Source organism: Plasmodium falciparum (genome assembly GCF_000002765.6).
Source record: "Plasmodium falciparum 3D7 genome assembly, chromosome: 13".
Taxonomy (NCBI): Eukaryota; Apicomplexa; class Aconoidasida; order Haemosporida; family Plasmodiidae; genus Plasmodium; species Plasmodium falciparum.
The window spans coordinates 870,831-942,919 of NC_004331.3; the positions used below are offsets into that span (position 1 = coordinate 870,831).

General features: G+C 18.5%; 12 protein-coding genes across 12 annotated transcripts in view; 8 read left to right on the top strand and 4 right to left on the bottom strand.

Annotated features, from left to right (window-relative positions):
* Positions 1–1,502, bottom strand: part of PF3D7_1321100 (conserved Plasmodium protein, unknown function) — a gene marked incomplete at both ends in the record, with an annotated part of 10,891 nt that extends 9,389 nt beyond the window's left edge. Inside the window, 2 exons of the mRNA XM_002808979.1 lie at positions 1–66; positions 344–1,502. The exon at positions 1–66 is cut by the window's left edge and continues 8,573 nt beyond it. Coding sequence (XP_002809025.1) covers positions 1–66; positions 344–1,502 — 1,225 coding nt within the window. The remainder of the gene's footprint in view (positions 67–343) is intronic.
* Positions 1,503–4,434: 2,932 nt separating this feature from the next.
* Positions 4,435–5,017, top strand: PF3D7_1321200 (conserved protein, unknown function; the record flags this gene model as incomplete). Its single annotated transcript, XM_001349915.1, has 3 exons — positions 4,435–4,458; positions 4,625–4,720; positions 4,901–5,017. The coding sequence occupies 3 exons, from the start codon at positions 4,435–4,437 to the stop codon at positions 5,015–5,017; spliced, it is 237 nt and encodes a 78-aa protein (XP_001349951.1).
* A 373-nt stretch (positions 5,018–5,390) lies between these two features.
* Positions 5,391–15,434, bottom strand: PF3D7_1321300 (conserved Plasmodium membrane protein, unknown function; the record flags this gene model as incomplete). Its single annotated transcript, XM_001349916.1, has 1 exon — positions 5,391–15,434. One exon carries the CDS (start codon positions 15,432–15,434, stop codon positions 5,391–5,393), a length of 10,044 nt encoding a protein of 3,347 aa, XP_001349952.1.
* Positions 15,435–16,440: 1,006 nt separating this feature from the next.
* Positions 16,441–18,869, top strand: PF3D7_1321400 (palmitoyltransferase DHHC8, putative; the record flags this gene model as incomplete). Its single annotated transcript, XM_001349917.1, has 12 exons — positions 16,441–16,492; positions 16,645–16,765; positions 17,000–17,113; positions 17,223–17,269; positions 17,358–17,411; positions 17,518–17,605; positions 17,701–17,809; positions 17,946–18,019; positions 18,217–18,359; positions 18,463–18,511; positions 18,601–18,628; positions 18,807–18,869. The coding sequence occupies 12 exons, from the start codon at positions 16,441–16,443 to the stop codon at positions 18,867–18,869; spliced, it is 942 nt and encodes a 313-aa protein (XP_001349953.1).
* Positions 18,870–19,275: 406 nt separating this feature from the next.
* Positions 19,276–23,952, bottom strand: PF3D7_1321500.1 (3',5'-cyclic nucleotide phosphodiesterase beta; the record flags this gene model as incomplete). Its single annotated transcript, XM_001349918.1, has 9 exons — positions 19,276–19,465; positions 19,557–19,960; positions 20,066–20,329; positions 20,497–20,907; positions 21,125–21,286; positions 21,423–21,527; positions 21,788–21,887; positions 22,044–22,148; positions 22,274–23,952. 9 exons carry the CDS (start codon positions 23,950–23,952, stop codon positions 19,276–19,278), a joined length of 3,420 nt encoding a protein of 1,139 aa, XP_001349954.1.
* A 2,933-nt stretch (positions 23,953–26,885) lies between these two features.
* Positions 26,886–30,214, top strand: PF3D7_1321600 (cGMP-specific 3',5'-cyclic phosphodiesterase gamma, putative; the record flags this gene model as incomplete). Its single annotated transcript, XM_002808980.1, has 9 exons — positions 26,886–27,147; positions 27,261–27,409; positions 27,528–27,709; positions 27,859–27,963; positions 28,096–28,297; positions 28,377–28,514; positions 28,680–28,910; positions 29,029–29,244; positions 29,390–30,214. 9 exons carry the CDS (start codon positions 26,886–26,888, stop codon positions 30,212–30,214), a joined length of 2,310 nt encoding a protein of 769 aa, XP_002809026.1.
* A 1,338-nt stretch (positions 30,215–31,552) lies between these two features.
* On the top strand, positions 31,553–34,336 carry PF3D7_1321700 (splicing factor 1; the record flags this gene model as incomplete). Its single annotated transcript, XM_001349920.1, has 2 exons — positions 31,553–33,760; positions 33,950–34,336. 2 exons carry the CDS (start codon positions 31,553–31,555, stop codon positions 34,334–34,336), a joined length of 2,595 nt encoding a protein of 864 aa, XP_001349956.1.
* A 3,336-nt stretch (positions 34,337–37,672) lies between these two features.
* Positions 37,673–38,809, top strand: PF3D7_1321800 (protein transport protein SFT2, putative; the record flags this gene model as incomplete). Its single annotated transcript, XM_001349921.1, has 4 exons — positions 37,673–38,214; positions 38,336–38,414; positions 38,551–38,614; positions 38,715–38,809. 4 exons carry the CDS (start codon positions 37,673–37,675, stop codon positions 38,807–38,809), a joined length of 780 nt encoding a protein of 259 aa, XP_001349957.1.
* A 2,027-nt stretch (positions 38,810–40,836) lies between these two features.
* Positions 40,837–41,715, bottom strand: PF3D7_1321900 (conserved protein, unknown function; the record flags this gene model as incomplete). Its single annotated transcript, XM_001349922.1, has 1 exon — positions 40,837–41,715. The coding sequence occupies one exon, from the start codon at positions 41,713–41,715 to the stop codon at positions 40,837–40,839; it is 879 nt and encodes a 292-aa protein (XP_001349958.1).
* A 3,814-nt stretch (positions 41,716–45,529) lies between these two features.
* Positions 45,530–47,764, top strand: PF3D7_1322000 (nucleoside-diphosphatase, putative; the record flags this gene model as incomplete). Its single annotated transcript, XM_001349923.1, has 4 exons — positions 45,530–46,876; positions 47,068–47,225; positions 47,401–47,476; positions 47,648–47,764. The coding sequence occupies 4 exons, from the start codon at positions 45,530–45,532 to the stop codon at positions 47,762–47,764; spliced, it is 1,698 nt and encodes a 565-aa protein (XP_001349959.1).
* Positions 47,765–50,140: 2,376 nt separating this feature from the next.
* On the top strand, positions 50,141–58,619 carry PF3D7_1322100 (histone-lysine N-methyltransferase SET2; the record flags this gene model as incomplete). Its single annotated transcript, XM_001349924.1, has 5 exons — positions 50,141–56,506; positions 56,720–57,072; positions 57,262–57,733; positions 57,934–58,014; positions 58,245–58,619. The coding sequence occupies 5 exons, from the start codon at positions 50,141–50,143 to the stop codon at positions 58,617–58,619; spliced, it is 7,647 nt and encodes a 2,548-aa protein (XP_001349960.1).
* A 1,864-nt stretch (positions 58,620–60,483) lies between these two features.
* PF3D7_1322200 (conserved Plasmodium protein, unknown function) overlaps positions 60,484–72,089 on the top strand; it is a gene marked incomplete at both ends in the record, with an annotated part of 12,512 nt that continues 906 nt past the window's right edge. The window contains 9 exons of the mRNA XM_024473223.1: positions 60,484–65,483; positions 65,689–65,969; positions 66,106–66,202; positions 66,358–66,546; positions 66,696–66,796; positions 66,925–66,966; positions 67,772–67,861; positions 67,940–68,253; positions 68,547–72,089. The exon at positions 68,547–72,089 is cut by the window's right edge and continues 643 nt beyond it. Coding sequence (XP_024328971.1) covers positions 60,484–65,483; positions 65,689–65,969; positions 66,106–66,202; positions 66,358–66,546; positions 66,696–66,796; positions 66,925–66,966; positions 67,772–67,861; positions 67,940–68,253; positions 68,547–72,089 — 9,657 coding nt within the window. The remainder of the gene's footprint in view (positions 65,484–65,688; positions 65,970–66,105; positions 66,203–66,357; positions 66,547–66,695; positions 66,797–66,924; positions 66,967–67,771; positions 67,862–67,939; positions 68,254–68,546) is intronic.

The following is a 72,089-nucleotide window of genomic DNA, read 5'->3' on the forward strand; positions in this document are numbered from 1 at the left end:
CTTCCTTCTCGATTATATGATCCCTTAACATGTTGTACAGGATAAAACGATTTTCCAATCTTTTGGCTATAAAAAAAAAAAAAAAAATAACAATAATAATAATAATAATAATAAATAAATAAATACAAACATACATACATACATATATATATATATGTTACAAATTTTATAAAGTAAAAAAATATGTCAGTAAATAAACATATCATGTAAGGACATTTTTTTTTTTTTTTTTTTTTTTTTTTTTTTTCTTGTATCTATATTATTATTTTATTTTAATAAATTATCCATATGTAGATCAATATAAATTAAATGCATTAAATCTTTTTAGTATGAATATTCTTACGGTCAGTTAGAACCATACACATAATTCTATTATTTCTTTGCATCCTTCTAAATAAAATATATTTCGTTTTATTAAACGATCCCAAACGTTTTAATAGTATATTATCCTTTTGTATAGTAATATTTGATGAAATGTTTTTTTTGATATCCATATTACTTTTAATATGAGGATTCCTAAAAAAGAAATTAATATATTCTAAATATTTCCTCTTAGCATTATAAAAAGTGTCTATATTATAAAGAAAATGATCATAAGTTATATTAACTACATTTTTTAAACTTTTTCTCATTAATTCAAATTCTTCTTTCTCTTGCTTTGTAAAAGATATATCTTGTATTTGTTTTTCATGGGAATCATTACATGTTACAGATATATTATAAGAATTTTTTTGTAAGATTTTCATATCAGCGGTTACCCATTTTTCGGTTTGGTCTATATTTTCACTAAGCGTATTTTTAACTACTGCAAATGTTGATATATAAATTTTATTATTTTTAAAAAATTGAAATTTTGCTTCATATAATTCTTTTTGACATTCTTCATAAAATGATTTAACATAAACTAACTTTAACTTACCTCTTATATAAGGAGAATTTTTAATATCATTAAAAGGTATATAAATAATAGGTATTTTTTTATTATTTTTTTTATTATTATTATTTTTTTTATTATTATCATTTTCTTTTTTCTTATCTGTAGATACATTTTTAATATCACTATTTTTTTTGTTATGCTTATCTTTTAATTTTTGTATTTTAATATTTGTAAAAGTATTACTAATATTACTATTATCACTTAACTTACTACTAACATTACTTATAGTATTACTACTCGTAGAAGATTTTATATTACTATTAGTATCTTTTAATCCTTTTTCTAATATTTTCTTATTATCATTTCCTTTCTTATTTTTATCCTTCCTTTTATTATTATTCCTATAAGGAATTTCTTTCTTCTCATTTTTATACGCACTTTTGTCCTCTTTTGTATTCGTTGCCTTTCGATGAACATTTTTTGTAAATTCCTCTTTTGAACTTTTTATTTTTAAAGAAAATATGAAAAAACGGGAACCATAGTCTTTCCTTTTTATATACTGGTTTAAAATGAAAATGATAGTATTTAAAAGAAAAATGTTCCTAAAAAATAAAAAAAAATTCATCGTGATGATTCATAGGAGATATAAAGGGAGAGTGGACAACATTACTTTCTGCATATAATTATATGCATAAATATTTATATATTTAAATATACACATAAGTTTGTCTATACACATAAGTTCGTGCATACACATAATTTTGTGTATACATATATTTATTTATTCATTTATTTTTAATTAATCATTTTTAATTATTTATTTTTAATTATATATATTTTTAATTTAAATATTATAAACAATGAAAAATAAGTACAACAATAGAAATAGATAAACAATAATTATTTATTAATCGAGTGTACACCTTTTTATTTCAAAAATTGTTCAAGGTCACCAACCATTGTTCAAATTCAATGAAAATATTGGTTCCTATTTGATATGAAAATTTTGTATTTTTTTTTTTTTTTTTAATCATACTATATATATGTAAGTATGTTATACATATATATAATATATATATCTTTTTTTTTCTTTTTTTTTTTTTTTTTTTTTAGAAATATCCAAAAGAAAAATAGTACAGATATGAACAATATGTTATATTTATACATACAGAAAATGATAAAGACAAGAAGAATTTATATATCTTTATAAAATATAAGAAATACATATTGAATCATATATATATATATATATATATATATATATAATTTAATAAAATGACGACTTTTTTTTTTTTTTTTTTTTTTTTTTTTTTTTTTTTAATATATTAGGTGCACAATAATGCACTTTATATTGAATATTATTTTTTTTTTAAATGAGTACATCTATGTAGAGTATGTCCCTTTCAGAAATGAACATATATATATATATATATATTATATATATATATATTTTTTTTTTTGTATTTTATTTATATGGAGAATAATTATTAAAAAAAAAAACACCCTAAAAAATTTTTTTTTGTCAGATACAGGGAAGAATAACTTCTATGCTATTTATTTTTTAAAAACCAACGGTTCACACAACTCATAAACATATATATATATATATATATATATATAATAAATACAAGAACATAATATTTTAAATAATTATCCATATGCTTTTTTTCTTGTTTATATTTCTATTTATTATATATATTCCAAAGACACCAAAAAAAAAAAAAAAAAAAAAAAAAAATTAGAAGGAAAAATGAAACATATTTCTTTTTTTTTTACAACTCCATATTAATATGATATAAAATAATATTCAAAAAAAGAACAAATCATGTTATATATAATATTATTAAAAAAAATTTTTGATTAATAAAATAACAAAATAAATTAAAACGTTTTTTATTATATAAAAAATAATATTTTATATTTTATTCTTAATATTATGTATATATATATATATATATATATAATATATTTTTTTAATATAAACGAATTGTTCTTATTGTATTTTATTTTTTCTTTTTATACCATTATTTATTTATTATGACTTTAATGCCATAATTTGTATGCGAACACATCATCCTTTTGAATAATAAACAATAAATTATAAGCAAAGTTTTTCTTTTTTTTTTTTTTTTTTTTTTTTTAATATATTAGGGGCACAATAATGCACTTTATATTGAATATTATTTTTTTTTTAAATGAGTACATCTATGTAGAGTATGTCCCTTTCAGAAATGAACATATATATATATATATATATTATATATATATATATTTTTTTTTTTGTATTTTATTTATATGGAGAATAATTATTAAAAAAAAAAACACCCTAAAAAATTTTTTTTTGTCAGATACAGGGAAGAATAACTTCTATGCTATTTATTTTTTAAAAACCAACGGTTCACACAACTCATAAACATATATATATATATATATATATATAATAAATACAAGAACATAATATTTTAAATAATTATCCATATGCTTTTTTTCTTGTTTATATTTCTATTTATTATATATATTCCAAAGACACCAAAAAAAAAAAAAAAAAAAAAAAAAAATTAGAAGGAAAAATGAAACATATTTCTTTTTTTTTTACAACTCTATATTAATATGATATAAAATAATATTCAAAAAAAGAACAAATCATGTTATATATAATATTATTAAAAAAAATTTTTGATTAATAAAATAACAAAATAAATTAAAACGTTTTTTATTATATAAAAAATAATATTTTATATTTTATTCTTAATATTATGTATATATATATATATATATAATATATTTTTTTAATATAAACGAATTGTTCTTATTGTATTTTATTTTTTCTTTTTATACCATTATTTATTTATTATGACTTTAATGCCATAATTTGTATGCGAACACATCATCCTTTTGAATAATAAACAATAAATTATAAGCAAAGTTTTTCTTTTTTTTTTTTTTTTTTTTTTTTTTTTTTTTTTTTTTCTTTTTTAAAAGGTTATTTTCTATCAATTTATAATTTTTATCTTTTTTTTTTCAATATAAAATTTGAATATATTTATGAATTTTAAGTATTTTATTTATTTTAAAAAAAAAAACTTTTATTGTTTTTGATTACTATATTTTAATATTTTATTACTTATTTTTCTTTCCCCCATATATTATGTTTTTTTTTTTTAAGAATGTTTTACATTTATCTATTTATTTATTTATTGATTTTTTGATATATTAATTTTCGTTATGTGTTTTATTTATAATAATTAATATTACAAAAATAAACATTTATAATTAAATAATATAATTTTTTAAAGAATATTGATTTAATCTGATTTTTCTTATAATATGAATTATTTTTAATTATACAAAAATATACATTTTATAATATACTTTGATTCTTTTTTTTTTTTTTTTTTTTTTTTTTTCGTTATAAATATTCTGTTGCTTCGATATATATGTTTGTATATGCTATTTATGTAAATTTTACATAATAATAAATATATATGTACATTTCACTTTTTCCAAAGTACATATATAAAAATTAATCTATATATAATAATAAATATAAGAACAAAATGGGCAAAGGAAGCAATGCTTGTGTACGCTTCAAAAATAAAATAAAATAAAATAAAAGGACATACAAATATATATATATATATATATATATATATATATGTATATATATATGTGCATATGTATATACATATATTATTATTAATATATATGTTTTTCTTTTTTTTTTTTTTTTTTTTTTTTTTTTAATAGAAAAGAAACCAGGCTAGGGAAAGAAAAAATGTAGAAGTTAAAGGAGGAAAATCTCAATTAAAAGCAAACAAGGAAGCTTTAAATGTAACTTGCAAGGTAAAAAAAAAAAAAGAAAAAAAAAAAGACCATATTATAAAAATAGGTTTAAATAATTCATATAAAATATAATGAATTGTTTTTGAGAAAGAAAAAAATGAAAATATACACATACATTTTCCATTCATTTATTTTATTTTTATTTTATTTTATTTTATGTATTTATTTTTTTTCCTAAAGGTATGTTATACTGTTTTTATGCAGACACAAAGTATTTCACAACTAGCCGAACATGCAGAAAATAAACATAATAAGGATGTTAAAGAATGCTTTCCACAAAAATTTATAGATACATAAAATGTGTAAAATTATTATATTTTTGTTTCTTTTATCTATTTTTAATATTTTTTTTTATGTTAATGATCATTATTATTTAATTTTAATAAGTTACAACATGTTAAAACAATATATATATATATATATATATATGTATGTATATTTTAATAAAGACATATATCTAGGCTTTAATAAATAAATTAAAAATTAATATCATAAGAAATTAAAAAAAAAAAAAAAAAAAACATTTACAAATCTATAAAATTTTAAATATTTATGAAATAATTAATTCATTCTTATTAATTATAAAAAAAAAAAAAAAAAAAACACAGTATTAATAAAATAAAATACACAAATATAAAATAATTTGAGAAAGAAATATTATTATTTTAATTTATATAGAATTTTTCAAAGAATATAAAAATTTATATATATCACAAAAAAAATGGTCATTTTTTAAAAAGGAGCTACTGAGTAAGTGTAATGATAGTTTCATATTTTTTAATAGAAATGGATTAATTTCATATTTTCTTAAAACAAATTTATTATAAATAGATAGTACTTTACCTTTAATACTCTTTATTTCATCATAAAAAAAACTATTATAATAATGAAGTATAATATTTTGTTTATTAAAGAAAAGATATATATTAATTATTAAAATAATTATTCTATTAATTAAATTAGTAAAACAAATAATAATGTTTGAATCAAAGAAATCTACTTTATTATTAAAACAAAAAAGATGTATATAATCATCTAAACTTTTTTTAATTTCTGAAATATATTTCATTTTTATAATTGATATAATAATTTCTATAAAAGTTTTTTCATTCCGCAAATTATTATTTTCCTTACTACAATTAAAAGGTGTATGATTGAACGACAATAATTCGTTCATAATATTTTTCCATGTACGTCTATATTTCAATAATTCAAAATTATTCTTATATATTGTAATATTACGTATATGTATATTATGTTTAAAATTCTTAATATTTATATTGTTTATAAATACTTCTTTTTTTTGATTATCCATAGTATCAAGGAATGTAAAAAAATTAATAACTCCTTCTTTTTCTTTATTCTCAAAATATTCTCTAGTGTCTTCTTGATATAATAAATTATTATTATGTTCAGTAGGTGGTTGAACGAAAGACTTAACACAATGAATATTATTATTATAAAAACTATTTATGATATCATGTTCAGTATTTATTTGATTAATCCTTTTATGGTCTTGCTGAAAATTATTAACAACATTTTTTTGCTTTATAATATTCTCACCCGTGTCCATAATATCTATAATATTATATATATAATAGAATAGAAACAAATGATTCAAGGATATATTATTAATAAACAAATTATACTTTTCTTGATCAAATAATTTCAATGGTTTATAATAATGTTCATCTTTAATGCAAGGTTTCGTTTGATTAATACAAAAAATTAAAATAGATGAGCTTATATCTTTATAATGTTTTATAATATAATATATAAAAAATTCAGAACAAGTAATATAATTAACATTCTTTGATAAATGTAATACATTTCTTTTCATAAATGATAAGACACTAATTTTGGTTTTATATCTAATTAATTCGCTTTCATCATTTAACATATATATTAGACAACTATATAATACAATAAAAAAACTTGTGAATAAATTATAGCTTCTGACATATTTTAGTGGATTTTTTATATATATCATATCGAATGTTATATTTTGATTTGCTATTTTATTATGTACCATTTTTTTTATATTTTTGTGTTGTTCCTGTTTATACCATTTGAAATATTTTAAATTGCTGTCCAACATATGATAGGCACTACTACAATCATTATCATTATAATTATTATTATTATTATTATTATGATTATTATCATCACTATAACTATTTTTCATTATGATACTTTCCTTATTTAAAAACTTTTCCTCATAAATATTTGACACATTATTTTTAACCATTCTAATATTCTCACTTCCAATATGTCCCTTTTTATAATTGTTTTTCTTTCCTTTTTTAATTTCTTTATATCTCATGAAAGATGCTGGTGGTAATAATACCCTCTTATCTATTTTATGAATATTTTCTTTCTTTTTTATTTGCTCAGCATCATATTCAATAATACCATAATTAAGAAATGCATTTACAAAACATTTTGCATATGTTGAAGAATTTTTATTATATAATAAGGAAAAAAAATTCATAAAAATGAGTTGATAAAAATATACATAATTAAAAATATCAATTTGATGAATATTTCCATTTGGTAAAGATAATTTTATATATTTCTTCTTCTCTTCATTAATATAATCATATATACTTTGTATAAAATGATTTCTTGAAACATGATTCATAGTTTCATTTTTACAATACTGTTGTTTCATATATTTATTAAAATATTTTAAACAAATAAGATAACTATATGATATAATATACTTATCTAAATAATGACTATGTATATTTTCTATATAATATGATTTCATTTTTTCAAATATAACTAAGTTTTCAAGAGATATATATTCAACAGCTGATAATATTATTTTGAAACAATATTTTTTTATTTTCATATTATTTTTATATATATCAATAATCTCAAATAATAATAAATAAATATATATATATATATTCTCATCTAATTTTTCATAGCCCACCTCATTTATATATTGTTGTATATTATTCACTCTATTTTTATAACATACGTTCATATTTATATCGTCTTTTTTTAATATATATAAAAAAGGATATTCCTTATTATGACAATTTTCATATAAAAATTTAAAAGAAGAATAATTTGATGTGTTACTTAAACTATTTTCTTTTTCCTTGAACATTTTTTTTTCATTTCGTTTTATATTCAAAAACCAATTGTACAAAAGAGACTCAATAAAAACTTCATTCTTATTATACATATATAAATCTAAAAGACACACCAAATTACTCACCGTTTTGGTTATTTTTATTAACAATTCATTAACTAATACAGATATGAACATATCATTATTATATGATAATAACTTGTTGTATAATAACATAACAATATTTTTATTTATACAAATACTTATTTTGTTATATAAAATATTTAATATTTGGAGAATTAACAAATTTTCTGTATATGAGTTGCTTTTTAAAAAGAGGTACAAAAACTGAAAAAATATTTTCCTAAATTTTTTTTTATTTTCTTCAATTAAATATTGAAATTCTATCCTTCGAATAAATTCGATAAATAAAAGGAGATAAGGATTATTGTTACTACTACTATTATGATGATTATTATTTTTTTCATTTATTTCACTTTTTATCACATTTATAAGAATTTTTTTTAAAAAATTAAAAATCACATTTTTTTTTTTCAATTTTAAATATATATGCAAATAGACATTAATTATAATTCTACATACTAAAACTTGTACAAAATAATTTCCATATCTAAATAATTTTTTTAAATAATCACAGAAAATGAAATATATATTTATGTTACTATTTATATAATCATTTGTTGTATCATTTTTATTATTTACATTAACATTATTATAATCATCATATTTTTCCTTATCAGGGTTATATTTTTTTTCGATTAAATTTTCTTCATTATATATACTATTGTTATTCTTTTCATTCTTAAAAAAAAATTCGGGTATCTTATTAGTGGATGCTAAATCTCCTTTATTACTTTTTAATAAAAAATAATCATCATTATTAAATATTATTATGTTTGAAAGAAATATTAAAATGGGTATAAACTCAGCAAAGAAATTTGAATAATCAAAATAAGACTTACATTCATTTTGATTAATAAAATGATTAGTTAAAAGTTTGCATTTTTTAATAAACACATTTAAAAATACTTTTAATAAATTAATAGAATTAAGTATATCAAAAACGGTTAAATTAATATTTTTGAATATTCTCTTTTTACTACCTGTACAGAAATAATACATATTTGAAGATACATGATATGAAGAATTTAACTTGGATAATAATCTTTTGGTCAATATATTATATAAAGAGGTACTTGAATTCTTTAATGAAAATAAATCACTTTTATAATATGTTAAGGATATATTATATATGTCGTTAATATATTCATATAATGTTTTATTATCTATAGTAGTATATATATGTTTTATTATATTTAAACAAATAACCTTTTTATATTGGTTATTACCATTATATAAATAATTTAAAATAATTTTTATAATAAAATTATATATTATATATTGTTCTTTTATTCTATATGATTTTGTTAAACATCCTAAAGCTAAGCACATATTATTTGATTTTCTTAAAAAATTTATATTAATTCTTTTACTGTCTAATATAAGCATATGCAGCTTTCTATTCATATTAAAGTTGTAATTATAATAACTAGTATTATCTGTATCAGACGTGCTATCGTTATCTAAATTATTATCATTTTGTAAATTCTTTGGTATATTTATTTTATTTCCATGTTTTATAAAATTCATGGAAAGTATATCATTGATGTCCATATTTTCTTCTTCTGATAACATCAGTATATTATTGAGCTTATTAATGATTCGATTCAATGTTTCTAAATTCTCATCATAATAAGCATTGTCGCTATTATTATACCTATCAACATTACTATAACTTTTATTTTTACTATACATATTATTGTTCATGTTATCATCTATTTCGTTATCCACTTTATTAATTGCACATAAACCCTTTTCTTGTATAATAGAAAAATCCTCCCTTTTTTCTATGTCCTTATGTGATTCTTCCAAATTATCATTTTTTGTTAAATTTTTATCTTTCTCGTCTTTTTTATTGGAGCTAGTTACACACGAGTTATCATGATTTATCCGGTTTTCCTTCTTTATATTTTCATTTTTGAAAATATGCAAAATGATATATATATAGAACAAAGGAATAGATTGCATTTCTTCATTACTTTTTAAAACAATAATTCTACAGATATTTAGTAAACAATCAGCTAAATATTGCTGACAAGCTACATGTTTTGAATATAATAATAAACATAAAAGATTCTGAATTATAAAATGTACTTCCTCATTATTAAAAAATGTTATAGATTTATTCGGTTTTTCTTCTTTATTATTATCATTTTGTTTTATAGTTGTCGATTCATCATGTTTAGGGCACGATTCTTCTATTTTCTTGTTGTTTTTCTGTTTTTTTTTCTTGTTTTTTTTCTTGTTTTTTTTCTTGATTTCTTCATTATCTCTTATATTTTGACAGATATTCATATATTTATCTTCATTCAAAATTAGATCACGTGTGAGATTATATTTAAAACAAAAGTCAACAATAGATGTTATCATAGAACATATATACTTTATGGATAACCATATTATAATGGAAGTTGCCTCTTTCTCATTTTCCTTTTCAAATATTAAATGTCCTCTACAATCAAAAAAGAAATTTTTGGAATTATTTAAAAAAAGAAAATTTAAATAATTAATAACATAATATAATATATTACATATATATATTTTTAATAATATTAAATAATAATTATTTCTAATTTCTTCATCTTCATTTTTTATATATTCATATAATTTCATCTGATCATAATTTAAATATGTTTCTAATTTACATAAATTTATTTCATCAAATTTATAATAGGTAGACATATCCAACATTTTATTAAATTGTGTATTTTCTATTAAATATAAAATAAATTCATTAATATAATATGCTATTTTGTACATGCAATTATTTTCTATATCTTTATGTTTTGTTAATTTTATTATATGTTCCTTTTTAATTCTGGATATAAATTTTTGTAATATGTACAAAGGGATATTTTTTGGAGTAAGGAAAATATTACTATATTCATTAATATTATCATAATGTATATTATAAGATGGAATTTTTTTGTTTATACAATTATTATTACAACTACTATTAACAATATTTATATTTTTGGTATATATATTATCATTTCCTCCAAATAAGTAGTTTATATAATTAATCATATACATATTACTTTTTTTAATATTTAATATATCCATATGTTTATCAATAAAATGACAAAAAAAATCAGTTCCGCAAATATATTCCGTTTTATTAAATTTTATATTAATATGGTCTTTCAAAAATACCATATTTTTATTATTATCATTAAGATGGTCTAGTAAAAAGAAATTATTATTAATCTTATTTAATGACATAAAACACATTCGTAATAAAAATGCAAAAAAGGAATGATCGACTTGCTTATGCGATTGTATAAGTGGTAAAAATAAATTATTTAATGATATAAACTTATGCTTCTTTAATAAAATAATACTTACAGTTTTAAAAAATAATTGCTTTGACATGATGTATAATTCTTTCCATGTTGTTTTTATATTAAAAAGGAAAAATAGAAAATTTATATTTTCAAAATATGAACAATACTGAAATATTATATTTAAAATATCTGCACTATATATAGAAGATTCAATACACATATCTTTATTTATACTTTTAAATAAAAGAAATATTATATTCATTAAATAAGAATCGTATAAAAACAAATAATTTTGATCATTTATATATTTATCATTAGGTAAGTAGCACATACAAGATAAATAACTATTTTCTATAAAAGCATCTTTACTATGTATATGGTCCCTATTCTTATAAAATATATTGTTACCATAAAGAAATGTAAAAATGTTTGCATAAATATTTGTATAATTCTTCTTTTGTGAAACATGTTCACAAAAGGATTCATTATATAAAGTATCTAATGCATTATCATTTGATCCCCTTTTTTCTGATGAATTACACACACTGATATTATTCAATTTATTATCTCTTATAAGGTTAATATGATTATTTATTTTGTCCTTTTTTTTTTCAATTTGTATATGAACATTTATTTTTATTTCTACTTCTATATCGTTTTCTTTATCTTTTTCTATTTCGTTTTTTTTTTCTATTTCGTTTTTTTTTTCTATTTCGTTTTCTTTTTCTATTTCGTTTTCTTTTTCTATTTCGTTTTCTTTTTCTATTTCGTTTTTTTTTTCTTTTTGTATATTTCTTGTTTTTCTTTTTTCCTTGTTCTTATTCTTGTTCTTCTTGTCCAATTCTATCATTCTTTGATAAAATATAAAAAATTTTTCAAAAAATAAAGAAATATATTTTCTATATGAATCTCTACTAGCCCTAGAACTATCCGTTATAGTTACATTTAAAAAATTTAGAAATAAATACAAATCACAAATATTTAAATATTTGTTCTCACATATGAATGTTAAAATAGATAAGATAACTTCATCATTTGAATGATATAATAAATTTTTTAAAGTCTTCACATTTAATAAAATATCATTATTAAGTTGATAAAAATAATCATTTTTATAATTAACAATTTGTAAATCCTGATTCCTTCTTAAAGTACATAAGGTGTATAATTCTAAGTACATTATATTTTCAATTGAATGGAAATTATATAAACCATATCTTTGTAATTTTTTTTTTTTTTTTTCTTCTTCACTTATATTTATAACAATATCTTTTTGTTTATATAAATTTATAATTTTATAATTCAAGAAAATATTATCATCCTTTTTCTCTATAAATTCATTAAAAAAAAATAGTTGACATAATTCTTCTTTTTCAAATAGATGAATATTTATAAATTCAAAATAATTTTTATTCATCACATTATTCGAACATTTGTAATTTTCATCCCATAACATAATAAAATTGTTTTTTTCTTTTGGTATTGCATAATTTTGTTTTTGAACATGATCAAAATTATAATTTAATTTTATTGTTTCATCTTTTAAGGCAATTTCATTTTTATTTCCATATTCTGGATCAAGATAATCTTTTAATTTGAAATATTCTTTATTAAGAATAAAGGACACATAATTATGATCATTTTTGTAAAAAAGCTCGATAAATTTTTTTACATAAAATGTTTTCATAAATAAATCTTCTGTTAGTAAAATATTTTTGATAAAAATATAATACAATAAATATTTTTCTTCAGAATGCACAAAGATATGTTTAATGCATTGTTTTATTAATTCAAATAAACTAGCCATAAAATACTCATCATTTCGAAAGAAACAATAAAATAGATATTCCAATATATTTTTTTCACACATAGAATTCTTAAAATAATTTAATAATAAAGACAGACATAAATATTTCCTTTTTTTTTCTTGATTAAAAATAATATATGTTAAATGTTGATATATATCATTTTTTATACATATATTTTTTTTGCTAGTAAGTAAAAACTCATAAATACTTATACAACTATTCCATATGTTTTTTATATTATACCAACAATACTTTTTTAAAATCATTAAAATAGAATTAATAATAAAATTATATAATTCTTTTAAAAATATTATTTTTTCCTTATATGTTAAAATCTCAAAATCTAACTTTATGTGATTAATATTTAAAGGTTCTTCTGCACTTAATAATTTTTCATCTAATTTTATATGGAACATTATTTGTTTACATTTTTCCATATCTTCATTTAAATTATAACTTTCATAATTTATTATATTAAATGTCCTTTTACCTTGATATCTTATCAACTCCTCTTCATTATTTTTTATGATTCTGTTATTCTTGTTTATTTTAATTGTACCATCATTTGGGTTACATGTGTTGGAATATATAACGTTCATTTCTTTCATCATATAATTTGTATTATCCTTTAAAGTATCATATATATTATTAGATGAAATATGTTCCTTACTAATTTTATTTTCTTCCATATATAAATGATTTTGTTTATATAATTCTTCAAGGTTCATTTGTTCACGCTCACTACATATATTGTTATCATCACTACATATATTGTTATCATTACTACATATTTTATTATCATCACTACATATATTGTTATCATCACTACATATTTTGTTATCATCACTACATATATTGTTTTCATTACTACATATTTTGTTATCATTATATATTTTACCATTATACATTTGTTCATTGCAAATATTACTTCCTTGTTCAAAAACATAATTTAACTTTTCACTTTTTTGTAACCAATAATTTATACTCTCAATACAAAGAAATATAAAAAATGGGTTCCTCGTACTTGAACATAATAAATTTTTTATTTTAAAAAACAAGAGAAAATAATGGAAATTTTCAAAAATATTTGTATTTTTTACATTTTTATATTTTATAATCAAAATGCTTCTATATTTACACAATATTAAGAAAGGGTTTTCTTTCTTTTTTTCGTTAATAATATTATTACAATCATTTAATAAATTTTTTATATTTTTTGTGAGTTCCAAACGTTCATAGCATTCTTCGATACTTGGATAATTCTGTTCATTTTTAAGTTTATCATTTGATTTTATCAAATTTTCAAATGTAAAATCATTAATAAAATGATCATTTGAACTATTATCATGTATATGATCATTATATATAATATCTCTGTTTCCCTTATGATTTATATTTACCTGTTCATTTTTTATTAATTCTGAAAAATTATTTGGTATGTCATAAGAAGAAAAATGTTCCTTATTATCATTATAATTATGGTAAATTACATTATCTCTGTTGTTCTTATTTCCATTTATTTTGTATGATCCTATATTTTCTAATGTACCAGAACCTGTTTTATTATTTAACCATCCATTTATTATATTCTCATAATCAATTATAATATATTTAACTTGCTGATATATTAAACACACATGTGTACATATATCCTTATCAAATGGAAAATTTGATAATATGTTTCTTAAATTATGTGAAATAAGAAAAAAAATATGCAACAATTCTTTAGATATAAAATTTATTGTTGCATTTATTTGGTAGGTAATTAAAAAGTTTGCATAGATATTTAAATAATTTTGATTTCTTTTTAAAAAGGCAATTTTTAATTTATCATTAATATACTTTAATATATAAATATAAAAAAATTTATTTATATGTTCATTATTAAATATATGATAATTATTTATTAAATATTCAATAATTAATGTTTTACAATTATAATAATCTTCATAATAGTTTTCTTTTTTTTTATCTTTTATATGAACAAATGCATTTTTTAAAAAATGAAAAATTAATTTCTCTTTCCACTTATAATAATTCGTATCGGTAAATATATAAAAATTTATAACTTTTAATGGATTTTTTTTTATTTTTATATTTCTAAAATATATTATTAAATATATAAAATATTCTCCTATTAATATATTTGTTTCATTATATATTGTAAAGTACTCATAATAATTTTCAAAAAATAAGGTTACATTTGCTTTTACATCTGTTACATTTAAACAACAATTTTTCCAATATAATAAAATATTTTCTTTATTTTTTTCTAATAAATTATTTGAACTAACTAAATTACATAAAACCAATTTGTGAATATTTATTAGTTTTTTTTCAATTTCCTTTATTTCAATTTTTTTCACTTTTTCAAAAAATTTCAAGCCTGTATTATTCATTTTTTTTTTTTTTTTTTTTTTTTTTTTTTTTTTTTTTGTTCCTTTTTTCTTTTTCTGTTTTTTTTCTTCTTTTTATGTGTTTTTCTTTTATAATAAAAACATTACATTATTAATAATAACATATATATATATATATATATAATATATAAGGATTATATTATATATTTATATTTTCATATTTATAATATTGATCATTTGGCATTACTTTAAACCAATTCGATTAATAATTAATCTTTTTTTTTTTTTTTTTTTTTTTTTTCCTTTTGTTTAAAATATTAGAATTTTATATAATATCCTATTTTAAAAACTATACATTATCATATTTATATAATATATTATTTCATTTTATTTTATTATCATTATAATAATTTTTTTTTTTTTTTTTTTGTATTTAATTTTTGAAAATGATTAAGAGACTAATTCAGTATTGACAAGAAAAAAATAAATAAAATAGAAAATAAATAAAAAAATAAAAAGAGCATTTCTAAATAATGTAATAAAAGACCTTTATATTGGGTATATTATTAATATATATACATATATATTATATTTATATATATATATATATAATATATATATATTTATGTTGTAATGTATAAATTATATAATAATCAACGTGGCCTTAATATCTGTAAAATATATTTATTATGTATATATTATTGTTCTCAACAGCAGTAATACATACAATATTAATATATATATATATATATATGTGATTTAATACCGTTGTTTTTTTTTTCCATACAATAATAACATTATACATATAATATATTATACATAGATTCATTTTTATATTTTAATTTTTACATTTCATATGAAATATTTTTTATATAACTTTTTTTAGAAACAATACATGGGGAAAAAAAAAAAAAAGTATTTCATAAGTGTAGTAGGATAGAAACTTTATATTTCTATTTTTTATGTATTGTTATGAAAAATAACTTTTTTTTTTTTTTTTTCTTTGCCTTTTTTTTTTGTTAAAATTTTGAGTTTTTTCCTACCATAAATGGTTCAAATACATGATGCAAAATCTCCTTTCCTGTTACCCTTATATAAAGGTGATGTTTAAAAAGAAAATAATATATGAAAAAATAAAAAGATAATAATAATTAGAATATATATAATATATACCTATATAAATATAAACAAATATAAAAAAAAATATATATATATATATATATATATATTTTTTTTTTCTTTCACCTCTCAGTTTACGAAAGTAACAACATTTTTTTTTGTAAAGGAAATATCATAACAGGGCCTAATATATTTTTCCTCCTCTTTACTTATATAATTATAATTATTTCGGTTTTACCTATCTATATAATAACGTAAGTATACTTTGAAACATATAAGTAATTAAATATATATATATATATATATATATATTTATATTTATATGTGTGCTTATATTTTATATTTATTATGTTCCTTTTCAATCTTATTATATCTTGCATGTCTTCAAAAAAGTCATACAATTTCATAAAAATGTATCAATATTATTGCAATTTTTAATATATCTTAATATATGTAATACATATATTTTTCTACTTTTCTTTTAATAGATATTTCCAAATAGATAGTTCCTTTTGTTTAACCGTTGCTCTTGTTTCCCTGACAATTTTCTTTGTATTAGTTTTATTTTTTTTAACAACTACAGCATTTTGTGACCCTGGAATGTACGATTAAAAAAATATATATATTTAATATACATATATATTCAAACCATTTATTCATAATAAAAATAATATTAAAAAAAAAAAAATTTTTTTTTTTGACTCATTTTAGAATACCTAAAAGGAATTATGTTGATTTATCATTGCCAAAAGGACGAAGTAAAAATTAAAATTATTATATGTAATTAACAATATATATATATATATATATTTTTTAATATTATTATTTTATTTTTTTTTTATATAGCTGCATTTACTACTGTAAAAATAAATGGAACAATTATAAAACAGTATTGGTGTGGTATGTTATCACAAAAAAATAAAAACAATAAATATATCCAAAATATATTTAATAAAATTCCCACGTAAAGTATATAAATAAATATGATATATTTTATTTTTTATAGTTAACTGTAATCATTTTAAAGAACCTAGAAGTAAACATTGTTATACATGTAATAACTGCGTCACAAAATTTGATCATCACTGTGTATGGTAAGATACTAAAATAGAAAATTTTCAAAAATAAACTATATATATATATATTTACATATATATATGTATAATTTTTATTTTTATTTTCCTTTTAGGATTGGTAATTGTGTAGGAAATCGAAATTATAGACGATTCTTTTTTTTCATTTTAAATTTATCCATCCTTTCAACAATAATATGTTTTATATTCATTGGACTTTTTATTGTAATATAATTAAAAAGGATTTATATACTTATCATTATCATCTTAATAAAGTTTATCTTATTTTTTATACATGTGTAGCCATATATATATATATATATATACATATACATATATTTTTTTTTTAATATTTATATAGCAATTGTGTATTAAGGAAAATGGCAGCTTGTCATTTCAGCCAATTTTATATACAATAGGAGAATATCCACACATGTAATAATTTTAAGAATACAGACAAAAAATATTAAATATAAATAAATTGAAAAATAAAAAAAATTGTTCATATTTAAAATAAAGAATATATATATATATATATATATATATATATATATATATATTTTTTTATTAATTACTTGTACTTATTTATTTCACAAAACATTTTTTTATATATGTCATTATTTTATTTGTAGAACCTTATATATTATTTATTCCTTTCCATCCTCCCTTTTGTTAATTAATTTATTTGTATATCATTTACAAATGGTACTACAAAATAAGACAACCTATGAAGATATCCAGGGTTTATATTCGGGAAATAATCCATTTGATGAAGGTAAAAAAAAAAAAAAAAAAAAAAAAAAAAAAATGTATATTTATATGTATATTATTTGTAATGCCCTCTTCATATTTTTAATTTTATTTTTTCTTATTTGTAGGGAAATATATAAATTTGAAAAAGTTTTTATTTACACCCGTGGATAAAATGTAATTATAATTTAAATATTAGAATATTGATCGTATATAAAAATAGACACATATATATATATATATATACATATTTTTTTTATTTTTAGCCAAGTCGAATGGAAAGATATTGTAAAGGTGTCAGTATAATATTATAAGGGTATTTTTTCTGATTTAACTTTTTTTTTAATTTTTCAATTTTTTTTTTTTTTTTTGTTTCTTTTTTTTAATAAATTAAAATTAATTCTCTTGTATAACCAGAGTTATACTTTTTTTGTTTACTTTTTTTTTTATTTTCTTTCTTTCTTTTTTAAAGAATATAACACATTTACTAATATTAATTTGTCAAAAATATATTAACATTTTCAAAACGCTCTAATAATACAATAAAATAAAATAAAAATAACAGTTTTTATTTAAAAAGAAATAAAACAAAAAGGAAAAAAGAATTAATTTAAAAATATTAGGAGTCTTAAAATAAATGATAATTTTAAATAAAAGAAAAAAAAAAAAAAAATAACCAGGAAAAAAAAAAAATGTGTATACAACAAAAAAAAAAAAAAAAAAAATATATATATATATAATTAAAATATAATATAATATCATAAAAAAATCATATAAATGATATAAACATATTTTATATCATACAAGAATTAAAAATGTAATATATTTGAAATATATTAAATGAAATATAATAAAAAAAAAAAAAAAAAAAGTTATTATAATTTATTATATATATAAAGACATATATGTAATTATATATATAGCTTCACTTTTTCTTTTTTTTAATCGGAAACATTTTTTATAAAAAATAGAGTTAAATCAATATAACTTTTCTTTTTTTTATCCACTTTTTTTTTTTTTTTATCTTTTAATTTAACGGCAGCGGGATCATAAACCTCGATTGTTTTTTCTTCTTTCATGAGCGTATCCCACATGATACAATTACTGTTTAATCTTTTTAAGCAGAAACTCCTATGAAAAAAAAAAAAAAAAATACATATATATATATATATAATATAAACTTTATATTTTATATTAAAATTATTTTATCTTCTGATTTTACTTTATAAATTTATTATTATCAATATGGGATAATTCCTCAAATAACGGCATGACAACAAATTTCAAAAACGTTATTTGAGATTTACAAACTTCATTGTGTTTTGTCCTATCACACAAAGGTGATAAAGGCATTTTATTTTTTAATTCTTCATCTCCTTGCGTATAAAATTCAGATAAAACTCTCTGACACCAACAATAGTGTTCACTCCATGATACAGATCCATGAGATATATCTGCACTTTTTATAATCATTTTTGTTAATATTAATAAATCATCACTATTCTTTATATAATCGAAATCTTCATTTTCTCTTCTTATTCTAAACTTTGAAATTATTTCAAAATGATGTTTCATATCAGTACTTAAAATTAATTCAATGATATATGATCTCATCATTCGAAAATCCTAAATGTGAAAAATAAAAATAAATTCATAAAAATATATATATATATATATATATATATATATATATGTATTTACATTTACGTATAGGAACAAATATAATCTCACCTTTTCTGAAAAATTTTTCAAAATATTACATTGGTTTAGTTGTAATATTTTAAAAGTTATAGATGCATGATAATTTTCTAATACACTAATGTCATTATAAATAATACTTAAGGGGTGTAAACTGTTTACAAAAAATAAGTTATTATAACCAGGATGTCCTATATCATGACAAATTCCTGATATAAACATTACCAATTTTATTTTGTATTCCAGGTCATCATATATACCAAGTTTTTTGGCCAAACAAAAAAATTTTTGTGTTACCTGTAAGGAAAAAGTGTGTACGCAATGTGGTGTGTGAGTATTGTTTTGGCAGTTAAATATGAGGTCCAAAAAAAATATGAATATATATACATAAATAAAAACACACACATATATATATATATATATATATATATATGTATACATATATGCCTATTCATTCTTATTACCATGGTCGCGTGTATTGTATTATGATAAGGAACATTATTGTACTGCTTTTCAACAAAGCAGAGAAAGTTAATTATTATATTTATAGGAATATTATGATCAATAGTACATATTAAAGATAAATTAATATCAAAAAATGGATACTCAGATTCATCAAAATATGTTAAACAATTGAAATCCCAGTCTGATAAAAGTTTGTTATCAATGAATTGAATCATTTTTGTTAATTGGGATATATTAATTTGTTTCAAAAATTTTTTTATTTGTTTTTTATCTAAATCCACTTTGTCAGTACTTATACAATCATTGTTTGAAAAAGATTTGTTTAATTTAAAATCTACTCCTTTTGGCACTTCTTCCCCAGCAAAATTACTTTTACTTTTACTGACATAGGCCTCAATAAATTTTTTATTCTTTCAAGTGGAAAAAAATGGGATAATACATGAACACACACATATTATATATATATATATATATATATATAAAATAATATAAAATATGAATATACAAAAATATACATATGAATTTTGTTTCTTTTTTTTCTTTTTTTTCTTTTTTTTCTTTTTTTTCTTTTTTTTCTTTTTTTTCTTTTTTTTCTTTTTTTCCTTTTTTTTTTTTTTTTTTTTCTACCTCTGGATTTTCGAGAACGTTATAATCGATATTATACAAGTTATCAGATTTTGTTAATGTTGACAAACATTGTTCCAAAATATTCGAACAATAAGAAGTCTTCGTATGAACATTGAAATTTGTATCCGTCTCGTTCTCTAATTCCAAAATGACTTTTGTACACTAAAAAATGAAAGAATAAAAATAACAATAAAATAGGTATTTACAACAATTAAAAATATTATACACATATTAAATATATAAATAAATATATATATATATATATATATATATATATATATATATATATTCATATTACCTCCTTTAGCATATTAATTAAATCTTCAATTCCTGTTGAAATTTTTTTGTTACTGGTTTTATTTTTCATATCCGATTCTATTTTATCTAATTTATAGCCAGCTACCTATCAGAGATTATAAAACAAATGTATATTATTTTATATTATATTCTTTTTTCTATTGTAAGAACATATATAAGGAATAAAATAAATCCGTTTAAATATAATATTAAAGTGTATATGTATTTTTGTATATATAGTATAATTTTACACAACCATTTGAAGAACATACAAATAAATAGTTATATATATGATTATATATATATATATATATATATATATTTTTATGTATATCTTGATTTTTTAAATTTTGTCTTATGACTTACAAGTAAATTATAAAAAACATAACGTATTTGTAATTCTGAGGTATAACTTCCTATGTATAAGAATATGCACAAAGTTGTATATGCCAAAATCCGAAATACTCTAAAATAAAAATAATATATATATATATATATATATATATATAGATAGATTATGTAAATACAATTTTTTATTCATTTATTCTATATATCAACATATAATATACATCTTTTTCAACATTTTTTTGTTTAATCGATTTTAATTTTTTATAAAAATTACACATATATTTCAGGCACAAAGTCAGGTTTGGCGGAACCTACTAATATGATGCTACTTGAATTTAAGAATATAAATATTAAATGGATAATCCAATTATATTTGGTCCTAATAAAATTAAATAATATATATGAGTTAAGAATAAGTATGTACACACATAAAATATGCACATATATATATATATATATATATGTATGTATGTATGTATGTATATTTTTTTTTTTTTTTTTTACCGTGAGGGAAAGAATATATCTATTATAACCAGAGGAAGGAAACCATATATATACGTGAGTACATAAATCATTTCCAACTCGTAGGTTGTTGTAGGCATTTCGCTAAGGTTTGGATTATATTCAAGTGTTAAACCTATAGCTATATTCCATAGACCCCATAAAGCAACCATTAAAGAGAAAAGTACATAAGACATACATTCAGAATATTTACACAATTCTGTGGATCCAATAATTATAAAAAATATTAATATCAATGTATTAATAGCCATTAAAGTATGAAATAATATAATAATATATGTTTCTCTTCCCCAAGTACTTGTTTTAAGAGACCATGTTGTTAGTGGCCATATAATAAAAGATAATATTAACATAACAATTCCAATAATAATCATTCTAGATGATATCCAATTATTTAAATTTAATACATATAAAGATTCAATAGAATCATCATTAAATTTTAATGGTATTTTTTTTAATAATTCTTTTTCAGAAGATTCATTTTGACATGCATCTGCAAATGTACTTTTTAAAGGATTTGGTGGGTTTTTACTACTTAAGGAATAAATTTCTTTTTTTATTGTTATATTTCTTTTCCATATATCATAAAAATATTTTTCAAGAATACTCCTTTTATTTATATTGGTATCAAAATTTTTATCATTATTTAATTTTATATTAGTATTGTTTGATTTAATATTTCCTAATGATTTTCTAGATGAACGAAACGTATGATGAACATGATTTTGATGATGATCTTGAAGATTATCATCATGTTTATTATCAAAATTATTTATATTATCAATTTTTTTTATATTATCATCATGATTTAATCCATCGATTGTAATTTCATTACTACTATTAATATCGTCATAATTATTATAATTATCAATAATATTATTTTTATCATTTTTATTTTCATCATCAATTTTAATATTATCATTAAAACTTATAGAATTTCTTACTTTTAAATATAAATTTTTATAACTATCTTTATTTGTATTCTTTATATTAATTTCTTGTAATTCTTTTTTATTTTTGTCATTTGGAATATCTATTATATTATCTTTTAATTTTACAGAATTCGATTTTTCAGTTTTTAAAACTTTAACTTCTATATTAGAAAATTCAGAATTACATTCTGTATTAATATTACTTGTAGACCAGTTCAAAGAATTATTATCAGCATTTCTTTGATTTTGTCTATTATCTTCACTAATTCCTTCTTTATATGTGCGTAAAGAATTACTAGTTAAAGGAGACTCTTCATCAATTTCTTGTATATTTTTACGTGCATTATTTAATATATTAGATGGAAATGAAAATTCTATAGATTTTGTTTTACCAAGAATATTTAAATTTTTTAAATAGCTATTTTTTTTTTTTACTTTATTATCTTTTTCTACATTATCACTAATAAGTGACATATCTTTTAAACTGTTTTTCCTTTCATTCATATTTTCTACTATATTATCATCATTTTGTTCTACCTTTGTTTTTTCTTTATTTCGTAATAAATTCATTATAAAACTCTTTTTAGTTACTATAGCTTTATTTTTATTTATATTCTCATTTTGATCATTGATCGTATTACTATTAGACCTTCTTCTATTCCCTACATTCTTTTCAATATCTTGATTACTATTTTTATTATGTTCTTCAAAATCTTCTACCTTACCCATTTCATATACACATTGTCTTATTCCATATTCTTATCTTAACGTATTATAAGAAAATAATAATAATATATTAATTTATATATATATATATTGAAATATACGTATATTTAAAATAAATCTATATTTTAATATATCTATATTTAAATATATATGTATACTTATAAATCATTTACAAATTTTAAAAAAGGATATAATTCTGTTTTGCATTTCTTACATTTACTAATAACCAATAGTTCAGAAATGCTTTCTTGTAATCGATATATTATTTTCTTATGAATAAACGAAAAATTATAAAATCAAAGTTAAAAGTAATATGCACTATAAATATATTGTAATTTATATATAAATAAATATATGTATATATATATATATATATATATATATATATATATATATATATATGTACATATAATTTTTTTTTTTTTTTTTTTTTTTTTTTTTCAGATTTTGTCATTTTATTTATGGTTAATGGTATATATTTTTTTTATTATTAATACGCATAACACATATTTTATAAACAAAAAAAAATGTATATATATATATATATATATATATTTTTCTTTTTCTTTTTTTTGTTATTCTTTTATATATTTGATTTCTTTATAATTTATTATATACATATTTATTTATTTGATATATATTATATTATTTATTTTCCCCACCCCTACTTTGGAGAATTCATAGTGCATTTATTTTTTTTTAATCTTTTAAATATAAAATGAAAAATTTATTTTATATCTGTATAATTTAATAATACTTATAATACTATTTATGATAAGGATTAAACATGAAAAATAAAATATAAAAAAAATTAAAAATATATAATCATAATGCAAAAAAAAAAAGAAAAAAAAAAAAAAAATTATATTTTAAAAAAATATATAAAACAAAAAAGTAAAGAATAAAACTGAATATAATATAAGAATGAATACTTTTATAATAAATATTATAAATGTGCGTAGTGCATAAACAAAAAAAAAATATAAAAATATAAAAAAATATTATTTTTTCAAAATTACAATATTATATATGAAACATAAAAGATCATATTTTTTTATTTTTACAAATCAAATGTAAAACATTATATAATACATTTTTTTAATTTTAAACATTATTCATACGTCTTATTTTATATATTTTTCCATTAAACGATAAAGTAAAATAATAATATAATAATAAAATAATAATTACATACATATATATATATATATATATATATATATATATATATATATATATATATATATATTTATATATATACACAATAATTTTAATACAACAAAAAAAAAAAAAAAAAAAAAGGAAAACATTGAAATTTTATAATTATGGGGTATAATACTCGTGAATGTAAAAAATATTAAACTGTGCTACAAAATGAAGAATATTGTTTACTATTTTAATTATACACATATATATATATATATATATATAATATATATATGTGCGTATATTTTTAATTTCATGTCTAATAATACTATCTTCAGCATTTTCAACAATAAGTTTCAAAATTCAGAGAAATATATTCCTGTTATATATTTTTTAATTCATATATAATCTAAATATTTATTATTTTTTATATGCATATATATGTAGAATAAAAAAAAAAATTATTAAAAAGTATAAGAGAATACAGTACTGAAAAGATATAAATTGTAACATAACCATAAATGTAATAAATGGTCTTTTTTATTTATTAATATTATATACTACCTTATTTCACTTTTTCTTCTTTTTTTATAACTTTAAATTTTATATGAAATAAAAAAAAATTAATTACTTTAATCAATGCATAATTTTTTAAAGTTATAACTAAATAAATAAGTGCCCATATATATATATATATATATATACATCAATAAACAAAAAAGTAAATAAAAGAACATATCAATTCTTTTCTTTTTTTTTCTTTTTGTTTCATGTTTTTTATGAAAACTTAGTAAATATTGTAAAATATAGAAGACTTAAAATTTTTTAAAATCAACATGCATTTAAATAACAAGATAGGAAAATATAGTCTTATGCATATTTTTCTAATTCCTTAATTTTGTTATATTTGATTATTCTGTCTATTTTTTTATATACAATGGAAAATTTAAAACTAACTCTAACATGTACATATATATATATATATATATTATTTATATTAATTAATTTATTAGTTGCACTGTACCATTAGAGTAAAAACTAAAAAAATAAATTTACACATAAACTAATAAGCTCATGATAAACATTATTTAAATATAGTTTTATTTCTTATATACTTAAAAATATTAAAAATAAGAACAAAATTAGAAGAATTTATTTCTTTGTATAATAAAATATATATTTACTTAAAAAGAAAACTAGTTGCATGTTTTGTTCTTTACATTAAATTTGTCATATATATATATATATATAATTATATTTGTACAAATAAAATGAAATAAATGTAGTACACATATACAATATATATATATATATATATATATATATATATATATATATATGTTTATATTCTTTTCTTTTTTATATTCTATATATCTTTCCTTACTTTTTTATATACTACTCTATTCACGAATTTATTTTAAAAAGAAAATTTAATATATATTTCAAAAAAAAAAAGAAATTTTAAATGGTGTAACAGAATTAATTAATATTATTAAATATGAGATAAAAATAGAATAGGACAAGCTAATTATAACTTTTAAAAGTTGTATAAATATATTTGTTTTTTTTCTTTTTATATACTTATAAATATATGAATTCAGAAATTTTGTCATAAAGATATAATTTTATTTTTTCTCACGTACAAATATATAATTTTTTTTATTTCATCAGATAAAAATATACATATATATATATATATATATTTATATATATATGTGTATATTTCTTATGTGCATGTTTTTATTTTCTTATGTATTATTTCAAAACAAATAAATATATATATATATACAATGTTCCATAGTAATAATAGTAATCTTTATAAAAAAAGGGATATGGTTAAAAATGTCTTTTCTCTTTTTTCCTTTACAAGTAATGTAGACGATAAAGCTATTAAATTATGGCCCTTAAAATTTATTGAGAAGGAAGAAGAATCTTTATATATTATAAAAATTTGTCATAATATTTACAAGAAAAGATTTTTTCTCCTCATAACACATCTGAGCTCTCTTATATTTATGTATTCCATATGTTTGATAGTAGCAAAAATTAATGGTATAAAGAAAAAAAAAAAAAAAAAAAAAAAAAAAAAAAAAAAAATGCATTTATATATATATATATATAATACGTAATATATATATTTATATTTCTTTTCATTTTCTTCTTAGAGCTATTTTCCAAGTTAAAATTCACGTTTATATTTTTACACATTTTTGTTGTAATTAATATATTATTCATTTTAATGTTGCACTATACACATTATGTAGAAAAACTTCGAAGGTGGAGAGGGAAATTATTTGTATTGCATAGTATATGTGTAAGATTTTTTACACAGACGAAACAAAAAAAAATAAGTATTATGATATGTATAATATATATATATATATATATATATATATATACATATATACATAATATTAATTTTCTTTTTTTAGATATTTCTTTTGTGGTGTTCATGGTTATTTATCTTATTTAATGACGTGAAAGATTATTTACCTATTGTTGTGAATGTAAATAAATTTTTATATGCAACTTATACTCATAATAAAATTAATATTATCTTTTGTTTTTTTGCATATGTGCCAATTTTTTATTTAATTACAATAATACCATGCAGGTAAAATATATATATAAATATATATATATATATATATATATATATATATATATATATATATATATATATATGTGAAATATTATAATATTAGAAAGATTTTTTTGTTTTCCTTTGATATAACTTTTAAAATATATTTTAATAATTTTCAGAATATGCTATTCTTTTACCTTTGATCTTTTGTTCTTCATATTAAGGATCGCCATATTTTCCGTTTATTATCTCATAACAGTAAAAAATTATATCTTAATAGACAAGTAATTAAAAGAATACAATAAAATATATATATATATATATATATAGAATATAGTTTATTCAAGGAATATCATTATTTAATATATACATATTATTATTATGTTTTATAATTTTTTTTTTTTTTTTTTTTTAAGCATTTTTATGATAGCGTCATCAATTGTAGGAAGTATATTTATTTTCGTTATACGATATATCATAGAAATTCAGAGACGACTAGCTTTTCATAGTTGGAATAAACAAATAAAGCAAATTAATACGTTAAAAAGTAATTTGAAAGAACAGAAAGAAAAATTGTCACTCACTAATATTGAAGAAATTTTCAACCTCATTAATGATGTAGGTTTTAAATAAATATATACTTTTTTTTTTTTTTTTTTTTTTTTTTTTTATATTAATTTAATTCTTCTATTCTTAGTGCATAGGTAATTACTGTAACACGAATGAACACCTTGAAGAAAAAAATATATCTGTCGTAAATAATTTAAAAAAAATTTTAACTATATTAAAAGAAGACAATTTATTTTCCCCAGACAGCAAATTTTTAAATAGAAAGGTAGGAAAAATTATAAAAATATATATATATATATATATATAACAAAGTTGTAAAGAGAAATAACATTTGTACTCAATATATTATGCCGTAAATTCTTACTCACATTTAATTATATTTATAATATATACAATTTAAACATTTATTTTTTTTTCTTCCTTTTTTTAGAAGTACAATCATATATATGCATATATTATGGATGTGAATAGGAACAAAACCCTGTCAGAAAATAAAGAACCATTCAAAGATGTAACAGAAGAGTTTAAAGAAGAATCTGAAACAGAATCTTTGATGGAATCTATATCAGAGGAAAGATCAAAAACTAAAATAGATGAAAAATCAAAAATGTATTCTAAAAATGATGAATTTAATGTTAAAAAGGAAATGGACATGAATTTGGTACAAATTACAAATGAACAAAGAAAATAAATAAATAAATATATATATATAATATATATAATATATATTTTTTTTTTTTTCCTTTCAAATATTCACATATATATAATTTTACATTTAGAAATGTGACAATGTAAATTTGGATATTTGGAATACCTCCTTTTTGAATAATGAAACATTAAATGAAGATATTTTTATCCATATAGGAAATAAATTATTAAAAATGTATTATACAACAAATCATAATATTCCAAGTGAAACATTATATTCATTATTATATGAAATGAAAAATGGTTATAACAATGTGCCATATCATAATTCGATCCACGCAGCTATGGTGAGAATAATGAATTTATATATGTATTTTTGTATGCAGGGCATAAACCTGTAAAAGGGAAAAAAAAAAAAAAAAAAAAAAAATATATATATATATATAAACATATAACATATATTATATATAATATATTTATTTACATGTACAGGTTACCCACCATTGCAACGTTTTAGTAAGTAATTTAAATACAGCGAATATTCTTAGGGATAACGAACTAGGTGCCTTATTTGTTGCTTCCTTAGGTCATGATATAGGACATTTTGGTAGAACAAATATATTTTTAAAAAATTGTTGCAACTTTTTAAGCATAATATATAATGATAAGTCTATATTAGAGAATTACCATTGCTCTTATTTATTTAATATTTTATTAAAAGATGAAAATAATATTTTTAAAAATGAAGATCCGAAATGTTTATTAGCACTTAGACAACAAATTATAGAATTAATACTAGCAACAGATATGAGTAAACACATAAAAATATTAGCTCAATTTCGTATAAAATCTATTAAAATAAAATCATATATTGAAAAAAATATTATCTTATGTTTAAAGATGATAATAAAAGCTGCTGATTTGTCGCATAATTGTGTAGATTGGAGTGAACATTATCAATGGGTAAAAAGATTAGTAAATGAATTTTATTATGAAGGTGATGAATTATTTCAAATGGGTTATAAAATCAACCCTTTATTTGATAGAAATTGTCATAATAATTTTATACAAATACAAAGAACCTTCTTAAAAGAATTAGTCTATCCTCTAATCATATCACTTAAAACTCTAGATAATACATCTATTACACAAGATATGATAAATAACGTTAAAAGGAATTATTCAAAGTGGACAAAAATTGAAAAATGTCAAATCAAAAAAAAAAAATATTTAAATGAACTTTTATGTAACATACCAGATAATTGGGCTCGTGTATATTATCCTAACTTGAATATTTACAAAACACAAAAAAAATAAAATAAAATAAATAATATAAAATAATATATAAAAAAAAAAAAAAAAAACACGCACGTCTATATTATTTTACTCATTATAATTATGTTCATATAATTCTATAGTTACATTTGTAACAAGTCATTTACTTATTTGTTCATATAATAAATATATTTAAAAAAAAAAAAAAAAAAAAAAAAAAGAATTATTAAAATTAAGAGGTATAACAAATTATTATACGTTCATAATTATTTGGTAACATATCGTTAACTAACATAATTTTAAGGGTATAATATCATGAGAAATTATTTTGAACACATAATAAGACATATAAATAAATATAAATTGTATTTTATTCATATAACTTATTTATTTAAAATGAAGTCATACAAAACATTTTAAAATATATATATAAATATATTTTTATATTTATAACAAAATAATTATATTAAGAACGTGTAATGTTTTAAATAATATTTTTCTTAATAATACAAAACAAAAAAAAAAAAAAAAAAAAAAAAAAAAAAAAAAAATTATCTCGTTCAAATGTAATAGGAAAAATTAAAAAATTAGTATATCTCTATACAATTTATATTTTCCTTTATACTTTGTATGTTTTTATTTTATAATAAAAAATTAAACAGTTAAATATATGTATATATATATATATATATATATATATATATATATATATATAATATATTTTGATTTATTTATATTTATATTTCTTTTTTTTTTTTAATTATAACATTTAAAAATAATAATATATAATAATCATATATTATATAATTGTATACACGTGAGCAAAATTTTTTCAAATATATATATATATTTATATATAATAATAAATAAATAAAGTATATTTTTTTTATTTTAAGGTTAAATAATATGTACATATTATTATATATATATATATAATATATATAATATATAAACAAATTTTATCGTTCATATTTATATTCAATAAATAACAAGGTACAAAAAGAACTTCTTACAATTTAAGGAAATTATAATGTTAAAAAATAATAAAAATAAAATCATCACTATTTTATAAGTTTTCAAGTTTATTCTCATTTCTTCCTATTTTTATAAATCCAAATTACAGAAAAAAAAAAAAAAAAAAATATATATATATATATATTATATATTATACTAATTTAATATTAAGTTGAAAATATATAGTAAAATTTTTCAATTGACACAATTTTAATAATATATTTATTATAATAATAAATAATAATATTTTTTTTTTTTTTTCATTTTATTTGATATTTATAAAAATAATAATATTATATAAAATAATATTATATATATATATAATTATTATAATATATAATAAAATATAAAAATGTTTTAAAAACAATGGAAGAGAACTCATATTTTGAGGCAGTAGAAAAACTTTTTGAAATTAAAAATTCAAAAGAAGATAAAATAAATGGAAGTAGTAGTAATAAGGATGAATTAATTGAAAATAAAGAATTAAAAAATGATAACTTGAATAATAATACTTGTGATAGTGATAAAAAGAAAACAAACAAAAGAGAAGTCAAAAGAAAAAGTAAAGTTATCAATGATAATAAAATAGATAATGAAAACAAAAATACAAAAAGGAAAAAAAAAACAAATGGTGATGTCGATATAAATATAGATGAAAATTTTGATGAAGATAATGATGAAAATGTTGATAAAAATGTTGATAAAAATGTTGATAAAAATGTTGATAAAAATGATGATGAAGATGATGGTGAAGATGATGGTGAAGATGATGGTGAAGATGATGGTGAACACGATGGTGAAGATGACGGTGAAGATGATAGTGATGAAGATAAACATGAAAATATTCCTAAAAATAAAGCAGATACTTTGAAAGAAGAGTCTGATGTATCAGATAACCATCATAACAACAGAAAATCTAAAAATATAAAAAATTCTATAAGGAGTAAGAGTAGTAATAGTAAAACAAAAAAAGAAGATGATGATAATAATATTCATTGTAATAATAGTTCGCAGGAAAATGAACAAAAGCGTAAGGAACAGCTTTTGGAAAATAAAGACAATAAGAAGGAGGGGAAAAATACAAATTCCTCTAAAGTTAAAAAAAGATATCATACTAGTAGTGATGAAAATGATAGGAATAATGATAATACATCATCAGAGGAAGAAAGGACAAAAAGTCGAAAAAAGAAACATAAAAATGATAACAGTGATAAAAAAAATGAAAATAGAGTAGTAGACTATTCGTCGTCGTCTTCTTCCTCCTCTGATGCTTCAAATGAATATAGCTCAAGTGATGAAGAAAGAGATCATAAAAAAAGAAAAATAAGAAAAACAAACCGATCTAGGAGAATTTCCAGATCATCTAGTGAAAGTAATTCAAGTACAGACAATGATAAACGTGGTACATCAAGAAGCAGTGAAGAAAAAGTGTACTCCAAATATGATAAGATGAAAAGAAGAGATAGAGAAAGAGAAAGAGATAGGGATAGAGACAGAGATAGGGATAGAGACAGAGACAGGGATAGAGACAGAGATAGGGATAGAGACAGAGATAGGGATAGAGAAAGAGAAAAGGATAAGGATCGAGATAGAGACCATGACCGATATAGAGATAGAGAACGTGATCGATATAGAGATAGAGAAAGAGAGCGAAGAAAAGATAGAGAAAGGGAAAGAGAAAGGGAAAGGGAAAAAGAAAGAATAAGAAGAGAAAATGAAAGAGAAAGATTAAGGAAAGAAAGAGAACTGGAAAGAGAAAGAAGAGAAAAAATAAGAGAAGAAAGAAGATTAAAAGAAGAAATGGAAGAAGCAAAAAGGGATGATTTAACAGTACTTGTATTAAATTTGGATTTAAAAGCAGATGAAAGAGATATATATGAATTTTTTTCAGAAGTAGCTGGAAAGGTTAGGGATATACAATGTATAAAAGATCAAAGGTCAGGAAAATCAAAAGGAGTAGCATATGTAGAATTTTACACTCAAGAAGCAGTAATAAAAGCATTAGCAGCAAATGGCATGATGTTAAAAAATCGACCAATAAAAATACAATCATCTCAGGCAGAAAAAAATAGAGCAGCAAAAGCAGCAAAACATCAACCTATAGATCCAAACGATATTCCATTAAAATTATATATCGGTGGATTATTAGGTCCATTAAGTAATATAACAGAACAAGAATTAAAACAATTATTTAATCCTTTTGGTGATATATTAGATGTAGAAATACATAGAGATCCTTATACAGGGAAATCTAAAGGATTTGGTTTTATTCAATTTCATAAAGCCTCTGAAGCCATTGAAGCATTAACTGTTATGAATGGAATGGAGGTAGCGGGTAGAGAAATTAAAGTAGGATATGCACAAGATTCTAAATATCTCTTAGCATGTGATAATACTCAAGAAAATATATTAAAGCAACAGCAAATGGCAAAAAATATAAACACTGAAGAGGAAGAACAAGATAATGAGAAAATTGATAACGATGATGGAGACGGCGGTGGGCTCATAGCTGGCACTGGTAGCAAAATAGCATTAATGCAGAAGCTTCAGAGGGATAGTATCATAGATCCTAATGTAAAAATAGGAAAAAAAAAAAAAAAAAAAAAAAAAAAAAATATTATATATATATATATTTATGTGTATGTGCAAATTGTTATATATATGTATTATCCTTTATTGTATTATCATATATATGCATTATCCTTTATCGTATTATCATATATATATATATTTTTTTTTTTATTCATTCATTTATTTTTTTAGATACCCAGTAGGTATGCCACTGGAGCCAATGCTATTATGGCAAGGAATTCCTTCGTTCCCTCAACCAATAATATAAATAATAATGTGACAACTAATTTAGTATTAAGCAATATGTTTTCATCAAATGATGAAAATATAGGAAGCGACCCCGATTTCTTTAATGACATACTTGAAGATGTTAAAGAAGAATGTAGCAAATATGGAAAGGTTGTAAACATTTGGCTAGATACCAAGAACATTGATGGTAAGATTTACATAAAATATTCTAATAATGATGAATCATTAAAATCATTTCAATTTTTAAATGGAAGGTATTTTGGAGGCTCACTAATAAACGCGTATTTTATTTCAAACGATGTATGGGATATGACTTGTCTTCCAAAGTAGATATCTATTATTTAAAATTCAAAAAAAAAAATCAGAATATCAGAAAAACTAAAAATTCCTTTTATCATATTAAGAGTGAAATATTAGAAATGTGTATTGCATATGTTTCTTTAACATTTTATTAAATAAGGTAAAAATATATAAAATATATATATATATATATATATATATATATTTCTTTTTTATTATACCTTTATATTTTTTATATGATTATTTTCCTTTTTTATTTTTACGAAATATATTATTTCGAAAAAAAAAATATATATATATATTTATATATTTATGCATTTATATTTTTATTTAAAAGAAACGACACAAAAAAAAAAAAAAAAAAAAAAAAAAAAAAAAAAAAAAAAAAGTGAAAACATTTTTTTTAGGAATGAGGCATCTTGGATACAATATATTTTTTTTTTTTTTTTTTTTTTTTTTTTTTTTTCTTATTCTTTTTTTTTTTAATTCACATAGAGTAAACCAATAAAATAAAAAATATTTCATAAACAGTATGTATATATGACATATATGCCTATACATTATTTAACGATTTATTATTTTATCATATGTATTTATATGTCTATATATGAATCCTAATGTGTGAAAAAAAAAAATATATATATATATATATATATATATGTATGCCTATATATATTTACAAAACTGTAGAAATTATTATATTTTTTTATTTTATGTTAGTTATTGTTTTCTTTATGTATATAAAAAATTATACATATAATATTTATTTTTTATCATTTATCATTTAGGATACTTATGCACAGAATTTGTATTGATAAGAAAATGAAATTAACATAATAAAATTTTAGGGATATTCATAATTTTTGTCTTTTTTTCTTTTTTATTATTTCTTTAAATATATTATAACGGTCTTTAAATGGATCATTATAAAAAAAAAAAAAAAATATATGTATATATATATATATATATATATATATATATATATATATTTTTTATTTATTTAAAATATAATCCGATATTTCACTTTTTAATTATTTGTTATAATTAAATCAAATTCACAATCAGGAAAATAAAAAATTAAGTCTATAATATAAGTCTTTATAATAAAAATGTATAAATATTTGTATATGTATTTATTTACTTTTATTTCTCCACCTCCCCCTTTGAATAGACTATTCAGTGTATACAAAAAAAAAAAAAAAAAAAAAAAAAAAAAAAAAAATTATAACAATATATATATATATATATATTTTTTTTTTTTTAGACACATGCATTTTTATAATTTTCATTTTGATGTCATAAGATAAAAATATATCTTAAATTTTTAGGTTTTCTTTTATACATTTTGCTATAATAAAAGAAAATAAAATTGTAATTTTTTTTTTTTTTTTATACAATGTTTATATAATAAGATGGTCATATGAATTTTAATAAAATTGCTTTTCTACTTTTTTATTCTTATTTTTTTTGTTAAAACCTTAAATATAATTATATATATATGTGGGTTATTAAATTAAAATTTTTTCTTTTTTTTTTTTTTTTTTTTTTTTTGTTTCTAAAATTTTAGTAAATAGTTTATTATATATATTTTGAAATTTCCTATTTATAAATTAATTTTTTTTCTGTATTTTTTTTAAAGCTTTTTTTTCATAATTTTATAATATTTTTAAAATAATTTCACAAATAATTCAATTATTTGATTATTATTTTTCTTTTTTATAATAATAAATTAAAAATATATATATATATATATATATAATATTTTAAAAATAATGTTACTAATAAGATAATACATTTCCAATACAAAACATTTTTTTTCTTTTTTTTTTTTTTTTTTTTTTTTTTTCTTTTTTTAATATTTTATTATTATATTTGTTATAAAAATAAAATATATATAATTAATTTGATTATATTTATGAATAATTAAAAAATATGGCATATATTTATATTACTTATAAAAATATATATATTTTTTAAATTTATATAAAAATTCTATTAAATATGAAAAATATATTTATTATATTTTATTTTTTTTGTAATCATATATAAACAATTTTTTTATTAGTCTTTCTCTTGTTATATGACTTTTTAAAAGTAAAGAAAACTTATACATATTTGATCATTTTATATTATAATATAAAATATGAATGATGCTGTAACAAATATGTTTTCCTTTAATAATAGAATTATATATTTATATATAAAATATATATGAATATAATATTTATATTATATTTTATTATATAATACAATCTTTTTTATAATAGTTAAAAGAATTATATATACATTTATATATATAATATATTTATTTATATAATATATATCATTATATATATAATGATGAAGAACGTATTTTTTATTTAATGCATTTTTCTTTTCAGTAACATGTTCATTTATTTATTTATTTATTTTTTTTTATTATCTATATAATAAATAATATATATATTATATTATTGTATATATATATATATATATTTTTTTTTTATAATCATATTATTATAATATTTTTAAAAGTTTATAAAAAATTATCAGTTTTTTATTTTAATATTATTATTATATCCATATTTCTTCTTCTCATTCTTTTTTTTCAAAGATTAAATATATAATTAAATGTTTTTAAAAAAAATATATTTTTTGTAAAAATGTATAAAAAAAGAAAATAGTATTAAAATTTAATAATTTATAATTATTATTTATAATATATATATAATAAACTTTTCAAAATTTTATTTATATTAAAAAATATATATATTATTAAAAAATGAATAAAAATATCATAATATTTATAAAAAAATTATAAATATATTTTTATATAGTTATAAATATTATGAATATTTATAAATATTGTGTTATTTTATTTTAAATTTTTGTTTTTTTTTTACCCTTGAAAGAATATAAAAAAAATTATAAACAAAATAATTGTAATTAATTGTATATTAATTTTTCCATATAAAAAATTATATGTACTTTTTTTTCCTAAAATATAAAATTGTATATATATATATATATATATATATATATATATATATATATATATATTATATATATTTTATTACATATAAAATAATTTATAGATTAATTTATTATTTATATATATATATATATTATATATATGCATGATATTTTATAAAATTTTCCTGTCCGCCTATAAATTATAAAGAAAAAATAATTTTTGCTTCAAAGCAAAAGTTGTAATTTGAAAGAAATAATAAAGGTTATTTTATTTTATTTTTTTTTTTTTTCACAAAAGATAAAATATATATATATATATATATATTTATATATATATTATATACATTTTAACATTTACTTCTCTTTATTTTGTGTACATCGATAAAGTACATTTGAAAAGTGACTTTTATAAGAATGGGTGAAAATAAGTTTGACGGTTTGTCCTTTTTTGAAAATAATGAATTTCAGAATATGAATTTTATAAGGGGTTCTATGGATAATAACCGTAATGAAGAAGAAAAAGGGTTAATACAGAAAGCTATAGATTTATCAAAAAAAGGAGCAGAAACATTACAAAAAGGTTTAAAAGAAACATTAGGAAAAAATAATATGAATGATGGAGCTTCTATGGTATCTAATTCAACAACAGCTGAAAGTGGTTCAATGTTTTCAAATTTTCCTTTATTTAATAATAATAATCAGAATAGAGAAAATGAAACAAGTTCATTTTTTGCTTTTACAACTTTAGTATCATATAAAAACTTTCCATTATTTTGTATTTTATTTGGAATCAGTGTGTTATTTATGATCCTATCATTTTTTACATTACCTATGATAGTAATAACACCTAGACAATTTGGTTTTTTCTTTACTGTATCTTCAATATGCTTTGTTTCATCTTTAGCCTTCTTGAAGGGTTTTTCAAATTTATACCATCATTTAATGGAAAAGCAACGGTAACAAGGGCTGGAAAAAATAAAACCAAAACATAATAAATATAAATATAAATATAAAAATATATATATATATATATTTATTTATTTATTTATTTAATATTTTTTTTTTATCCCTTTACAGCCTCCCTTTTACAACGGCCTACATTTTATCATTATTATCAACCTTATATTTTACTCTTATTAATCCCTTATATTTATTGGTATGAAATTATAATTCTATGGATATGTTCACATGTGTTAATATTCACATATATTACATATATATATATATATATATATATATATATATTTATATGTATTCAAAATATATATGATTTTCTTTTTTTTTTTATATAGGCATTAATTACATCAGTTATTCAAATGTTAGCCCTTATATCATTTCTTGTTTCCTACATACCAGGTATGAAAAAATAAATTATATATATATATATATATATATATATATATATTATACATTTAACATGGAAATATATTTTTAATTTTTTTTTTTTTTTTCATAGGTGGAGCAGGAGCCATCAAAATGCTTATTAATGCTATTTATTCTTATGTTAAAAATTTATTTAGAAGAAGCAATACTTCAGATTTACCCTTTTAAAGTAAAAAATATGAAAACATATATAATCTTTGATATTTTTTATTAAGGGCAGAAAAAAAAAAAAAAAAAAAAGAAAAATGTGCTAAGTATAATAAAATATATATATTTATTTCCATTTATATTTTCCATATAAAATAATAATATATAATTGTAAATTTTATTTTTAACAAATCCAATATATGAAATTTCGTTTCCTTTTTTCCTCATTTTTATCTTTTTAATAATGAAATTGTTGTCTTGATTTTCATTTTTTTTATAAATTTTTTTAAGTCTACATATAATAATTAAATTAAAAATGAATATTATATATATATATATATATATATATATATATATATATGTTATTTTTTCTTTTTCTTTTTAATTTTTTTTTTTTTTTTTATTTATTATTAAATTCTTTTTTTGTTTATATATTATTATGTATACGTGATCATTTGAATTTATACAAATAAAATAAAATAAACATAGAATATAATTAATATAATATAATATATATATATTTTTTTTTTTTTTTTATATTAAGTTATTTATTTTAAGATACGTATGATCATTTTTTTATTTTCGTACAAAATAATGCTTAAATCATTCCACATTTCATAAATTAATTTATAAATTCATATTTAATTGAATGTGTTATTTTTTTTAAAATAATAAATAGAATGGACAAAAAAAAAAAAAAAAAAAAAAAAAAAAAATCTTGAGGTCATTCTTTTTATACTACATTTCAATAATGTGAAAATATGAAATTCAAAATACCTTTCTAAAAATACATATTAAAGAGAGTGTATAAATATGAAAAAATGTACACCTGTATTTTTATATTTATTATATTGTATTATTAAAAAAAATAACTTGTCATCATGTGTTTGTATATATGTACATATTTATGTTATTTCTATTATTTCATTTCATTTCATTTTTTTGATGTGATTTATATTAATCCTAATATTTTTATATTTTTATAAAATAAAAATTCTGTACAGAATTAAAAAAATATATATATGTTAGGTAACCTAAAATGTAATTAAGTAATAAACAAAGAAATATAACCAATAATAAAATAACATAATTATTATATTTTTTAAAATAAGAAATAAATTCTTTGTTCCTATATTTTGGATTTTTGTTTTTTTTTTAAACAAGTCTCCTTATTAGTATCTTAAAATGTATTTCTTGAATCTAAAATAGTTAAACTTTTTAATAAATTAGAAAAAATAGTTTACAACGATAGGAAATTAATATATTTTAAAAAAATATGAGAATGAGAAACTTAAGATAATATGAAGAATTGAAATGGTAACATAATTATATATACACATAAGTATATTTTTTAATTCAAAAATAAAAACAAATAAATAAATAAATAAATAAAACCTTAAATATTAAACATATAAATATATATATATATTTTTTTTTTTTCCATATGTATAATTCATATTTCACTTTTTTATTATATAATACAATAAAAAAAAAAAAAAATTTCAATTTTCATTTTACAAATTTTAAAATGTAAATTTTGAGGATGATGTTAAAATCATTAATTAAAAAAAAAAAAAATTATATGTATATAAAAAGGGGATATACAAAATACAAAACATAAATAATAAATATTAAATATGTTATACGTATGTGCACGAATGTATGTATAAATATTATATATATATATATATATATATATATATAATATATATTAAAATTGTCATTTTTAGGATATACGGGGAAATATGTGTATGATGCTCTATCCGCATAAAATCATTTAATCAATAAAAAAATTAATAATAATAATTAAAAAAAATAAAATATAAAAAAAAAAAAATAATAATAATAAAAATATAAAAGATAAAAAATAAAATAATATAATAAAAATATTAAATAATGAATAAAATTTTATATAGAATTTTTAAAAATCGTCTATACAATGTGCTAACACATTATATACATATATATATATATATATATATATATATATATATTTTCTCTCTCTTTCGTGTGTGGTTATATTTATTTTATTCATATAAGGTCACGATTTAAGAACAAGCACTTGGTAAGTTCTCCAAACCCGTACAACGTATTAATTCCTTATTACAATATTTAACACCACAATTATAACATCTATCACTACATGGGCTTCCAAATAAACATGGGAGCCAACAATTTGATTTTCCACAACTTACTGAATCTTTAAAACATTGTGAACAGGTATCTGACATTTTTTTATTATCTTTGGCTAGTTCCTTTTGAACACATTCCATAGTACTATCACCTGAACCTAAGTTATCAACAGAACATTTTAATAATATACTAAAAAATTTATTGCTAGGAGAAAGTTGTAAACCTTTACTTCTACTATTACTAGGTTTGGTTGTATCAAAAATAATGTCTTTATCGGATTGTGATAAGCATCCATTTGTTACATTTGATTTTAGTTGAATATTATATTTTCTTTTTGAAGAACATACATCTAAGTTATTTAAGATATTATTTATTAAATAATTTATTCTTTGTAATTTTGGATCACCAATAAGATTAGCATTAAATATAATATGAGGAATATCTATTAATACATATGATTGATTATTATCACATAAACTATTTATATGTCCATGTTTTATTATATTTGATATTCTTAATAAAACTTTTTGAGGATTTAAACTATTATATCTTCCACTTAATAATTCTCTAATGCTTTTATGAATTATACCTATTTTATTTTTATGAGTGTTTTCTAATATTAAATTTACAGAATCATTTAATATTTCTTGGTTATAACCATAGGAGGATCTTCTAATTATTTCGGCATTACAATTAAAAGAATAAGGTGTAAATCCATACTGTTTGGTTATTTTATTACTTAATAAACCTACAGCTAATAAAGATAGGAATTTTACTAATTTTTTTACTTTCATCGTAGTTACTATGGCAAGAAAATAAACGGTCTTGTGTTTGATATATAAAAATGTATATATGATATGTATGTATGTATGTATATATATATATATATATATATATATATATATTTATTTATTTATTTATTTAATTTATGTACTGTTTATATATTTTTAATATAGTCTATATGAAAAAAAGAAAAAAAAAAAAATAATATTATATTATTCATAAATATAACATTAATAATGAATCTTATCTTTTCATTTTATATAATATATATACAAAATATTTATATAGATAAAATTGAAAGCAAAAACAGGATATTTTTTAAATTTTAAAGAGCATATTATATATTTATTTTCTTTGGTCTCTTTAAAAATTATAAAAAAATATAATAATAAGATTATTTATAAATATAAAAAATATATATACATATATTAAAAATAATATATATATAATATATATATATATATTTTAAAATACAAAAAACATATTCATTCTATATAATATTATATATAAATATAAATAAATAAATAAATAAATAATATATAATGTTATATACATATATTATTATTATATATTTTTTGTTTCTAGAAATATATGCATTTATTGATATATAGATATTAAATTAACTGAAAAAATATAAGAATATTAATTCATTAATTTATTATTTTTTATTTTTTTTTTTTTGGCATATATATTTTATATACATATATATATAATATATATATAATTAAAAAGGATGTATTTGTATATATTTATTTTATATTCTTATTATATATTATTTTAATTTTTTTTTTTTCTTTTTCTTCTATATATATAATATATATATATAATTAATTTTTTTTTTTTTTCTTTTTTTTTATTAGTACCTTAATAAAATTAATGTAAATTCCTCCTATTTGTTCTTCATAATATTCAAGTTCATTTTACATTTTCATTTCAACCTTAATTCTCCGATTTTTTATTTTTTATATTTAAATAAAATTAGGTTTAATTTAATTTAATTTAGTTTAATTTTTTTTTTTTTTTTTTTTCTTATAAGAAGTGTTTCAACACTTTATACAATATAATAATAAATTCGAGAAACACAAAGAAAAAAAAAAAAAAAAAAAAAAAAAATGGAAGTAGGTTCTAATATTTTTATACCTATAATGAAATTTTAATATATATATATATATATATATTTATGTAAATTTTTTTTTTTTTTTTATACGTAATAAATTATAAGAATACAACTGTAAAAAATTATAAAAACAAACATGTTGTTTTTTGGTAAATTGTTGTAAAATTATAACAAAAGGAAAAATTAGTGTAAAGAATCATATAAACATTTATATATTATATAAAGCTTTTTAAAAATTTCAAAAATTAACTTTTCTTTTCCATAACCATTAGTATAAAAAAAAAAAAAAAAAAAAAAAATTGAACACTATCTAAAATTCTCACCATAAATATGGGACTTTTCAATAAATATATTACTTTAATATTATATAAAAAAATTTAATAATATATATATATATATATATATAGGTTTTCTTTTTTTTTTTTTTTTTTTTTTTTTTTTTTCCTTAATTTGGTAGCAACACATATACATTTAGGATCAATCGAGAAATAAAATAAACTAGTAATTTTTCTTTTTTTTTTTCTTTTTTTTTTTCTTTTTTTTTTTTTTTTTTCTATGGTAGTTCGTTATATTTTTCGATCTATTTTTTGTAAAATATATATATATATTATATATATATATAATATCATATTTATGTGTACCTGAACAATCCATTTATTTATTTATTTATTTATTTACATAATTATACTACACAAAATATATTTTTTTTATTTAAAAAAATTATAAACACATAAACAAGCGCAAGGTGTAACCATGATTTCAAAGATTTTCATGGTTACCATATTTTAATAAAAGAAAAAATATAATAAAATGAAATATTATAAATATATATAAAATATTATAAATATATATAAAATATTATAAATATATATAAAATATTATAAATATATATAAAATATTATAAATATATATAAAATATTATAAATATATATAAAATATTATAAATATATATAAAATATTATAAATATATATAAAATATTATAAATATATAAAAATATTATAAATATATATAAAATATTATAAATATATATAAAATATTATAAATATATATAAAATATTATAAATATATAAAAATATTATAAATATATATAAAATATTATAAATATATAAAAATATTATAAATATATAAAAATATTATAAATATATAAAAATATTATAAATATATAAAAATATTATAAATATATACAAATATATTAATATAATTTATGAAAAGAATATTTTATAAATATACAAATAAATGAATGAATAATATATAGGTGTGTAAAAGTAATAAAATTTCCATTGTATATTATTCTTTTGTTAATTATCTAAAGGAACTATTTATTAATAGATATTATCATAATATTTTATTTATTCTATTTATCTGTTTAGAAAAAAAAAAAAAAAAAAAAAAAAAATGTGTAATAAGAAAAATATGAAAATATATATTCCTCAAATAGTTACAAAAATTATAAAAAAAAAAAAAAAGAATAAGGAATAAATAAAAAGGTTTCTTCTTTTTTCTATATATAAATATTTCATTTTAAAATTTTGGGACTTATTTATCTGTAAGTTCTTGACTTCAAACATCTAGATATAATATTAATATAATATATCTATTATTATTATTTTGTTTTATTTTTTATTATTTGTACAAGAAATTATATACCTAAGAATTTTATATCACGAATTTCTTAAAAAAATGTAAATCTCATATACAATTTTGAACAAGCAAAAAAAATAAAAAAAATAAAAATAAACATAAATATAAATATAAAAGTAAAAGGAAATAATATGAAATAATAATAGTACATAAAATAATTTTACTTTTAATGGAGAAATAAATATGGTGTATAATATTTGAGTTTAAAAAAATAATCCTAAAATGTAAATAAATATAATATATAAATATATATATATATATATATATATTTATTTATATATTTATTTATATATTTATATATATGTATGTAGTATATAGTTACAAATGATCATATTGATAAAAAAAATATTCCTGTTCTCTCTTTTTTTTTTTTTTTTTAATTAATATGATATTTATAACTTGATAAAAAAAAAAAAAAATTATAAGGAAAAGGTTAATACGAAAAAATATATAATTACACATTTATATTTTATACATATCAGACTTGTATAATTTTATTTGGGAGATATTGAAAAGGAAATATTGAATATTTAAAAAAAAAAAAAAAAAAAAAAAAAAAAAAAAAAAGATAAAACAAAAAAATATAAAATATAAAATAAAATAATTCAACTTATACATTAATATATATATATATATATATATATATATATATATATATATATGTGTGTATATATAAACTTATATATATTATATTACATTTGTCATCATAGCATTATTTTTCAGTATACACAAAGATATACTTATTTATGTACATGGGGGAAAAAAAAAAAAATATAAGATATAAAAAATAAGTGGGTACCCATTTTGGAAAATTATTAATTTAAAAATATAAAAATTACTACGTGGGTAGATAGTGGAAATATCGTTACGTTGTTATATATATAAATACATACATATATATATATATATATATATATATATATATATATATATATATATATATATTTATATATATATTTATATTTATATGTATGATTAAATAAAGGTACACTTATATTTATTTATTTTATTTTATTTGATATTTTTTGTTTATCGGGCTGTCTTATATTTTATGACATTCATCAAAATGAAAAATGGAAGACTCATAAATAAGCAAGCAATACAACTAATATTAGGATTATATGTGTTGTTCATGTTTTTATTTGTTAATATTAAACAGTGTTATGGAAAGAATATAAATAACGATGAATATATTAAAGGAGTAGATATATATAAAGCAATAGTTATAGATGCTGGATCTACAGGTACAAGAATTCATATATATAATTATCATATAGTAGATGATGAGAAAGGTAATATAAAAATATATATTCCATCCATAAATTATAGAACTACACCTGGATTGGTATATATATTGAACAGATATTTTTCTGGTGAAAAAGAAGATTTCCATAATTATTTTAAAAATATAAAAAGTTTTATTTATGATAATGTTGAAGAACAAAAACGTTTTAATACAATAATATTGTTTAGAGCATCAGGAGGATTTAGATTGTTAAGTATTAATGAATCCGAGAAATATATGAACTTTTTAAAAAATTATTTCTTTACACATTTCAATGAATTTTTATTAATTGATGATTTATTAGTAAATGTATTAAGTGGAAAGGAAGAAGCAATTTTGTCCTTTGTTTCTATATATGCTCTCCTTCAGAATTTTAATCCGAGCCCTCTTATTTTTACGGACAATGATATAAATGAGGGCAAACAAAATGACGTGAATAATGATAATAATAATGATCATAATAATGATCATAATAATGATCATAATAATGATGATAATAATAATGATGATAATAATAATAATGATCATAATAATGATCATAATAATAATAATAACGATAGTGATAATACCATTGGGGTGCTTGAATTAGGTGGAGCAACCGCTCAAATCGTTATTAAGGTCCCCTTGTCTAAAATGAACGACGATATAGTAAACCTATTTAATTACCAACATAAAGAGAAAAAGAAAAATAGCATTATTGAAGAAAACTATAAAAATAAAAATATCGTAAAAATTAATTTATTTAATCAAGATATATTTTTATATTGTAAAAGTTATCTTGTTTTGGGAAGACAAAATGCCATGAAAACTTATTTACATTATATTTTACATAAACATAAAGAAATAGATCAAAACAATAAATTTATAGAAATGGCATGCTTCCCAAAAAACTTCAAATTTCATATTAATAACCTATATAAAACATCCATAGAAGAAGATTTATTAGAATATGATGGAAACACAAAAATAAATGATGATGAATATATAGGTGTAGGTATTGGTAATATAAATATGTGTAGACAAGAAATACAAACAATTCTTGATTATGCACAAATTGATGATTTACCATTTAAAATAAAAAAATTTATTAAATTGTATGGAATAGAAAATTTTCATCATTTTGCAGTGGTAAAAAAAAAAATAAAAAAATAAAAAAAAAAATAAAAATAAAAATAAATTAATATTACACCTTTAATTGGCTATATATATATTAAAAGAAACATATAAATGTGTGATACAATAAATATATAATATATATATATATATATATATATATATATTTATTTATTTATTTATTTATTTATTTTTCTTTATTTTAGGATATATTAAACATTGCTGAAAGTTTTAATCCCATTTCTCTTAATACACATATGTATTTGGAAAAGGCACAAGAAGTATGTCCTCTTACCATAGAAGAAATAAGAAAGGTTGTTAGACCTGAATCAAACATAGAAAAGGCTCAGACGTCATGTTTCGGGTATATAAAAAAAATATATATATATATATATATATATATATATATATAATATTATTTTAGGAACCATTTCGTTCAAGACAGTTTTCTTTTTTCATATATATTCATGTATTGTCTTGATGATTTTATTTGAGTAAATTATGCGACATACTTCTTTTTATATTTTATTATTTTTTAGGCTTATATTTTTATATGAATTTATGAGATATATTCTCAAAATTGACAAATCCATATTATTTTATTCAACCAATTATGTAATTGGAAAGAAAAAAAAAAAAAAAAAAAAAATTAAAATTAAAACATATATAGAAATAAATATATACATATTAAATAACTAATATTTATATAAATATATTATTATATACTAATATGTTTGTGATATGACACCTTATTTTTTTATTTTTTTTTATTTTTTTTTTTATCAGATAAATAAGACGAGCATAACTTGGACTATTGCCGTATTGTTAATGGAGATTCCGAAAATTGTTAATTTAATTAGAAAAAATGAAAAAATAAAAAGTTTCTACTCAGATGAACTTTGAACAAGAAAGAAAGAAAGAAAAAAAAAAAAAAAAAAAAAAAAAAAAATGAAACACCACAAGGGTAAGTGGACATATAAAGGTATACATATTTACATATATATATATATAAAATCTTTATGTTTAACCAAAGTACTATACAACCAAGGAATATAACATAAAATAGCTTTTAAAATTAAGAAAAAGAATAAATTATTATAGTAATCATAAAAATATAATTTGTTATTAATTTTTAAATATAATTTTTTCAACATATGAATCTAATTATGAAATAACAACATATGTATATATAAATATGTATATATATATATATATATATATATATATATATATTTTTTTTTTTTTTTTTTTTTTTGAATTTTATTTATTTATAATTTTGTTTCTTGTCATTATTTTAATTTTTTTTTTTTTTTATTTGTTGGTGTTGTTAAATGTTATTTTGTGTACTTGTCATTATTGATCTATATATATATATATATATGTATAATTTTTTTGTTATTTTTCAAAAGAAAAAAAGACCCAAAAGGATTTTCTTGTAAATATAAAAAAAAAAAAAATTCAACATTTACTATTACAACAATAATTTATTTTGTTTTCATTTTACTTCGTAAAATAATCCACATACAACCCATATATTGTATATATTGTATATATTGTATGTATTGTATGTATTGTATATATTGTATGTATTGTATATATTGTATATATTTATATATATACATTATGGAAACGTAAAAGAAAATAAAAGATTATATAAATATTAATTAATATTCATATATACAACACGTGGAATAAATATATCAAAACCTTAAAAATATGATATACATAAAAATATATGTTCTCTCATTTTTTACGGTCTTTTTTTTTTTATTTTATTTTTGCTAAATTGACTTTTCATAACAATGTTGATCGTTGCATGTTTTTATAACGAATTTAAAATTTTCTAAATGGTTTTGTTATTATATGTCCATAATTATATTATATATGATACTAACACTATAATGAAAAATATATAATATATAATATATATATAATCTTTTTAATAATACTTTTATTATATAATATTTCAAAAAGAAAATGATATCTACTTAAAAATATCAAATATTCTTAAAAAAAAAAAAAAAAAAAAACATAATTATTATAATATATATATATATATATATATATATATATTTAATATATATAATATATTTATTTATTTTTTAGATAAGGACAATTTTTTTTTTTATTTATAATATCATAAATATATATAATAATATAACATTCAAAAAATTGGTTTTCAGTAAAATTTTTAATATATAAAATTTCTATATTTTTATTAATGCCTTTTTATATTAATTTGATAAATTACATATAAAAAAAAAAAAAAAAAAAAAAAAACCAGAATTGTTTATGTAGATACCTTTATGGTTTAAAAAATATTCTTTTATTATTATATATATAATAATATTATATATTATACATACATAATATCATACATATATTTTTTTTTAATTTTGAATTCAAACATAAATTTTTTTTTATATTATGTAATATATATATAAATATTATATATATAGTAATTCAGTTTTATAATATTATATTTGTTTGATTTATAATAAAAATATGAGTAATAATAATTAATTTTCTTTTCTTTTTCCTTTCCTTTCCTTTCCTTTTATTTTATTTTATTATTATTTTTTTTTTTTTTTGATGTACAATTAATATTATAAAAAAACAAGTAAACGTTTTTTGTTTTTCTTATAATAATACAAATATAGAAATATTGATTTATGTATTATAATATATTTATATATAAACTTATAATTTTATATATCAATTATTATAATATTAGATCGTTAATTATTTTTGGAAGTTTCTATATGAATCTGTTTTAAAGAACATATTATATTTTATAATTTATTTAGAATTAAAAATATGTATAAATATATATTATGTGATAATGAATATATGGTTATATAATAATATATAAGTAGAAGAGATGTAGCAAGACTAGTTTTTTTTTTTTTTTTTTTTTTTTTTTTTTTTTTTTTTTTTTTTTTTTAAATTAAAATATTTTTGGTAGATAAGCAAGCTTGTTTGTTTATACATGTCCTTTTTTACAATATCGACATATTTAATTAAATAAAATAAATAAATATAAATGTAAATATATATATATATATATATATATATATGTTACATATTCATTTTACATATTTTATAAAAGCACCTTTGTTTCGCCCCTATACCTTTTTTTTTTTTTTTTTTTTTATTTTTTATTTTTTATTTTTATTTTTTCATTTTTTATTTTTTATTTGATTGAAAAAAAAAAAAAAAAAAAAGACGTTTTTTCTAAAATAATGTCAAAAATTTGATATGTAAAATTTGAAAAAGAATATGGAATACAAACTTTTTAAGAATAAAAAAATATTGAATGAAAAGGTAAATGAGTTAACAAAGAAAAATAGACAAAGAAACACATTAGATCATATTAATTGTATAGAAATTGATGATGACGATGATGATGATAATGATAATAATGAGGAACCTAAAGAAATGAATATAAATAAAACTAACAATAATAATAACGATATCTTAATGAAATCATGCAATGATATTAGAAGGAATACAACATTTTATAGACATAATGTAATAAATGAAGAACAAAAAAATTTTGAATATTTATTATCAAGAAAAAAAAAAAATGTAGATTCTATAGATAATGTAAATTTTTATGATTTTATGAAAAATGATTTTTTTAATATATTTAATAATAATATAATAAGTGAACATAAAAAAACAAACCAAATTGTAAATCAAATAAATAATAATGTGGATACTTCAAAAAATGTGGTTTATAATATTAATTATGATGAACATAAAGGAGAAGTAGTTAATTTATCGTTTGATAAAAAAGGGAAAGAAACATATCCCCAAGTAGATATTGAATTGTATAACAAAAAAATGAATCCACGTTATCAAAATATAAATGAACAAAATACATGTCAAACGAGTGATGATAATACTACGTATCGTAATGTTTATTCTGATAATTGTGCCTTAAATTCTAGTTATACAAATTTTTTAAGAAATAAATCCTTAAAATATAAAAAATGTTATAAACAAAATAGACAAGATGAAAGCACGGGAGCGGAATTTGATTACAACCTTGACGAATCGGTGTATTATGATGATTGTAACAACAAATTATATAAAAGGTCTTTTTTAAAAAATAATAAAAATATAATTGAAAAAGGAAGAGAAGAACATAAACAAGATATATATAATAATATATCAGATATTTGTAAGAGTTATATTAAAAATTTTGATTATCTGAATAAAAGGATTTTCCATAACAAATCTAAAATATGGAAATTATCCAATAAAAAGGTAACTATACATGGAGATCCAAAGAAAAGAATAGAACGAAACAAACAAGAAATAGAAGATCATCGAAGAGAACAAGATGGTGAAAATGATCAAGAAGAAGATAATTATGATGATTATGATGACGAAGATGATGATGATGATAATTGTCATATATATGATAATTATGATGACTATCTTGAAAATGATGATTATGATAATCATAATTATTTTTATCACAAAAATCATGATGTAAATAAGATAAGAAAAATTCAAAATAAAAATTGTTCTACTGATTTCATAAATTATACATCTATTAATAACAGAAATATGGAATGTCCTAATAAAAATGCTGATAATTTAAAAAATATGGATTCTTTTTTATTATATATGAAAGAAAGGAAAATAAAAAAAAAAAAAAATATAAATGATCACATGGAAAATCAATTAAGTGATACATTAAATAATTCAAATAATTATAACAAAGATGTGTATGATTCATATTATGATGATATGAATTTTTGTTATGATAAAGATTATAATATGATATTAAAAAAAGGTGTAAATTCTAATAGAACAAAAAGTTTGGATAGGTATCCAAATAATATTTCACATAATTATGTTAATAATATATCTTCTGAAATTATAAAATATTGCAAAGACAATAATATTACATTAAAGAGTGATATAAAAAATATAATAAATCATTTTAATAAAAAATATGCGAATAGTAGTCTTACCAATAGTAAAATTAGCATGTATGAAAATGGGTATCCTCAAAGAAGTGTAGATCGTATATACGATAGTTCAACGAATGATCCAAAAAGTGATATGAATGGTAGCAATAATAATAATAGTAGTAGTAATAATAATAATAATATAACACATATCACAAATGACTGTGATAATACCCAAACTAATAAAAATAAACATTATGTAAATAGTATTGTAAATAGTATTGTAAATATATTTCAAAAAAGAAAAAATGTAAACGAAAAAAAAGAAAACATAAATGAACAAAATTGTATTTCATTCAATACAAATTTAAGAAATAATAAACTTAACAATAATGATGATTTATGTTCAAATTCTTATGTTAATAACATAAATCGAAATAAACAAATTACTAATAATGAAAACAAAAAAGATAATATGTTGATGCTTAAAGGAACATATCATGGGGATTCATTAAATGAATCAATTAATATAGAACATAATTTAAAAAATAATAATTCAATGTCTGATGTGAACTTTGTACTAAATAATAATGATAATGACAAAAAACAAAATAGTTATGATATATCCGAAGTTTCCATAAATTGCTATTACGATGATGTGATAAAATGTTATATGGATTATACCATGCATGGTATGGAAGATGAAACAAATTTTTATTTATGTGAATTTTGTGAACAAAATATTTTTGATATGAATAATATGATAAAAAAAGATAAAGCAAAAGAATGTATGTACAGGTGCAATATATCATGTGGTAGAACATTTCATAAAGCATGTGTATGTTACATAAAAAACAATGATAATTATATATGCTTTTTTTGTTTATACGATATTAATTTTTGTACATTATGTAAAGAAGTTTTAACAAATGATTCTTTATTACCATGTTATTATCCATTGTGTAGTGTGTCTATGCACACAAAATGTGTTGAGAAATTATTATTGTTTAATTCACATTGTTTAAAACAATATGAAAGCATAATATTACCACGAGATATAAATATAGAACAACAGAAAAACACACAAAAATCTGCATCGGATGGTATCATAGAGCAACCACTTAATATAAAAAAAAAAATTAAAAGACGACATATTTATAGAAAACGAAGAAGAAGAGGTCCAAGAAAAAGTCAAATAACAACATCGAATAAAAAAATAAATAAAAGTGAGTTAGCTGGTGGTAGTATTATAAATGGTGTTGATATGGAACAGGAAAATGATCAAGGTGGTAATAATAATAATAATGATGATAATAATGATGATAATAATGATAATAATGATGATAATAATGATAATAATGATGATAATAATGATAATAATGATAATAATGATGATAATAATAATGATAATAATAATAACAACAATAATGATAATAATGATAATAATAATAATAATAATAATAATAACAACAATAATGATAATGATAATAATAATAATAATAACTGTGATGAAAATTTTAAAAATCATTTATTAAAAAAGGATCTGCTTCGAGATGAGCCTCACCATAATAATTACGATAAAATCTTAGAATGTAATACCGAAATAAAAATGGAAAATAATGTGAACATGTCGGAAGAGCCTATTTATAACAAGTTATTTAATGGAAAAGAAGAAACCTTAAATAATGAAAATGATGAAAAAATTATAGTACTTAAAAAATTTATATGCCCTTTACATATATGTTACGTATGTAAAGAATTTGACATAAATAATACGGAAAGTTCCAAAAAAGAATTAAAAAATAACTTATTTAGATGTATAAAATGTTATAAATCTGTTCATCGTAAGTGTATGAATCAACTTAAAAATAATGATAATAATGATAATGATAATAATAATAATAATATTAATATTTATATAATATCTCATAAACATAGAATTATCTGTTGTGCAAATCACATGGATGATTATAAAAAAGAACACATGGAATATTTAAAATATATTAAGGAGGTTAAAGATATATGTAAATTAGATGAACCTATTCACAATAATAATAATAATAATAATATATTGAGTGAGAAAGGTTTTTATGGTGATGAAAATAATTTATCCATATCAAAATTTCATAATAATAGTTCTTATGAACCCATTAAAAACAAAGAAACTTGTATAAAAGGAAAAGACTCTAATTATTTAAGTCATGATAATAAAGGTATAACCGATATGAATAACACAAATAAGATGAATGTGTTAAATTTAAAAAGTTGTATGGTTAATGATATGAATACATCTGAACGAAAGAAAAAGAAAAGTTGTGAAAGCAGAGGAAGTAATATTACTAATAAGAAGGTTGTATTTGATTTAACGGATGAATTAAATGAAAAAGAGAAATCACCACCCCTTGATAATGTACAAAATAAAATAATATATGGGGATAATGAAATTGAGAAGAATGTTAATATATGTCAGAAGGAAGATGGGGGTCTTAATTTGGGTAGTATGAATATATTAAGTATTGGTAAAAATCATATGAGAACAAATAATAATAATAATAATGATAGTAGTTGTAGTAGTAACAATAATATAATAAGTGTTGAAAATGAATATATTTTAAAAAACAAAAATTTGAATAAAAGTAATAATTCTTTGTTAGATCATAATAACAAAATAAAAAAAAATAGTACCCTTAATATAAAAGAATGTACTGATAGCTGTATAAATGTCGATGAATTTATTAATAAGAACCAAAATGAAAAGGACATATCATTAGAAAATATTGATGCTTTATGTATAAAAAGAAAAAGAAACGTTTCACATCCTTATAATGATACATTAGATGATACAAATATATTAAAAGATATTTCAAATAATAAATCATATTATGTTAATATTTCTAAAAAGAAACGAAATGTATCATTTAATTATAAGGAAGAATTTATGAAAGGAGACGAACAATTTTTATTAAAAGGTAATAATTTAGAAAGTAACGAAAAAAATACAAAAAATAAACTATGTAATAATGATAATAATAATAATAATAATAATAAAGGTAAAAATACAAAATATAATACTCTTGACCGAAAAAATAATAAAAATAAACAAATTAATGATACCATTAATAAGGAACCTGAAAATATAAATCATAATATGCAGAATCAACAATTGACCGATAATTTTGTAGAGGATAATATGAAATACAAGCAAGAAATATATCATATTAAATTGAGTCATATTTTGAGCATAGAAAAAGGATTATTATCGTTACAAGAGATTAATATTGATCAAATGAATGATGAATGTAAAAAGCATATCAGCATATTGTGTACCTTTAGACAGGATTTTATTAATTATGTAATCTTTTTATTTAGTAAGAGGTTACATAAGGAAAATCAAATTGAACCAGTAAACGGAGTTGATCATAAAAAGGAGGGAAATATTTATCATGCAGAAAGAAAACAGGAAAAAATAAATCATAATGCAAAACATAATGAACAGGGTAGTATAAATAATGCAAAACATAATGAACAGGGTAGTATAAATAATGCAAAACATAATGAACAAGATAGTATAAATAATGCAAAACAAAATGAACAGGATAGCATAAATAATGCAAAACATAATGAACAAGATAGCATAAATAATGCAAAACATAATGAACAGGATAGTATAAATAATGCAAAACATAATGAAGACGATAGCCTAAATAATGCAAAACATAATGAAGACGATAGCCTAAATAATGCAAAACAAAATGAAGAAGATAGCCTAAATAATGCAAAACAAAATGAAGAAGATATCTTAAATAATGATGATCATAGGAACCAAGAAGAATTACATGAAAGGTGGAAAGAAAATATGGTATATAATTTTTTAGCAAATTATGATAAGAAAGAAAAAAAATATATTAGTAAAAAGGAGGAAGATGCTATAATAAAAATATTATCGAATGATATTGTAGGTATAATGAAAAAAGAGTTAAAAATTTCACTATACGATTTTATTATGTTAAAAAAGAAAACAATATCAACAAATGAGAATCATAAGGATAATGATGAGAGTGTAGTTTATGTTGAAGATGGAAAACATCATTGTAATGATATAAATAAAATGAAGGATAATGTAAATAATGATATTATCCCAAATATTAAATATAATAATAATAATTATGATGATGTTATAAATACAAAAGAAAAAGAATCCATTCCTGATGCTTCTTATATGAAGGTGACAAGAAATCAAAGTATTATGAATAATGATATATATAATAATAATATACAAATTATTGAAAAGGAAAGAATTATGAACAATAATAAGAAAAATTATTATGATGAGGAAAAAAAAAGAGAAGAATATAATGGTTTATTTTCTAAAGGGAAAAAAAAAAGTTTTAAAAATAATAAAATGGATTTAAAAACATTTTTTTCATTAACAAATAATGGTTATAAAGTAGATATATCTATATTAAAAAAATATAGTTCTTTTTTAAAATTCGAATATATATCCAAAAATATATATTTGAATGATAAAAATAAGAATTTACTTGCATGCAAATCAGATGATTATAAATGTTTATGTCAAGGGGAATGTAATTTGTATACCTGTTATAATTCTTTGAGTAACATTCAATGTTCCAAAAGTAGATGCAATTTACCAGAAAAAATACAGGATAGAAAATGTTTCAATCGACCATTTAGAAAATCTTTTGTGAAAGACTTAGAGGTAATAAAAAAAAATAGCTATATATATGTATATATATATATATATGTTTGTGTTTTATTATTATTTTATAATTTTATGTTTATATGGCAGAACCATAATTTTGTGTACAAAACTAAATATATCTAACAGCTGTTACATGATATGATGTATGTATATATTGTGTATATATTGTTTTAATTTTTTTTATTTTTTTATAAACTCCTCTGTGTATAGATTAAAAAAACGGAAAAGACTGGGTATGGTGTGTTTTGCAAGAGGGACATAAAAAATGGAGAACTCATATGTGAATACGTTGGAGAAGTATTAGGAAAACGCGAATTTGAAAAAAGGCTAGAAGTATATCAAGAAGAAAGTAAGAAGACAGATATGTATAATTGGTATATAATACAAATAAATAAAGATGTATATATTGATAGTGGGAAAAAGGGAAGTATCTCAAGATTTATAAATCATTCATGTTCACCTAATAGTGTATCACAAAAATGGATAGTTCGAGGATTTTACAGAATTGGAATATTTGCCTTGAGAGATATTCCATCGGGTGAAGAAATAACTTATAATTATAGGTATGAAATAAAAGAAGAAAAATTTTTATTTTTATATTTGTATTACTTTTTAATTTATGAACTTCGTATAGCATAATATATATATAATATGTATATATAATGTGCCTATATGTTTATATATATATATATATATATATATATATATATATATATATATATGTATTTTTTTTTTTTTTTTTTTTTTTGCAGCTATAATTTCCTCTTTAATAACTTTGAATGCTTATGTAAGTCACCCAATTGTATGAACTACCATCTGTTGAAAAAAGGAGAAAGTTCAGGAGCTAGCAATATAATAAAAGAAACCGAATTATTAAACAACACAATATTTAATCCAGTAGAAAACTTTCATAATTTACATGGGAAAATGCAAGATTGGAATATATTCATAGAAGAAGCACATACAAGATTATTATATGAGTATAATAAAATGAATGCATTTAATTTAAGGTTAATGGAGTGTTATTCTACCTGGATATTTTATGATATGAATTTTCAGAAGAATCAATTCTTTTCCCTTAAATCTAAGCCATACAATGTTTCAGCTGAGTTTTGGAAAGTTCTCGTTTCAGCTTTTTCCGATGGCGAAAAAAACATTATAAATACGTTTAATTTGTTTTTACCTTCATTAATAAAAATAGGTCAGCTGAGAAGAATACAACAGGTTAGTATACAGCAAAAAGGAAAAAAAATAAAATAAAGAAAAAAAGAAAGAAATAAAATTGTATGTGCGGAGCTATATATGGATTATATCAGCAATTGTGTCAATATATATAAATATATATATATATATATATATATATATATATATATATTTTGCATATTTTATATGTTAATAATTTTTCCATGTTTATAATTTTACAGTATAGTTACATCCTGCATAACATAATTGGATTGGAGCATGATATGTGGAATTTGATAGATAAAGGATTTGCAGATGATGAGGTAAAATAAATAAAAGATAGGAAATAATATATGCCCGATACAAATACTCGTGGAATGTGCATATGTTCAAATTTGTCTTGGTGTATATAAATATATTTTCTAACCTTTTAATTACTTTATTTTATTTATTTGTTGATTATATTATATTATATTATATTATATTATATTATATTATATTATATTTATATTATATTTATTTATTTATTTATTTTTTGTGCCCCATCCTTTAGGTATGCAGAAAATGTAAAAGCTGCGGAAACTTGACCATGTGTGATAAATGCTTTCAAAGTTATCATCAACTATGTGGAAACATGCATTCAAAGATGTACAAGAATAATGAATTAGTTCTTTGCCGTTTTTGTCAAAAGTATGATTATAAAATACAATGGATAAAAGAAAATCATGGATCAAAGATGAAAACATGTATAGAAATTAGGAGTAAGGCATTTTATAAATTGAACCGAGATATAATGACTTTATTAGAAGAGTCTGTAAAATATACGCAAAACCAATCCTTAGATTCAATCCATGCGCATAACACAAAAGCATTTAAGAGTAAAAAATTAAAATTGAGGAAATTTCAGTACAAATATGTAAAAATATGATATCACTGGAAAGTTCGGAGGAGAAATGTGTATACATTGTGGCTGGAGGAAATAATACAAAAAAATAAAATAAAAAAAAAATATATATATATATATATATATATATATATAATATATATATTTGTTTGAGATTATAAGCGTATTATCGTTTTATGAAATATATGTTTACATGTTAATAACAACACACCTTTTATAATTAAATTAAACTGTTTCATGTATATATATATATATATATATTTATTTGTAAACATTTCGAATTAAAAGATATTATTTTCTATTTATTATGATTTATATGTAATCATATTATATATTATTAACATGTTGTTTAATTTATTTTTATTATTTTTATTATTTTTATTATTTTTATTTTTTTTATTTTTTTTATTTTTTTAATATATAAAATTCATTACTTTTGGAACGACTAAATTTTTTATATTCCAAAGACAAGGAAAAAAATAATAATATAACAATAAATAAAAATGAATACAATATAATATAATTTATAAGTATTGTAATAATATATATATTTTTTTTAAATTCATAAATAATTAATATAGATTTTTATTCATAATATATTATATATATATTATAAATATATGTATATTTTTATTTCTTCATTAATATGTTAAAATTTTAAATTTGTAACTTGTAAAAAATGAAGCTTAAAAAAAAAAAAAAAAAAAAAAAGAACATTAAAGAATATCACGTGATAAATGAGGATAAATTAAAGGATTTTTTAAATTTATAAATTCTAAGTTTTTAATGAAATAATTTTTTCTTTCCTCGTGTTTAAATAAAAATATGTTATTATGAAATATGCATACACAATTAAACCTTTTTTTTTTCTAAATTGATATAATTTATATTTTTTGCATTATATATTATATATATATATATATTTATATATTTATATATATTTTTTTTAATAGTATTATTTAATGTTTTTTTTTTTTTTTCTTTTTTCTTTTTTCTTTATTTTTTAATTCCCGCAAAAATAAATTACTACAAAATATTGTGTAAAAAAAGATTTATATTATTTATATAATATTTTATATGTATGTATTTTTTTTTTTTTTTTTTTCTTTTTTCCTTTATATTACATTTAATTTTTTCTATTATTTTTATATTCTTTGCAATTTCTTTTTATATTTTTATATTATAAGAATGTTTGAAGGAAAAATGGGATAAATTTTAAACATAACTTTTTAGGGATATTATATGGACGATTTATTTATTTAGTTCATGTTTTTTTTTTATTATATATATATTATATATATATATATATATTTATGTGTGTTAATTAAAAAAAAAAAAAATGAGTTATTTAAATAAAAATATTTATATATATTATGTATATATTGTCTTAATGATTTATATATGATACGTGTAATTATATATTTGAGAGTACATATGTAATGTTTATATATTTATAAATTCATCGTATTTTTATTTATTATATATACGAAAACGTAATTTTTTTTGAATTAAAATAAAAGCATATATATAATATATATATATATATATATATAATATATATATGTGATAAATAATTTAATAAAAAAATAAATTAGTACATATATATATATATATATATATATATATATATATATATATCATAACTCTTATATGTAATATTTATAATATGAATAATCCTCACTTATTATTTATATAACAATTTCTTTTTCCTGTTCCTTTTAATTTTTTCATGTTACTTTATTTATTTATTTATTTATTTATTTATTTATTTATTTTATTTTATTCATTCATTTATTTATTCATTCATTTATTTATTCATTCATTTATTTATTCATTCATTCATTTAATTTTTTTTTTTTTTTTTTTTTTTTTTTTTTTTTTTTGTTCGATGGAAAATCGCAAAGTTTTGAGGATAGGGAAAAGTGTAGTACACGGTCGCACGGGTCCCTTGAGAGGAGACATGGAGGCTGAAGAACAAAAGGAGGTGAGAAAAAAAGAGGAGAGTAATAAAAAGGATATTATAAAAGAAAACAATTCTGATAATAAAAAGGATGAGCAATCAAAAGTAGAAACCCAGAATACTGAAGATATTTTAAATAAACATTATAATAAAGAGGATACAGAAAATAATAGTGGAAATATATTTGAACAATTATTACAAAGAGAATTAGCTAAAGGTACTTTAGGAGGTGGTGTTGTTGAAAAGAATACAAATAAACTAAAATTTCAAATTGAAGAAAATAATATTATGGATACTGCTGATGGAAATATAGATGAAGATATGGAAAAGTTATCAAAAATTAGTTTACAAGAAAGAATAAATAGTACCATAGTAAAATATCGTATGCATGCTTATAATGAAATATTGAAATGTTTTAATAATCAAGATAATGATAATCAAAAGAATTTTTTAATAGATAAGAAAATACATATTGTCAATAATTTTTTTAAAGATGAAGATAGTATATTTAAATACTTATCAGATAATAATTTAATATGCCAAATAAAAACTTCTGAAATTACTGAAGCTTATTTACATATTATAAAAGATATTTATTTTCATAATTACAAAAATGAATATAATAATGAAGAAGAATTAATTAATTCATTTGTTAATGAATATCGAAATAAATTACATAATATGTTTTTAAAAATATATATTTTATTGATCGAAAAAATATTAATTAATACAAAATCTTTTGATTTTGGTTGTAATATTATTATTAAAATTATAGAATATTGTTCATATGATAAAATTACACTTTCTATTATTACAACCATTTGTGAATATTTAAATTCAATTTTCTTAAAAGCTAACAAAAATGTTTCTAATATAAAAGGTGTAAAAATTAAAGTCATTGCCTCTATTCTTTTATTGTTTTATAAATTATTACATTCTTTTGGTCCTCACATAATTTGTGTTAAGACTATAAATAAATATTGTTTAAAATTTAATGAGATGATGGATAAAGCTGTAAAAACCAACTTCTATTCTCTATATATAGAAATACTAACCCAAGTAAATATACAAGAATTTCATAATTCTATCTTAAATGAGTTGAGTAGTCAACAAAGAAATTATATAAATAAAGAATTACAAAATAAACCAAAGCATACAGATAATACAACTAATGCAACCACTCTATATAAAGCAACATATATTTTAAAAACTAATGATCATAATAATTCTTACAATTTTATGAAAAATTTCAATGGTAATACATCTGCTGGGAACGGATTAGATAATCATATTGTTGAAGAATTTGATGTTTTCAAAGACATATGTACAAAACAATGGGAAAAGAGAGTTCTGGAAGGATGTATTGATAAAAATAATAGTACTAATAATACAAATAATAATAGTAATAGTAATAATAATAATAGTAGTAGTAGTAAATTATTAAGTAATGAAAATTTATTACCTTGGAAAATTAAAGTGGAAGCTATTAATTTATTATGTGATAAAATGAAATCAAAATATAATATTAAAAAAACAAATTATTTATCTACATTATTAAATATTATTTTAAAATTATTAAAAAGTGAATCAGCCTTACCGGTTGTTGTATCTACATTAAAATTGTTACATATACTTATTGAAAAGTTTGATAAAGACATTTATAATACTGTTAAAAACTTCTCTTTCATTTTATGTTCTAAATTAAAAGATTCCAATAAACAAGTTTCTAATGCATGTATGGAATGTTTAACTAAAGCTATTTCGGTCTATAATATCGATTTATTTCTTGATGATCTATCTAAAAATCTAAAAGATAAAAATAATAATACTAGGTTAGTAACCCTAGATTTCTTGTTGAAGACATTCCAATATATAGATAAGAAGAGTATATCCTCGCTCATAGACATAACAAAACATTTATTGAATGATACAGTCGCTAATATAAAAAATACTGCTTGTAAATTATATGCATTAATTATTTCATATTATGGTGAATCCGTGGATTCCTCCTTTTTTAATTCTATACCATCCAACAAAAAAAAGTCCATCTTATCCTTATGTGTAAAGAATGACAAATTGAATGATGCGAATGATGAAAATATTTCGAATGATGAAAATAATGCGAATGATGAAAATAATGTGAATCATATAAATCATGGATACAATGATGACCATTTAAATAGTCCTAAGAATCAATTTGAAGATTCTAGTGCAAAGAAAAAAAAAAATGTAGACAATATAAATAAAATGACAACACTTAAAGGAAATAATATGAAGCATACAAAAAATAATATTTCCGATGATGCTGAAGATATAATATCTGGAGGAAAGAAAAATATAAATACTGCACATAATAATAATATGAACAAATCATGTAATATCAATAATATAAATAATGTGGAATATTATTTACCAAAGGATATGATTAAAAATTTAGGATCTTCTAATATCCCTAATAAAATCGAAGGGTTACAAATGTTAAATATATGGATAAAGAATGAAAATAACATTATGATATTAAATTTTGAAGATTTAATTAATTTTATTAAAAAGAATTGTTACGAATTCAAAGGAAAAAATGTTGTATTGAATAATGCAATATATGACATTTTTTATGAATTTATAGATATAGCATATCAATATAATTTAAAAAATAATACTTCATTTTATAAAATGTTGAATATACTTATTAGTTTATATATTGAAAAGGTTACAGATAAAAAAGGAAATATGTTATGTAATAATTTTTTACATAAATGTTTTATGTATTTCGACAATAATATAATAATAGATTTATTTTTAAAAAATATCGATTCTAAGAATACAAAGAAATGTGAAGAATGTATTAAAATATTACAAAAAATTTTTATAAACAGAAATAAAAATTCCGGTGTGAATATAAAAAATTTAATTTATTTTTTAAAAAAATTTGTGGACTCTAAAAATTCAAATCTTAAAAAGTCATCAATTCTTATGTTACAAATATTATCTAAGAATTTTGGGGACAAGTATGTGCTTTCTCATTTAGAAGGAATATCTGAGAACATCAGGCATATGGTAAAATTAAAAGAGGACGTAGAGAAGTTTGTAAGTAAGCACGGGTTAAATTACTCAACATCTATCCTTTTAAAGGATATGGATAGGCAACACAATCACATAAATGATATGGCAACACGTAATATTAACATTAACCTTAACACCACCACAGACATGAACAATAATAATAATATTAATAGTAGTAATGTTAGAGATTGTGAAACGTTTAATAAATGCGATATTCACGAAGGTGATGGTAATAATATCACTATTAATAATCAAGGAAAAGATACTGAAATAGGGAGACACAAGGAAAAAGATACTGAAATAGGGAGACACAAGGAAAAAGATACTGAGACAGAGAGACACAGGGAAAAAGATACATTCATTAATAATACAAATGATATGAATAATAATATAAATCAACAAAATAAGAAAGACGAAGAAATGCTAGATATAATTATTAAAAAAAGAGATTTTTCTTTAGAAGGTGAAGAAAAAACAAATAAAAAAGGAACAGTGAAATCACCAATTAATAATTCTTCAAAATTGAATAATATACAAATTGATTATACAAATAATTATTTAAATTATAATAATACTAATATTTCTGATAATACTCCTATGGATATTTCTAAAGGGGTAAATAATATAAAAGAAAATAAACATGAAAAGAATTATAAAAATGATGAGGTGAAAAATTATGCACATAACGATGAAGAGGAAGAAGATGATGAAGAAGAAAAAATGATTCTCATAATTGATCATATAAAAAATTATATAAATCGTATAATTAGCGATAATAATAATAATAACAATGGAAATAACAATGGACATAACAATGGACATAATATTATTTCCAACAGTGTGTCAAATATTATAAATGTAATAGAAAAGATTGGAAAGTATTATATTAACCCAGAAAAATTGGATATATTAATTAATGATAATATATTAAACAAAATATATAACAACAATAAGAATAAATGCATACAATTATTATATGTTCTTATATTTTCTTTAAAGGAAAATACACATATATATGCAGATATATTATTTGAATTTATTGTTTCCATAATTGATGACATTGATATATCAGTTGAACAAATAGATAAGCTTTTAACATGTATGTGTCGGAATTTAGGTATTTCTAAATATATTAATCATATTAATACATATATATTAAATGAAAAATTCAATAACATGAATGATGACTACTCCAATCAAAATAATATGAATAGTAATAGTAATAGTTATAATAATTTTAATATAACAGATAGAAGTAAAGAAATAAAAAAAAATTATAAAAGAAACAAAATTTTAATAGTTATTAATAATATTAATACAAATCATATTTTATTATTAAATGAAAGTGTTATAAAAAAAAAAATACTTACATTTTATCTAGATCTTTTTTTTGATGATAATGAACAAATTAGAGAAAGGGCAAGTATTGTTCTAGATAATGTATATTCCAAATATGGACGTAATGTCTTTTTTTTCATATATGAAAAATTATCAGCACATAAAAAAGAATGCTTACAAGATATACTAAATCAAATGAAATTAAATAAAGATGATTTTTCTTTTTATAAAATTTTTTTATCAAATAATTCACAACTTAAAAGAATATCAATGAATGAAAGTAATTTAAGTGGAACTACACCAACCTTATCAAAAACAAAAAGTGTAAAAAGATTAAACTCATTCACTAAAAATAAAACTATGAATATTGATTTCCCAACAAATTATAAAATTAAAACAGATAAATTAAAATGGGACAAACATTTAGATCACAACCATTCCAATTATTTAATGAAAGAATTTAAGTCTTTTGCTACTAGCGAATTAATATCAACTATGTTTAGTGACAAACCACACATAATTAACAGGTAAAAATAAAATAAAATATATATATATATATATATATATATATATTTCATGATAAATAATATAATGTGTGTACCTTTTTCTTACATTAAAATGTATCTATTCCATTTTATTTTTTTTTTATTTTTTTTTTATTTTATTTTTTTTTTATTTTTTTTTTATTTTATTTTTTTTTTTTTTTTTTTTTTTATTTTTTTTTTATTTTAGGAGCTTATCATTTTTTAAGGATTATATTAGCAATAGTATAAATCAATCGACTATCTTTTCAAAATCCGGTTTCCTTGACTTATTATTAAAGTGGACATATTATACATTATATGGACATAAAAATAATAATGAAATTTTATCTGCTTCTATTAACTTAATCCGTATAATTTTAAAAACTATAGAAGATAATTACGTTTTCTTAAATGATCAAGAACTAGTTACCTTAGTAAATTTCCTTTTTGATAAAATTAATGCTTCAACAATTTGTGTAGACATAAGAAGTAAGTGTTATAAATAGTGTTGTGATATTGTCCCATAATATTTATATAATATGTATAATATGTGTAATATATATAATATATATGTATGTTTTTTGTTTTTTTTCATATCATGTTTATTTTTTTAAATTTAATGTAGATAAACTCAAAGAAATATTTCTCTGCCTTTGTTATATATCAAACCACAAGCTCTACTTTAACCTCCTTTTAAAAAGTCTCCCATCATGTGATCAAAGGTACTATTTTCACATTGAAATATTATATGTCATAATATATATATTAAAATATTATATTTTATATATGAACATATAATGTATATTTGCCAATTTTTTAATTTTTCATATAATAATATATATATATATATATATATATGTATTTTTTTTTTTGTTAGGAGGCTAAATGATTCTCTAGATATTATATTAAAATTAATAATTTTATATAAAGAGAAATGTATTAATATTGAAAAGGATATAATGAAAATACTTCAAGTATTTACTGTTCATAGCAAGAACAAAACTGTAACAATTTATTGTCTAAAAATTTTCGCAAACATTCAATCCTTTTACCCAAACTTTTACAAGTACTGCATTCATTTTCACATTAATATTTATCAAAGATTAATATGTACAAGTGTTATGCGTATGTATTCTTTTATTATATATACATAAATAAATAGACATATATGTATGTATTTATATATGTGCATATATTTATATTATATCCTTATAGGTGTATAGAAAATGATGAAATATCATTTTACTTAAAAAGCAAAGTTGATGAATTTATTGAAAAATGTCCGGATTTTAATGTTACCCTTCAGGATACAGAAAGTGAGTATTCAAAAAAAAAGGAAAAAAAAGAAAGTACTATAAAATAAAGTAAAACCTTATATAATATATATATATATATATATATATATATATATACATGGCATATATCATTTTCCTTATTTTTTTAGATGATGAAAATAATAGTTCCCGCAATAGCGATAATACAGAAGGTAATTAATAAAAAAATATAATATAATATAATAAATAACTATTATATTATATATATATATATATATATTTTTTTTTTTTTTATTTATTCATGTTTATATAAAATTACATATGTATATTAGTTTTAATATCATTATGCAATATTAAATGTAAAATATAAAAGATATAAAATAATATAGTAGTTGTTAAAATATATATATATATATATATAAGAATACAAATAGCAGTAGGAAGTAATTAATTTCGTATTAGTATGTATGTAGGCAAATGTGTTATTTAAAATTGTTTTTAAAATGTAATTATATACATTTTCAATATGTGTAATATATATATATATATATATATATATATATATATTTTTTTTTTTTTTTATTTTTTCTTCATAAGAATCTTAAAATGATTTTTTATATACATTTGATTTTTTTCCATATTTCATTGTCTTTATATTTTTGTATAACAATATGACATTATATTTAACGGTTTAATTTTTTTTTTTTTTTTTTTTTTATTTTATTATAATTTTTTTTTCCCCTGTACAACTACTGCTATTTGTATAATCTCATATATAATTTATATATATTAACTTGATTCTATATATTATACATATATATTATATATATGTTTTTTTTTTTTTTTTTTTTTTTTTTTTTTTTTTTTTTCTTATTATTGTGATATTTTTTTATATGACATGTTTATTATATTTATAAAATTTCCTTGTCTTTATTATTTATTTTATATATATTTAATTTATATTTTTATTTTCCCCTTGTCCTCTTGTATCCAATAATATATATAAACATTTTGTAGGTAATTCAAAGGATGTAGAAATCAACGAATTTGTTAATTATATTAAGAACAATGCAAACCAAAGAATGTCAATAAAAAAGGATGTGGAAGGTATGTTCCGTAAATTATAATATATATATGTATGTATGTATATATATATTTTTTTTTTTTATTTATTTATTATTTTAGACCACGTAAATGGGTTTAATAAGGATGTGGAAGAAATATTAGAAATAAAAAAAAAAATTCAAGAATTTGAAATTAATAAAACAAATGATGATTATATAAATAATCAAATATCTTATACAAGCATATCAAATGATTTGAATTTTGTTATGGACGGAAATAATTATTCTAAAACTAAAGAAATCAATAATATAATGGAATCAAACTTGAATGAAAAAATAAAAGGATTAAATAATTATAAAAATTCAATTATTTATTTTAGATTTGTTTACTTAACCTCTTTGTTGTATTCCAATGATATAGAGACTATATCGAAGGTAAAACAAAAATATATGCCTTTAAAAATGATTACATTTGTTATATATATATATATATATATATATATATATATATATATATATATGTGTGCTTTCTTCCTTGTTATATACTTGTATGTATGTTGAATGTGTTTATAACCTCTTAATTTATTCATATTATCTGAACATGTGCATATTTCTACCTGAACGTGTGCATATTTTTACCTGAACATGTTCATATTTTTACATGAACATATAAAATAAAAATGTTTGACTGCACAAACATATAATTTTTTTTAAAATTTTCCTTTTAGGTGTGTAATCTTATTGTTGATAACACTATATATGTAGGTAAGAAGAGCAACAGGGGTAATTTCCTTCTAAAGGAGAACGGCAATTATATATTTAAAAATTTGAATTTGTTTATTATTTTGTTGAAGGGAGCAAACTATGCGTTGAGATATTTATTTCGTGAGAATTTTGAGAGTGATTTGAATTCCACTTCAGTACATTTGAATGCTATATTGAGTACTCTTTTATTATTGGATATATTGATGAAAAAGAAGAGTTGTGTTGAGAAGCTTTCCTTTGATCATTTTTCGTTTTTTTTTATTAATGCAATAGTATGTTTGAGTATATATACAAAAGTAATTCATAAGCATAAGCATATATATCGTATAAAGGATGGAGAAATAGCTCGAAACTTGATAACGCGTATATTAAATAATTTATTGGGAAGAGAATTTTTAAGTAACCATACGAAATTATTAGAGTATGTGTGTAACGTCGGTTTTAATTTAGGATTTGATATAATTAATAATAATAATATATTATTGGATGAAATGGAATATGCGAATGAATTTTATATATCTATTAATACATATGTAAAAATATTGAATAAGATATATAAGAAGATCATAAATAGAATATTTGAAGAAAATACGACAGATAGTCGTTTTGTGTATAAAATATTGAATATATTATTTATGAACTTGAATAAGTATGATATGTATTTATGTAAAATGGAGACTGATAAAAATCGAAAGAGGAAAATGGATAGTGAACATGATGAAAACAGGAGTGATGGAAGGTTGGGTATAATAAATGGTATGATTGGTTCTAATCATAATATTAATAATAATAATGGTGGTAGTAGCAATAATAATAAAAAAATATGTAACGAAAAAAACAATAATAATAATAATAATAACAAAGAGAACGCCATTAACCTTAAAAATAGTAATAACTTTAATAACAGATTTAATCAGTTCAATCAAAAGAACACTAATAATAATATAAAAAGTGTTAGTATTAATCACAAAAAAAAAAAAAATAATAATGATAATAATAATAATAATAATAATAGTAGTAATCAAACAAATTTTTCTTTTAATCAAAACAATAATCCTGTTGAGCAGTACAATAGTTTTAATAATACTAATCGTAACAGCAATAGTTGTTATGGTTATAATGAAAATGAAGTAGTATGTAATAAATCGGATTACTCAATTTTTGATTGTCATGGTACATATTGGGAAAATTTAAATATTGAAGAGAATAACGCAGATGTTTTTGTAAAGAATAATTATGAAGAGATAGAAGTAGGTGTGGAAAGGAAAAATGTGATACGTGAATATAGTAAAGAAGAGATGGATAAAATCAATAAGAACAAAATGGATTTTATGAATACGTTTTTATTTTTTATTCAATTATTATTTTATGGTATAAAAAAAAATAATCCATTAATATTATTAGCATATATAAATCATGAATTAATAAGTAAATATCATGATAATTTAAAATATTATTTTAAAAAGATGGAAATATTATTAAATAAAGATTTAAGAGAAGATGTACCTAATATTAATTTTTCTAAATATTCTGAATTATATACATTACCATTTTCATTTGATAAATTTATAAATGAATATAATTATTTAAAAGAAAAAGAATCATCTACGTTTCAATCATATAATAGTGTATTAGAAGTACGTCAGCATTTTGATTCAGAGGTTATATATAATAATTTCGACTTATCTATTGATGACGTTATACAAAAAAAGAAAAACTTCCTAGACTCATTAAAAATGATTAATATAAATGAAATAACATTTAATGATAATAAATATGAGCATTTAAAAGAAACCATTTTACAATATATTAACGAATTAGAAAATAAACAATTATTTTGTGATATTAAAAATGCACAATATCTTTCGAATTATAACTTTATAAGTTCCATGTATACAAACAATGCAAAGTTGGGCGAAGAAATGGATAATACAAATAATGAAAAACAAAAACTATATACTCATATGAATAATGATAATACAAATAATATTAATCTAGATAGAAGACAAGAACAAATACCATTAAATGCACACATTTCCCCTATATATTATGAAGAAAAAAATAATATACAATTCATAAATAAAAAAAAAGAAACAAACACGAATAATATACAGAATAACGAAACTGTAGTGAACAATCATTTTTCAGAGAATTTTGTTGTGGATCAAAATAAAATGAAGATCAATGAAAAGGATTATGTGACACATAAAAATGTGGAAGAAAAAGTACGGGAGGAAAATTTCGTGCATGAAGAATTAAAAGAGCCCTTAATTAATGATAAACAAACGTTTGAATATTTTTGTGACACTGCTTATGACAAATTCTCCAAGGAGGAAACACAAGAATTAAGGAATATTATGACCGATGATAAAAAAGAAGAATTAGAAAATAAAAGCAAAATGTGTAAAAATATTACAACGAATGATGCTACACATATAAGCCATAGTATATATCTACGAAACTGTACTATGGAAAATATAGACATGAATAAAATGAACGATGAACATCTTTCAATAGGTAATATTACAAAATGGAGTATACCCGTGAAAGAGAACATATATATGGATACAAATAATTATACTAGAGAGGATGCACAAAATATAGAAAAGAATGTTCATTATAAAAAAACAAACGAACTGATTAACAATGATAAGAAAAATGATAATCTTATTGAGCAGAAAAAAAATAACTCCGATTTGGGATATCGAAAAGATGGTGCATTGGATAATTTTAATAAGGTGTTTTCATCATATAATAATAATAATAATAATGATGGTGTGACAAATCATAGGAATACTTTTGTGAATACAAATACCAATGTACACCTTGATGAAGAGACATGTAAAAAAATAGAAAATAAAGAATATAATAATGAGGAGCAAAAAGGTTTTAAGGATGATAATTTATATAAAGACTTATTTGAAAAAGAAGAAGAAAAAAATAAAGGAGATATAAATATTCACAATAAAATAAAAGAGAATGAAGAAAAATATATACCATCTTATAATTACAGTAAAGTGGATGATAAAATAGTAAATGTTGATCAGGACATTAAAAAGGAAACAAATATAAATACATGTATCTTAATAAATGATGATGATTATTATATTAGAAAAGAAAAAAAGAGTACACAAAATTTTGTACAAAATAATAGTAAAGATGAAATTATGGAAAAAGATAAAGATATGGATCTTTTAAAAAAAAAAAATAATATTAATATTAATAATATTAATAATAATAATAATAATATTAATAATAGGAATAATTCATCTTATAATAATTGTAATGAAAAGAAAAAAAGTAACGAATCAGCCAGTTCTGTTCTTAATAAGGAAATTACACGAAATGATAAAAATGGGAATATTATAAAAAATACTCATCAAACTTTTTTAAGAAGTAATAAAAGTAATGTACAAAATTTAATAAAAAAGTATGATAATCGTAGAGAATCTCCCAACGTTTCTCACAAAACGGCGAATAGTATAAAACCAAAAACGCACTTAGAA